Raw genomic sequence first — 72,089 nt, 5'->3', positions numbered from 1 at the left:
AAGAGAAATGTTTTTTCAACAATTATCATTCTGGCTTTTTATGGAATTATAGGGTCAAAAGTTAGAATATGACGTACCTTAACTTACCCTTTTGAATGGATGAGTTGTATGTGTGGTGGCTGCAAAATTCTGATCATATTCTTCTTCAAGTGGCTGAACAAGAGGAGTCATAGATAAAGAGATAAGATGGCTTTTTATTGCTTCTACTAAAACTTGCTGAATCTGCACAAAAATGCTGAAAATAATAGTCTTCATGTCTTCAAAATTCATTGGCACAATTCCTACTATGTGAAAAGATGTTTTGATGTCGAACATAGTAGGAAATTGTTGACTTAGTGGCCATTAATGGATGCCACTAGTCAACACGAGAACTCTCACCATTGATGACAATGAGAGTCAAGATGCCCAAACACATCTTGCTAGGTACGAATGATTTTGCCGATGTCAAGTTACCTAGAAGATCTAACGAACAAGGGAAATTAATGTATTCCCATTGTTTGTTAGCATGAGGACTTGCCATTAAGGCATGCAAGCCTCAAGGTGTTTTTACAAAGAACTTAGACTCAAAGGACTATGGACGCAATAATTTGCATTGAAGCACGACTTATTTGCGGAATGAAAATGACAAGAAATGGAAGATGAAAACGGAAGATGGCAATGGAGAACAGAAATGGAAATGGGAAATAAGCATGTGAATGAGACTCTTGCTTTTATTTGTGGGTTATGAATGGACAAAAAGAGATGGAAAGTGTATGTGAATGTAAATGGAAAGTATGAAGTGAAATGAGGTGAAGAGTTTATTATGAGGTATGGATGTGATGGATGAATGTGATGGAGACAATAGTATCTGAAAGTTTTTCAAGTGTTTGGATTTGATTTTGTATCATCATATTTCCTCTTTGTTGCTGATCATCCTCTTATGAAACAAATTGGTCTCTTAGAGAGACACCATTCTCTTGTAGTCATTTGTCCTTCCTCCTCGAACTTGCAAAAAAACTAATACTTCTTCTGTAATGGAATGTATGATTATCAAAGGAGAGAGGTGATCAATCTCTCTAGTTATGATATTTATACACAAAACTAAGAATTTGTATTAATGAAACAAGTTCTCAAGGGAAAAAACAAAAGAATTTATACCTGTTTTGAAATTGGTGCCCCAAGTTGAATGTTGCTTCTTTTCAGCAATTTATTTCATTATTTTCCATTTCAAACTCTAATGATGGATGTCTCATTGTGTAGATCTTGTTGAGATCTTTCCAACGGTACTTAAATCATCAAAATCTGATTTCATATGAAAAAGTTAGGCTGATTTGAACAATGAAGTTTTTTTCAGTCTGCGGAATTGGACTTCAGCTGCAGAATGTGCACGGTTTTTGAAGCGAAAAATATTGAATACAAAGTTAGCCATTCATCTTTCATCATCAATCCAAAATTAATCAATACCTTCAGAAAAGTGAGCAAATAACTTATTCATTTCATTGATTCAAAATTATTATTTTTTTCTTAACATGCAGTGACTTAGTGTGGCGACTTAGTGATAACACACAACTTGACTTCCCTTTGACCGGGGTATTTTTCATTGAATTGGATGAAATGAATAGGACACCATCCATATACTGACATTTTCCCAGCTACCCATGTGGCTTATTTTTCTTGATGACACCAGCAACCTAGAGTTTAACAAAAACAGCTGCGGAAAGTTGAACCACCTCCGGAAAGTTGAATCAGCTGCGGAAAGTGGCTGAAACAGTGAACCATTAGTTTTACACATATTTTGGATACTTGAGTCGTGCATAGCTTTTTATCTCTTCCGCACTTTCTTGTGGAGTTTCTGCAACCTTAAAAGTGAGTGATTCATCTTTAAAACGGAGATTTTCAGTTGAAACAAAACCAACCAAAATGATATTGATCCCTTCTCTAACTGAAAATGCCAATGTTACTACACAACAAGCCCCGGGCTTCCCATACAAACAACAGATAAGTTCCGATAAATAATCAAGGATACCAAGGTCGTGCTTGATAATAACATCGCTGTCTGGCCTGAGCAAGGACTGGACTATTTGTGCAGCTTCATGCTGCAACATTACGCTGTTTTGAATCCATGTATGCATTTGCAACTCTCTGTAATTCTCTACCAGAAAGATTTACTACATTAATTGTTCAATCTGAAGTGGTTTCATGACATCAGATGTGAATTGAGAGTGCGTATATGAATCACAGATTTTATTTTATTTATTTTTTATTTTTTTAAACTGTGCTGACAGATTTTATATCATCGCATGCCTTTTGATATTCATATAATACAAATCCATTGAACACAGATTTAGACTGTTTGCGTGTGACATTTATAGTTTATACCATCAGCCAAAAGAAAGTCAAGGTGCTGAAGTCTTCCTATCCCATGACCAATGATCAAATTTAACCTCCACAAATCTCAAACATATTTTAGTTTCAAGATGCTCACATTTCAAAATCGTCAATAGAAACCTATCCGTGTGGTGAATTTAGGGTAGATGACAGTCTTACTATGAAGAATATGCATGCACTCAGAGTGCAAACAAGGAAAAATATTGTGAAGGCACGACAGAGGCTAAAATTCAATGAAGCTGAAATGCCTTAACCAATCATCTGAACTTGAGAGAAGCTCAAATAGGACGGATAGGGAAGCCTATATTGTTGTTGATGTCCCAAACGATCTCACTATCGTACTGACTCTTTCAGCAAAAGCACATATGCAGCGTCCACTTGTGAGGTGATTCTCTTTCCTGGTACATGGAAAGGATTTGACACAGCGTTAACATATGCAGCATGCAACTGTCTAAAAAAAATTATCCACGGATTAGATATACCACGACATCCACCTTGGGATCCTTAACAGCGACTTTGAATACATTGCCATGTCTTATTAATCGGCTGTGAAGAGCCGTATACAACTGGTTCACGTAATGGAGTTAAACAGAGTCGTATTCAATTGAGATTGCTTGTTAACAGGTGTTAATGAGTTACAAACGGGTGGCATTAAGGGTAGAAGACGTGGTAGAGTAAGTGCCAGCACATAATCAAATTATAATTCCCCTTTCTCAGGCACGCCGAATTAAATCACAGCCTGTTCATTAATTAAAATTCCGTTTTTTTTCACACGACAGACAAAAATGCGCTCCAAAGAACCGAGGATATCTCCCAAACCGCCACGATTTTATAAAAACCGTTTCTGGGTTATCTAATTGACCCTACTGGCGAAAAACCCATTTTTTTTTTTTTTTTTTTTTTTTTTCAGATTCGTCTCCGTTTGGCCAAATCATGCTCTTAAAGTTTGACATTTTTCTCTATTTACGTTTTTCCTGAGTTGTTGCATTCGGCCTGTAAAATTGATTTCAGGAAAAATTTGTTTTCAGATGCAATCAACAACAAATGAATTATTCAGTTTCATGGAGAGGACGCCATTAAAAATTTTTCCTATCATATTAAGCAAACGCTGAGATCTATCCTAGTTGGAGCAGCTCAGAAGTTTGTTTCAAACGCTTGCTAAAGAAACAGTGGATTCAAATTTGATGCAAATCCGTGTGAGGTTGGAAAAAACTTCAAGTTCTGATCTAAGGAGTAAAAAAACCATCCTGTTTTTTTTATTGGTCTTTGAGATAAGATCATGTGGCAGGCCAAGACCAAAGTCATAGTCATTTCCGTGCCTCCGTATGAAGTACCAGTACAATATTGAGAGCAACATTATAACAGGCAGTGCAGTAGAGAAACCCAACCCAATTTTAGCACTAACAGATAAGCCATGCTTTTTCAAAAAGTATGGACAATCTAGTAGAGATGGCACTCCATAAAGGTCGTGACTTTCTTATAAATGTTAGTAGGCATTTCCACATAGATATGTTCTCAGTTGGGATGTTCTGGCTGTATGAAGGATTTTCACTGCTGATTACAAGAGTCAGGCAAACAACTAGAGGAGGCTTTTGCAGATTTTATTATTATTATTTTTTAATGTTTTTGCAGGTTCGTTTTAAGGTCAAAACTTGAACAGGGATGCAGATTTTCTTGTTGAAGCCACAATGAAAGCTAGGATTCAAGATAGCCATTGATTGTTTTTCTTTTTTCTCTCTAAAATTGTAAATTTTTATAAGAAGGATTAATGATTTTCAATTTCAGGCAGCAAAGACTTCAAGGAAAACATGCTAAAAGCAGGACTTTGACTGAGGTCTTAGGCTGATTTTTTTATCAGTCTGGCTGAATGACTAGGATAGGATCCATGTCGGGACAATTCCGGAGATGCCCATGTGGTCGGTTTGTTCATTGGACGCCTGTAACCTGCTAAACCTTGAAATCAGTTGCAAAATTCTCAACTAGCTGCGAAATCAGGCTACATTCCGCAGTTAAGTTGCAAAACCTTATTAAAACAGGATACAGTGTTTTGAGGACCACTACAAACCATAACCAGTCAATCTTGGACAGCTGAACCTATCAAAGCAGTTGGGTTTCATTTTTTTTAGTTGTTTTTTGTTTTTGTTTTTATTATTGAATCAATTGAAATGATGAAGTTTATTTTGTCTCCTTTTTTTCTTTTTTTCTTTTCTACATAAGAATTTTTTTTATGATCCCCTAGATCACACAAAGCGCAGGAGGAAAGCATACTGAAGATTTTTTTTTTTTTTTACATAACAATAATTTTTCTGATTCTCCAGATCACACAAAGTGTAGGAGGAGACCATACTCAAGAATTATTAATTTTTTTTTAGATGTAAGAAATAAGGTTTCCTAATTACACTTCCCCGGCAACGGCGCCAAAAATGTCTAGTCAATTTAACGTCTTAAATTGCTCTACATAAATTATCAATCTGGGTATCGTAAACTGATGAAGTGTGGTGCACCATATGTGCTTAGTTAACCTTTTTCTTACTTCGTTGTTTTATAGTTTTTGTTTTGTTTTGGAGTTTTGTTCTTTTTGATCCCTTAAAGTGTCTAATGCAAATGGAAATCCTATTCCTAAGTCTCTAGAAGGCAAGTATGGATATAGATTCTAAGGCAATTATGTCCTCTATAATGATTTCCAGAACTTAACACTTCAGAAGGTTTTAGAATATACTAGTGATGACAGTAATGCTTGAAAAAGAATGGAAAATGTGCTACTATTTAAACAAGTAAATAATGAACTACTGGTCATGAAACTATTATCTCTGCTGCTGTCTAAATATAGAAAAACAATTTAAGTTACTGCACTCAAAAAAATAAAAAATTGCAAGGAAAGTAAAACTAAAATCAAATTACACATTCATAATTCGATCTCTCGCCAGTAGTCCCGCTATGGCTTTCGGAGGTAACCGTCAATGATATGAGAAATTTAATATCTAATTGTAGAAAAGTAAAACTAAAATCAAATTACACATTCATAATTCGATCCCTCACCAGTAGTCCCGATATGGCTTTCGGAGGTAACCATCAATGATATGAGCAATTTAATATCTAATTGCAGAAAAGTAAAACTAAAATGAGATCACATCAATTCATAGTCTGACCCCTCGCCAGTTAGTATCGCTATGGCTTTCAGAGGTAATCATCAACAACTTGAGCAATCTGATATCTAATTGCAGAAAAGTAAAACTTAAAATCAAATCACATCAATTCATAGTCTGACCCCTCCCCAGTTAGTCTCGCTATGGATTTCAGAGGTAATCATCAACAACTTGATCAATCTGATATCTAATTGCAGAAAAGTAAACTTAAAATCAAATCACATCAATTCATAGTCTGACCCCTCGCCAGTTAGTCTCGCTATGGCTTTCGGAGGTAATCATCAACAACTTGAGCAATCTGATATCTAATTGCAAAAAAGTAAACTTAAAATCAAATCATATCAATTCATAGTTTGACCCCTCGCCATTTAGTCTCGCTATGGCTTTCAGAGGTAATCATCAATAACTTGAGCAATCTGATATCTAAACTAACTAACAAAATAAATGAATAAGACTGAAATCAAAGCATAACTGAAATTGAAAAGCTAAAACAAAGTCAGTAGAGAGGTAAATCTCATGTCACTATTTGATGCAAAAACATGTAAAGAAAAACTAATCTACAATCAACCGGTTGAACACACTTACATGAATTAAAATTGCATGAATGAAAAATCTAATTTATCAAACTTGAAAGCAATCAAATAACATAATGAAATAAAAGCAAAATTACAAAATGAATCTACTCTACCTTACATTCTAATATGCTCCATGACATCTACTTCACATCTCCTTCCATGTTGAGAACATCAAAGCTTTATTCAAATTCTTCAAAATTACAGAGTACAACAAAGCTCTCCAAAGCTTTCCAAAGCCATCTCACAAGCTAGCAAGCTTAAGAACTAACAACTAAGACTCACAAGCTAAAAGACTAACAAATGAAGGAGAGAGATCTCCCATTTATACAAAAAGATGAGAAGCCATCTCATTAATGAGAGTCCATGAATCTCTCGCTCTACCTCTAGAGTCCTAATCAAAATAGGAACTGATAAGACACATGTCTTCTTAGAGTTACAATATAATTAGGAGATGTGACACATCTCCTCATGATCCCATGATTTTTTCCACTCAAATTCGAATTTCGCCTTAGAGTGCCACATAAAGGTATTTTAGAAGCTTCTTTTCAACCTAAGCATGTCAACAATTTCAACCCATTTGTTAGGTATAAGCATATGCACATTTTTTTCTAATTTTTAACCACAAATTCACTTGAAAGGCTTAGAATTAATAAAGTTTGGAAAAACATAAATGTGGCCCAATGATAATGAAAGTGGGATGAATGTGGTGACATAGTAGTGAAATGGAGGTGAAATGGAGGTGATATAATGGACATAATAGTGAAAGTGTAATGGAAATGAGTGACATTTTCAAGACTCAACACTTATCTCCGGATTTCCTACCCTTGTTGGTAGATGACTCTACGACATTAATCGTCGAAGTAATTTCGGGAGAAGGATCTTATTTAGGTGAATTAAGTAGAGTTGAAATTTGAGTTTTCTTAGAATTTTTCTTTTTATTCTTAGATTTCTGGATTCCATTTGCGACATGTGATCCTGTAAGAGCTATATTAGTTTGACTAGATCGGGGTAAATCTGGGATCTTTTCATAAAAATACCATACTGAGTATAAACAAGATTAAGGTATTGAGCATGAGAAATTACCTGCTCTTTAGTTACAACACCCCCCTTGGCTACATCTTCAGCTACTACTGGTAAAAGAGTCTTTATGAACCATTCGGCCAGAATCTGGTATGGTATGTAAACTTTAACTAGGCGACGTCTTCGTCTCCATTTGTGAATGTGATATGAGATATAGGTTCATGTTGACTTTTTTAAAGAAGTTAAAAGTTCAGTTCCATTATCACATTGAACGAGCAACTGAAAATGGGTCAAAAAAGATGCAGCAAGGGCTTTAAATGTACTGAAGGAAGTGCGTGAAATTCTACATACCATTTGGCTGCCGGACCGGTTAAGGTTCGCTGAAAAATTCGTAATGTAATAGAATTGTCGATTAACGAGTTGGACACACACCAAAGATGATAGGTTATAACATGGTTAGATGGATCTTCATCTGACTTATCTCCAAACTTATGAATATCACTGGGCAACTTGGTAGGAATGGATGGCCAAAATGGTAAATAAAAAACTTGATCGTTAGTTAACCAAGAGAGTTCAGGCAAATTCAAAGTTGCAATGAAGGGAAACTGGCTGTTAGGATCCTGATATGGATACTGATAACCATGAGGGATGAGCCCCATACCGGGAGGAGGATATCCATGATATCTTGGGATAGCTTGAGTAGTTCGAATCTGCATACCTTCTGGATATCCAAGATGAGCCATACCATATTGTGGTTGTATAGGTTGTTGAAACGTATGACCTGGGTATGGTTGTTTTGAAAAGGGAGAGTATGACCCATTTGACCTTGGATGAATGGTCCTTGAAAGGGTTGATTTTGCAAAGGTTGACCTTGGAGAAATTGAGTTTGAAAATATGGTCCTTGAAAAAACTAACTCTGGGGTAAACCTTGGAAAGGTGGCCCTTGAAACAATACTTGCACATATGGAATGTTAGGCTATACAACAGGTATTTAGGGTGTTGATAGAATGGTAGGAATGGATTGAACACCAGATACTTGAGGTAAAGACTGAACAAGGGGCTGCATAGTAACCTGTGATGTAAGCGGGATAGTTACTTGCGATACTCCTGGCATGGGAGTTTGAGGCGAACCTGAACTTGGATTCTGAACAGTGTTGGAACAACATATTGTACCAATGTTTGATGAGTACTTGGGATAGGACGTTGAAGTGGTTGCTGGGTAGGTGTGAATGGATTAACCTGGATAGTTGGCTAGACTTGAAAAGGCATACCTTGAAAATGTATTTGCTGTATAGGCTATCCGAGAGGTTGAACAGGTTGATACAAAGGCACTTGAGAAGCAATTGGAATTGACTGTTGATTTAACGAAGGGTTCCATATTGTATTCATTCTAGGGTAAGGAATTCCAACGGTGAGTTGAGGCATAACAGGTTGACCAAAGCCGGTTTGAGGCATTTGAGCATAATTAAGGTAGTTCTTGGCAGGGGGTTGCCCCCCAGCTGTGGGGTAAGATCCACCAAAAGGTTGTCCTCTAAATGGAGGATATGACGATTTCCCCCTAGGCAGGTAATAACCACATGTTGGGTTGGTTTGTGGATTACCAACATTATCGGAAATCATATTACTAAATTGTTTAGATGTTAAACTTTCATTGGTAGGGTTAATTACACCAGTTGACATGTTTGAAGATGAGTTCATGAAAGAATCTCCTAAATAAGATCCTGCAAGAGAGTGATATCTAGGTGGTAGAAAACCACAATACAATGTTGACTTCGGAGAAGTAGAAAACATGGATGTATCTGATGAGGTACTTCTACAAGCCATCATAGACTAATCAAAACCTGGTAATATAGAATAAGGATTTGTGTATCGTGTAATCCGTTGTCCTAAAAATGTCACGGGTGTGAAATACCAAGGGTCAGGGTGAAGAGATCTAAAAAAAAGCTCTGAGATATCTACAGGTTCATTGGTAGAAACTATGGGTTCTCCCTCTTTGTACAAAACAATTTCTTCAATGACAATCACACTAGGAGGGAGATTATCAATAATAATGAGTTTCACATGTGGTGAAAGTGGAGGATCTGGAATATGCTCTGTAGAAGATGTATGAATCTCAAGCTTACAAATATCATACACAGGTTCGTCAATATCTGGTTCAGAAATGGGGTTTGTATCTGAAAAGTCTCCAATATCTGATTCAGTTTGAACGAGTTCAATAATTTGTAAATCAGTTGCTTCTGAGTGTGATGTTAATCTATGAGTTTGATGGAATTCAGTTTCTATTACTTCAAGGCCTAAAATAGTAGATGTAATCGGTTGATTAACTTCAGTTCCTCTTACATCAGAGTATATTATAATACAAGTTTCAGTGTACGCTGCTGTTCTAGATCCAGATGATTTAGATTTTTTGGCTTTAATATTTTCTAACTAACTCGGTGTATACTCAAGGGGATCCTAGAGTATCCTATGTGATTTTCTTGGTAATTCTGCCACAATGGAAAATTTTCAATTAATCAATTACACAATATCTAAATTACAGCTAAAGTCTCTAAAAAGTAAAAACCAACAAAGAAAGTAACATGCTAAAAATCTAGGAGTTCAAACCATACAAACTAACTCTTCACAGAGATCAATAATTACTAGTGGGTTACACTAGACAATCCCTCTTCCAGACAAGAGTGATCTCCCTAGATCCTTAATGGAAATGAAACAATCAAGACAATTGCACTGAGTCTTTCCCTAAGTCAAACTCATTTGAATTATAATAATTAAAGCTAATGAATGAGCCTCTTACCTCTTTCACAAAATGCTTGATGAAGATCCCTTGTTGTGATTCAATGAAACTCTTCAATGCTTGATAATACCTGCAAACATCGACCATAAAAGGATCAAAAGCACATGTGATATAAGAATCCAAACGACTTAACCTAATGATCAAGGAAATTAGGAATTGAATTTTCCTTTTATAAAATTGTAAACCATTCATCATTCCAATAAGACAAATCAATGGGAGAAAGTGTTCATATGTATTAATCAAAGATTAAGAGGAGCCTTACAACCTTCACCTTGATTATGTGAGGTTCCTCCCAAATGCCTTCAATCTCCTCCTTAGATGACAAGCTTTCCAATCTAAAACAAACAACATAAGTTTGTCTTCTCTGAGTTCTGAACTTCTAAATCCCTCTACCCTCTAGTCATTTTATAGGCCAAGAGGAGGAAGTTTCAGATCCACAAGAGGAGGATTAGATTCCTTAATTGAGGGATTAGGTTACCATGAGAAAAGGGATGCCAATGCATCATCTGAGGGTTATAGTTCAAATAGTCATCACCTGGAAGCTTTAAGTTGGGGAATATTCGACCAACTATGTTTAGAGAATGTACTTTTTATTTTTACTTTCTAGAATTCACTTGCGCAAGTTTATAGTGGTAGATAGAGCATAGCTCTGCGCTGTTCTCAGAGTCAATTTTAGCGCATGCACAAGAAACTCTAGAGAAAATGACACAGGTGGAACTTAACAAGGCGTGACAACTATTTTTATCAAATTTCTCATCTACTTCAAAATATTTTGAAGTGTTTGACTTCTAAGGGAGCTGGTTCAAAAATGTTCACGGATGGTAAAATATCCATAAACTAATCAAGTGTCATGGCGACAAATTAACATGTAATAGATTTCCCCCTAAAGTGCGAAGTCTGTAAAAACAAGTTTAAAAGATTGAATCGCTTTATCACTCCAAGGATCAGATCAGAGGCAATGGTCAGAAACCTATAGGGAACATTCAAGGAGCACAATGCAAATATATATCAAAAATCATCTTTGAGGTAGGCATTCCCATACTCAGAGTAAAGAGAATTCAATGAACAAGCATGGAAAAACTAAAGTTATATAGATGGTAGACACAACATGGACACAACCATCTATCTACATAATCATGAATATAAAATTTCCTCGCAACCTGGATTGATGAAACTAGATCCAATGTCCTGATCTCCATCCCTCGATCCGTAGTATGAAAATAACCATGAGAGTGAATGTCTCAAAGTCGAACATGGCAGAGACCACTTGATTACCGGTCAATGATGTAAGTCATTAACAAGCACAAGAGAAACCACCAATAATGACAATGGTTCTCAAGGTACTTCTAGTACAATCTATGATGTGTGAATAAGTGATATGAAGTCGAACACTCATAAAATCGTTTGATCAAAGGCCAGTGATGAGAACCTGTCGTCGAAAGTGAGAAACCTGCCATTAAGACATGAAGGCTTCAAGGCATTGAAGGTTTCTAAATCAAATTCCCAGATAATGAGATGAAGTCAATAGGAAGCGATCCGTCGTAGGAAAGCCTACGACATGAAACATAGTGTCAAGTCTTGAAAATAGTTTGCAAGGATTGACTCAAGGATGGAGGAGGTGATTGAAGGCATAAAATTTGCAAAGGGGTTTTTAACTGAGGTTGAACTTCTCTTGAACACATAACGACATGACAATGACTTGGAAAAATTTGACTTAATGATAATACCCAAAACCATGAAGACTTTCAATGAGGTTTCATTAACTGTAAGGCAAATGGTTTTCCCAACCCGGACATGAGCGTGACAGAGTGCCGTGTTTAAGAGCGACATGCTACATTTTAAAAATGATAATGTAAAATGGAAAGCTTTTCCAAATTTGCCCCTACCATTACTGACAAGTACCTCTTTATTTTTTACAAGCTTGAGGAGGATAAAATATGCTTGGACTGTAAGCTTATCCTTCAGATGAGTCCATCGAAGTATTTTTAATGAACCCTAAGAAGGAATGGTTTGGTCTTGTCATGCTTGACGAGTCCTATACTGTTTCGTTTTTATGAGTCCAATAAAGGAATAACTCAATGTCATTTTCTTTTAAGAGTTTGAAAAAGACACAAAAAGGAAACTCATTCAATTATTTTACGTAAAATTTTAACGATCCCTAAGAAGTTAAAGCTTGGTGTTTTTCATTTTTAGAGAGTCGGAAGAAAAACATAAGTAGACTCCACTAGGTTATTTTTCGTCAATTTAGTCTCTCAGGTCCAAAAAGGGATAAAATAATACAAGAGAGAACTCTATTGACCATGTTCGATCAACGTATACCTTTTTCGTAATCAGTCCTAGCTTGGTTCGTAAAAGTGGTAAACTTATACTGAGTGGACGGTTTCTCATTTACTTTTACGAGTTTGAACAAGCAAGTACTCGACAATCTTTTTGTTTTGAAAGAGTCTGAAAAGGGCTTAAAATAAGACTCCATGATTTTTTCTTTTCGTAATTTTTTAAGAGTGTGAAAAGTGATAAAATTATGCTAAAATGTCAAAATGATTCATTTTCACTCCGTAACCAATCTTGCACATTTAAACTTAATAACTTGTCATAACTGCTCAAAAATGTTATTTTCCCTCCAAAAAAGGTTTTAAACATAAAAAATAATATTTTTTAGCTCCAAAAAACTTATAAAAGTGGGAAAAAGTAAAATATTTTCACCATTTGCATTTTTACCATTCGAGAGCAGAGAGAGGAGTTTTTACCATTTGACTTGTAGGACTGATTCCGAGCCAACCACTGGATGAAATCGCACACCGTTTCTTCCAGGTAGAAGATCTCTCCTCAACTTAGCTTTTTATCCGTTTAAAATTTCATTTTGAGCTTTCATTTGATTTTTTAGAGCAAAAATTTGTTTAAAAATGAGCTTGCGTGGGTTTTTTTTTCAATCAGGCCCGCACAGGCTGATAAAGTTTTCCACATGGAAAATCACGGACCGCGCAAAATGATGCGGAAAAAATCGCGCAGTTGCACCCTGTCCATAAAAGGGTGGTTGCGTAGGCATTGAGGGTTAATTTTTAAACAAGTTTTAAGCTATAAAAAACATGAGATGAGTTTTAAAAATGTTTCTAATTGCTTTAAAATGGTCATTTCAGGTCATTTGATTGTTCAAAATGGAGTGGAGGGAAAGAGAGCATGATGCCAATGATTCGACAGCTTTGGCAGATCCGGCCACCATGCAGGCTCTGAAGACTTGTGGCCTCCTGAAATACTTGCTCATTTCTGGGATGAAAGCTCAGGTAGATCTGATGATGCGGCTTGTAAGGACCTGGAATTTCCAGGAACAGTGCTTTGTGATTGCCGATCATCGCCTTACCATTGATGCTGATGATATCTACTTCTTGATAGGCTATCTCATTGGGGAGTCGATCTTTCACTATTCAGATTGAGGCTGGGGGGAGATACTACTGATGGGTATATACAATGCTTTTGCAGGGGTGCACCACCCAAGGATGGGAGAATTAATATTCAGACCATCGATCTTTTACCCTTGAGGACCATTTCTTTCACTGTTTTCAAACTGTGTGGCAGCGCTGCCCTTCATCTAGCCACATGGGAACAGATGCAGATGACCATGGAATGCTGAGAATGCACAGTATACAACTGGTGTAAGGCAGTGGTGGTGAACATGAAGGGCCAATTGACTAGGTGCAAGAAAGGAAAACTGAAGAATTTTGTTTATGGTGCCATTCTTGTTGCTTTTTCCCTAGAGAGGGTTTCTATCCTTCGACCACAACAGATTTTGGCAGGTGAGGGGGGTTTCACGGATCCACACATGATGAGGTGGGTTGCACTGATGGCATGCCATGGAGGTGATGGAAAAGTAGTGAGGTATACGACAAAGGTTTTTGACTGGTTAGGCCAAAATTCTTTTCCTATTGAGTACTTTTCGTATGACGGGATGGATTATAGAGGTGATCTTGATATCCCACTTCCAACTGGAACTCAGTGGGGTGATCTAGGTGAGAATTACTCAATTTGACATATTTTCAAATTTTTAATTTTTATGTGTTTTTGGTCTCCTCAAAGACTCATCTTTGATGGGAAATTTTGCATTCCATCCACCCATTTTCCTTGATAATTAAGATTAACACGATTACATGAAGTACTTTCGAATTTGGAGATCCATGGAAAGTACCTTTAGAATCAGAAATGATATTATATGGTGATGAAATGCCTCGTATCCCTGTTGAGTTAGCATATGAGGCAACTCAGTCTTTTTCCAACTCATCAACATCTAAAGACAATCGAATGAATACGATTATTGATGAATATTCTCATTTGTCACGTTTGGAACCAACCTCTATGCCTGATCCTTTTAACAAAAATTTCTTAACTGATAAAGGGATTATGGAAGTTATGACCTTGGACGAAATGCCATGGAAGGATACTCATCATCGTTCAACTTTCTTGCCATCCTTTGACAAAATTGAGAATAATTTCTCGTCTATGTTTTCATCTGAGATCCTTAGTGATCCTCAATAACCGATATCTACCCTTTCTTCCAATTCTGAACATAATTTAGGGAACATATTTGCAACGATACCTATAGACATCTCAGTGAAACCCGAGATAACTGAAAATATTAATATATGAGCTTCTTGTTCTTTAGAAGAGATTCAAACTTACAAAGCTCTATTTCAAGAATTATGTCAAGGTGAAAATGTTTATAGAAATGAGCATTTGGAACCAGTTACCCTAACAACCTGCTTAATGAAACAGTCTGGTGCAAGTAACTCTTTTATAAATCATCTCGAGAAAAGATTACCCTCCAAAAGGTCCAAGTGAGTCTAGCCAACATCTGTTCCAGGTACAACAAGACCCCCTCTTCCGTCACCTTATGTAGAGCCCTAGGATTATAGTTACTAAGTTTATCAAATACAACAATTTTTCCCGGGGGGACAGTCGCAGATCAGACGTACACGCAAGGGCAAAGTAACAAGCTCAATCCCCTTGAAGGCTCTTCCACATGATCAATTGGAGGTTTACTTTCAAGTGACCCCAAGTACCTTTCGGTACCGTTGTAATATGTGCAAATCACTATATCTAAGCCAATGAAATGGGTACGACCACTTCACCAGATTCAACACGATCTCGTGCTTAACCCATGTATAAGAAGAGCTTCCCAGAGAAAAACAAAAATAATTGGATTTTCTCTCCCTAACTCAAGATTCTGTTGTTCATTTGTAGCTTTGGAAATTTTACTTCCTTCCCTATTCCAAATCCCTACACTTAAGCTACTGTAGGTGACAAGAGCCCTAAAAAAATGTAAAATTCTAGATGAATTTTAATTAACGCCATACTATTAAGCCGTTCTTTACTCAATGGGTGATGAAGGCAAAACTTATGATGTTATGACACGACTCGAAATCTTAATGCACTCTAAAATGAAATAGCAACTTTCAAATTCGATGAAATCCTATTTAGAGAAAAGAAAGAGTTTTTTTGATTTTTTGAGAAATGAAATACAAAAACTCACAACTTTTCCAATTTTCTTGAGAAACCAATTTCACTATTATGTGATGAAAATGCAGTCAAGAAACTAATTTCCATATTTCTCTAATCATCAAATAAGCCAAAATACTATTTTTCTCTAATTACTCAAAACTTTCAAGCACACGTAAATGAATTAAGAGAGTTGGAGAAAAGACACTCTCCCCTATGATTACTTTGATTTAATGATAATAATAGTGAAATTGTAAAAAAAATTCCAGGATGAAAGCAACAATCTCTTTTATTAAGCAAAAATAACTATAATTCTTTCACAAAAGCATACGGTCTTAAGAAACCCTAATTTGCATTTCAAAGTGACTTTGACCACAAATAAGAAACAACTAAGGCTTTACCAGTGTATTTGACAGAACAAAATAAGAATATTATAAGAAAAAATACATTCTATCTTGTTTTGATCAATTAACAAATCAACCATGCAAAACCCTAAGTAATTCTTTCAAAAATACCTAATTCTCAAAAATCATTAACAAAGTAGTCAACTGAGTTCAAAAGAGACATAACACAATCCAAACAAAGATAATGACACTTAAAGAAAATAAATTCAGGTTTGGGTTGAAGAAAAAACAATATTTTCCAAAATTTTCAAGGCCTGCGCGAGTTTACAGGTGCTCTGTTGCAACAACAAAAAGGGCACAGAGCTGCACTTTGTTAGCAAACAAAAAAGATGCAGGGGAAGAAAACTCAAGAAGAATAAAAAAATAAAAAATTCGACCACTCAGATCTAAAAGGCCATTAATTTATAAAGATTCAAGTCTCGATAAATTAGAAAAATCAGAAGGAAAAACTAAGGAAAAAGATGAGAACAGAGACGCTCCCCAGTATGGCCGCCAATTTGTTACATTGGACAATCCCTCTTGCGGACAAGAGAGATCTCCATAGATCCTTAATGGAAACTAGAAACAAGTAAGATATTTGAATTGAGTCTTTCCCTAAGTCAAACTCATTTGAATTATATGAATTAAAGCTAATGGATGAGCCTCTTACCTCTTTCATGAAATGCTTGATTGAGATCCCTTGTTGTGATTTGATGCAGCTCTTCAATGCTCGATAAGACTTGCAAACATCGAACATAAAAGGATCCAAAGCACATGTGATATAATAATCCAAACAACTTAACCTAATGATCAAGGAAATTAGGAATTGAATGTTCCTTAATAAACATTATAAACAATTGTAAACCATTCATCATTCCAATAAGACAAATCAATGGGAGAAAGTGTTAATTTGTATTAATCAAAGATTAAGAGGAGCCTTACAACCTCCGCCTTGATTTCGTGAGGTCCCTCCTAAATGCCTTCAATCTCCTCCTTAGATGACAAGCGTTCTAATCTCAAGCCAACAACATAAGTTTGTCTTCTCTGAGTTCTAACCTTCTCAATCCCTCTACCCTCTAGTCATTTTATAGGCCAAGAGGAGGAAGTTTCAGATCCACAAGAGGAGGATGAGACTTCTGAATTGAGGGATTAGGTTACCATGAGAAAATGGATGAAGATGTACAATCTGAGGGTTATAGTTCGAATAGTCATCACTTGGAAGCTTTCAGTTGGGAAATATTCGACCAACTATGTTTCTAGAATGTACTTTTTATTTTTACTTTATAGAATTCACCTGCGGAGGTTTATAGTGGCAGACAGAGCGAAGCTCTGTGCTGTTCTCAGAGTCAATTTTACTGCATGCGCGGGAAAATATAGAGAAAATGGCACAGGTGGAGCTTAACAAGGTGTGCCAACTATTTTTCTCAAATTTCTCATCTACTTCAAAATATTTTGAGTTGTTTGAATTCTGAGGGAGCTGGTTCAAACATGTCCACGGATGGTAAAAATATCCATAAACTAATCAAGTGTCATGGCAAAAAATTGACATGTAACACCATTAGAGCTGATTATCTTCCCAAGTTTGCCTGCGATACCCATTAATTCAATTTCCTTTCTTTCCCAAAAAAAATTCAAGAAAAGTTCTTGAAAATTAAAAGCTATCATCCCCAAATATTGCAACCATTGGACTCCTAATACAACATTAACACCACCCATTGGAATGCAAAGCATTGGACTATTCAAAACATATTCCCCCTGGTTATATTGATATTATGACACTTGAGCAATTTATAGTTCCTCCATTTGTAACCATCACTTGACACTCTGGTGTTGGATATAGAAAGCAATTCAAATCTTTAACTATCTTACAATGAATAAAATTATGAGTACTACTTGAATCAATCACCATTATTACCTTTTTCTTCTTGATATATCCTTCTATCTTAAGAGTTTGAGATGTGGTAATTCTTGACCATGCATTACAAGATATGGTTGGATCCATTTATTCTTTTTCAACACCCGGGGTTGGTTCCTAGTGTATGTGATATGGTTGGATTCATTTATTCTTTTTCAACACTTTGGGTTGGTTCCTGGTGTATATATTCTTTTTTTGATGTTTCTTGTTCTTTTTATTCCTCCTCTTCATAATATATGTGTTATCACTCAGAAATATCCCCGGTTGTGGAAGGAAATAACTGAGGTAACCTCTAACCAATCTCTTGAATTGAAAGCTAGCGCTTTCAATCCGAAGGGGGATCCCTTCTATAAATCAGTCAAAATGACTGATTATGTACTTATCACAATGATTAGATCTGCTGTAATAAGGTTTCAAAAATGTGGTAGGTTTTAATAGATTTCCATTGGGCATGGAGTCAAATAATTGGCTTAACAAAGAGGTAAACTAAAACCTTCACAGAGTCCGGGTAGCTGAGATACTCTAAAATTTAAAAATGTTGAGATGGAATGCAAAATAAGAAGACGATGTACACTTATAAGAGCACAACAAGGATGAATTATTTAAAGTATAAGTCATAAATTTGTGACAGACTGATCGTATAAACAAAGCATAGTAAAGTTGATTTCTATTTATTTACTCTTATTAGTCATAGAAGAATACACATATGATAACTTAGAAGGAAAACAGAAACAAGAAAACACATATCCAAACTCTCTCAACACAAGAATATCTGCTGCAAAATTAGTCTTCCTTTATTAAACTTTCAGAAAAATACACAAGGCACAATAAGTTTTTGATAAAAAAACCCAACCCTTTCTCATTATTCAGAAATTGCCTTTATAGGAAAGACTGCAAACTAAAACAAGTTTCAAGCAAAACTTAATTACAAAATCTAAAAATAATAAAGTACTTTATCAAATACATGCATATAGAAAACATCCTAATTCTATCTACATATAAAGATACTACTGTTTCTAGAGTCATGGATGGACATAAGGATCAACAAGTCGAATTGATGAGGTGGCTTCCAAGTCAACAACTATCCATGAGTTTTTTCCTCACAAATTCTTGAAAAATAGGGTCCAGTGATCGCTTTGAAAATCCAAAAATTTAATATTTTTTAGAAAACTGAGAGATGTTTATTTAAATGGTTATGTTACGCACAAAAACCTATTTTTGTTTTCAAAAAGTCGTTCTTATTTGTTTGGGATATGATTTTGAAAACAGTTACGAAAACAAGATTGCAAAATCCTGAAAAACAAGCCTTCAAATATCCCTTCCAATATTTCAAACCGTAACACCTGTTAGAAAACAAAGAGAAGTTTTTTTAAATGGGTCCATTGTGGACAAAAACCTCCTTCATATTTGGAAAATTTGTTTCCAGATATTCAAAAAATGCTCTCGAATTTAATGTCTTTTACAGGAAAAACAGTCTAAAAAACAGTTTTTTGTCAAGTAAAAACAAATATGTTTTGGCACCTTTTCCCTTTGGCTACTGAGCTTGTGTCATAACTTCCACCGTAAAAAAACACAAGAAACAAAGATGGGAGTGGGATTTGATTACAAGAACGTTGGTTAACAATTGTTTTACTTCGGCGAATAAAATAATACAAATGATTAACTTTGCACAACTTTTAACTCATGGTAATATAAGTACTTCCACCATCCAGAAAAACTTGAGATTAAACATGTTATTCCATCGGTGCATTTCTTTGGTCATGAAAAAGTTTGAATTTCGCATTTGGCACTGATTTTCTAGGTGTCAGAGTTTAATTGTCCGTTTTCAGAAATTCATGCTGCTACTTTGGTTGTCAATGCAATTTTAAATTTTCAAAACTACAATAACGCTGACACTACCATTGTCAGCGCTTTAACCCTGTTTATCACAAATTAGCATTGACACTCCTATTGTTAGCGCTTTAAAGAAAATTCAGATTAAACAGTGTGATAACAATTGGCTTCACGGGGATGCTGTCGATCATGGATGGCAACAAGAACCCCATAGATGAGAGGCTTGATCCATTGGGCTGATCCCAACTCAACAAGTGCTACTTGCAACCTGCACTTTTTCATTAACTGAAAACCACACATTGCTTACTACAAATTGAAAACTGAAATTGAAAAACTCACTATTGAAAAACTAAACTGAAATTCATGCTTGCCCCAACATGCTTATTACACACAATCCTACTTTAAACTACTAAAATAATTGTTGAATCAAATAATACAAAAATGCCAATACAACCAGTCAAGTAACTGCTCAAATAATGTAGCTCCTAAATTGTGCTCTTTTCCTTGCTTCACATCAGTAGTTTTTTCTTTCTCAATCTTAGCTTTAGCATGCATAAATCCATCACTCTTTACTTTATTGCATCCTTGCAACTTATTTAAAAAGTTGAAAACAAATTCATTATTGATGAAATGTGAAAATTTGGGCCTGCTTAATGATTCTAAAAAGACTACAAAAGGATCCTCAAATGCCTGCAAACTAATCTTACAAAAATGTAAAAGACTATCACTTTGATGTGTAATCCCTTTGACTGCATAGTTTCTTCCATGCATCTCAATCTGATGGTTGTCATAACGAGGCTGAAAATATTCATATGAAAGTTGCAATGGAATAATTTTTGAAAAATAAAATATCTCTAGTTTCCTTTGAGAATTAGCATCCTTACAATCATCATTTTCAAAATCCCTATAAGTTAATGGCTACGAATTTGAACTGATAAAACTTTCCATACACAAAGCCACAGGATCATGGAAAACATGGAAATATTCTTGTTGATCTAAAATATTGTCAGTTTGTTCTAGTAAACCTATGTGCTTTTTCATCGGTTCAATTCCCTCTTCTTCATTTATGATTTTAAATTTATCTTTTAGCAACTTGAATGAAGAAAATCACAAAGGCAAAGAGTTACCCTAAGATAATTGACCACTCTCTTTATGTTCAATGTTGTAACTGTCATATATAGGTTGAGTGATTTCATTATTCCACTGAAAATAGACATTTTTTGATGAAGGAAATACAGTTGGTTATTCATGAAAGTCATCATCATAATATTCATCATATTCATAATATATAGGAAAATCAAAATTTGAAGCAACAACTTGCTTTTCAACAAACTTATTATTGCTCTTTGCAAAAACATCATCATTGAGACTTTCAAGAAAATGTATGATATTATCAATCCTCTGCTCATAATGAAATGGATCAGGATTTAGAAAAAATATCTTTTGAATATGCTCATTCTCTTGTTCATCTCCATCTGTAACTTCATCCAGGATCTGTTTTGGGAGTTTCTCACATGCTTGAATATTCTCATCTATTTCGCGAGCATCAATAAACATTTATTGTAAGGTCACATATCTCCTATTCATGAGAAGGTAAGAAAAATATGAATGAAAGGCTGTTGCATAATGCAACATGGAATTAACTTGAGGAGGAAGAATGTCTATAGGCATATTGTGATAAATATTGAAAAATTTCCCATTGAACATAGAGACAGTTTCATCCCTCCGTTTCTCTATGATACGAAACTTTGAAAAATGTTGATCCTTGGATTTCCTCTCGCCCCAAAATTTCAGAAAAATATCACTCGGTTCCTTCCATTAACTGACTGATTCAAACTCTAAGTGTCTAAACCATTCTTTAGCATCCCCTTATAATGATTGAGAATAAGTTCTCAAGTATACATCATCATGCTCAACCTCAAAAAGGTCTATAAAATGCTTGAAGGCTTGAATGTGTTTTTCAGCTGCAAATTAGTAAGTTTCCCCGTCAAACTTGGGAAGGTATTTGTAATGTTTCAGAGGAAAATCATGGAAGGTATTTGGAAATATTAAGGGTCTATATCTCTCTTGAACCTTGGAAGGTATAATATTAGATATAGGAGGTGTAATATCAACCTTGATCACATGAGGCTCACAAGACTGGTTATGGAAATCATACGGCTTGGATGAAAAAACTTGGTCAATATCAGCAATGCAAGAAGAAGGTATATCTACAATTTTTAAAGAAGGATATACAAGTGTATATCTATGGTATGCATTCGAATACAATAAGAAATGGAAAATTCTTTTGATATGCTCGGGAAAAGACAAGAAGTAGTTGACAAAAAATAACATTACATCTTGGATAAAACTCGATCTTTGATACCTAGTTTCCCCGTACTGTCATTTCATGTCCCTATCAATAAGGTTCGCTCTACAGTGGAGCCTTTGAATTTGATTTGAAGCTTGATTGGAGTCGCCAAGTGATTGATGCACAACTTTCTTATGTCTGAAAACTATTCACCATCAACAATCAGATCTAGATCTTGTCGTTCTCGCAGGGAAAATTTCACCTTCGCTCCCCGACAACGGCACCAAAATGTTATCATTCAAAAATATCCTTGGCTATGGAATAACTTAGGTAACCTCTAACCAATCTCTTGAATTGAAATCTATCCCTTTCAATTTGAAGGGGGACCCATTCTATAACTCAATCAAAATGAATGGTTATGTACTTAACGTAATGACTAGACTTGCTCTAATAGGGTTTCAAAAATGTGGTAGGGTTTAATAGATTTCGATTGGGAATGGAGTTAAATAATTGGCTTAACAAGGAGGAAAAGTAAAACATTCATAGAGGTAGGGTAGTTGAGATACTCTAAAATTTAAAAATGTTGAGATGGAATGCATAATAAGAAGATGATGGCATACTTATAAGAACACCACAAGGAAGAATTCTTTAAAGCATACGCCAAAAATTTGTGACAGATTGATCATATAAACAAATCATAGTAAATATGCTTTCTATTTATTTACTCTTATCAGTCATAGAAGAATAGACATATGAAAACATAGAAGGAAAATAGAAACAAGAAAACACATATCCAAACTCTCTCAACACAAGAATCTCTGCTGCAAAATTAGTCTTCCTTTATTAAAATTTTAGAAAAATACATAGGGCACAATAAGTTTCTGATAAAAAACCCAACCCTTTCTCATTATTCAGAAACTGAATTTATAGGAAAGACTGCAAACTAAAACAAGTTTTTAGAAAAACTTAATTACAAAATCTAAAAATAATAATGTACTTTATCAAATACATGCATATAGAAAACTTCCTAATCCTATCTACATCTAAAGATACTGCTGTTGTTGGATTCATGGCTGGAGATAAGGATCAACAAGTCGAATTTGATGAGATGGCATCCATGTCAACAACTGTCCATGAGATTTTTCCTCATGAATTCCTGGAAAATAGGGTCCAGTGATCCCTTTGAAACTCCAAAATAGTAACATTTGTTAGAAAACTGAGAGAGTTTTTTTTTTTTAAATGGGTCCATTACGGACAAAAACCTCTTTCAGTTTTCAAAACTTCCATCTGATTTAATGTTCAAGATATGATTTTGAAAATAGTTACTAAAACAAGATTGCAAAATCCTGAAAAATAACCTTCAAATATCCCTTCTAATATTTCAAACCGTAACACCTATTAGAAATGTTGTGGAAAAAAACTTCCTTCAGGTTTGGAAATTTTGTTTCCATCTATTCAGAAACCACTCCCGAATGTAATGCATTTACAGGAAAAATGATCTAAAAAACATAGTTTTTTGTCAAGTAAAAACAAATATGTTTTGACACGTTTCCCCTTTGACTATTGAACTTGTGACATAACTTCTACCATCCAGAAACACAGGTAATAGAGATGGGGGTGGGATTTGATTACAAGAATGTTGGATAACAATTTTTTTACTTTAGCAGATAAAACAATATAAATGATTAACTTTGCACAACTTTTAAATCATGGTAATATAAGTACTTCCACCATTCAGAAACACTTGAGATTAAATATGCTATTCCATAGGCACATTTATTTGGTCATGAAAAAGTTTGAATTTTGCATTTGGCATTGATTTCCCACTGTTGGAGTTTAATTGATTGTTTTTAGAAATTCGCACTGCTACTCTGGTTGTCAGCGTAATTTTAATTTTTCAAAACTGCAATAACGCTAAAACTGTTATTTTCAACGCTTTTAAAAAATTTCAGACTAAACAATGTGATAACAATATGTAAAATAATTTCTTCTCAAAACACATATGACCTTTAGTGTATTTTCTATCACAAATGTAACAAATCCCTTTTTCTCTTTTTTCCTCTAGTTGTTGTGGTGGCAACCTTATAGGTTGTGGGAGGCTAGGAGAAACAACGCTTCCGTCTTTATAGTTTTGAGTGGTAGACCTCCTTGTTTCCATAAATTTGCTTTCAAATTTTCTTGCCACCCTAAATGCATTTTTCAATGACACGTTCCCAAATGCAAACCTCATGTTGGATGTTATCCTTTAAAATTACGATAGAAGGAAAATTCACTTTCCTTGCAAAGGTCAACTTCATAGGCATGTAATTTTAGTTAAGACCAAAATATAATACTAATTCTGGAGTAAAGTGTATCAAAGGCTAGAAAACGACTCTGCTCAGATCACATTAAATTAAGGAAACAATCTAAGGATTATTACCTCTCCTGCTCTATTCCATTAGCACTTACACCTTTCCTTCAGCTAAATGGCAATATTAGTCCATGCCATAACATAAATTTCAAGTTGGGTGTATTTGAATTTAACACCAATTTTAAATGCACACAAATATTGAAATTATACCAATTCCAGGTTTCACACAGATGTTGGAATTCTTCATTCACACATGCACAAAGATAATCATGAGTATAAAGATGCTTTCATTCAACAAAAACTTTGTACATACAATCTGTTTCAGAAACATGTGTTTCTCTCCATTCACTCTCTATGGCCTAATTCTACATTCATTTGGCCATTCTCTCATTGCTTGTAGGCTTACAATAAGTAGAATTAAGAAATGCAATAGCTTTTCTAAATCCTAAAAGCACTCCATAAATCACCCATAAATCACTCCATATATCAGATTTTACTAAATCCTAAAATCACTCCATAACTCATATTTTTCTAAATTCTAAAGTCACTCAATATATCCCTGGATTCTCTCATGTTTTAAGGTAGATTTGCTTTTTCCTTATGGACAAAATCTCACCTATACATAGTTTTTCTAAAACTATGAATCATCTAGTTCTAAACTTTGAATCTTTTTCTCATCGATGAGTTAATGACTTGGAAGCTCTAATGCTCCTGCATCAATTTCCTATGAATACATCAATTAGAAGCTCCTTTGGAATATCAGTTACCTTGATAACAACCTTAGGAAGTCCTCAATGTGATCCCCAACCGAACCCTTTTGTTTTGGATTTATCAATTGGCTAAAGAAGGTATTGATCTTTGTATCCTCATACTGTGTTATCAAATCCCTCGTAATTTTTTTCTAAGTGACAAATGATTTACGAGAACAAAGCCATCGATACCACACAAACTGATTGGGTTCTAAATATAAAGATGCAATACATACCTTTGTGTGTGTGTTGTATATTATGTATATCAAAGAACTACTCCATCTGTAGTATCTATGTTACAGTATCATTGCCGTCAAAATTCCTCATATCAATCTTTTGAATATGGTTTGTCTTCAACCCAAAGTTAGGGAATCTAGAATCATGATTCACAATACTTTTTTCTCATCCTGAGTTTCATGGAATACCTTGTCACCATTAAGAAGCCTTTCTTGTAGCAACTTTGTCAAACCTTCCATGTCCCCTTTTATGTCTACTTTTATTATGCTTTTAAACCATTCATCGTCACTTTCAGTTCATCTTTGGTTGCTCTTTGTTGCACTTGGTCTCGTAATTTTGATATATAATGTTGCATTTCTTCTTCTTCATGCGTCATAGTAGATATTTATGTGGGCTTAATAGAATATTTTTTTTTTGTTTGGAAGACATTTTGGAACCAATTAATGATATCTATGCTTCACTATGCCCTTTGAATAAATTCAAATTGATTTTTCAAACAAAAGTTATGCAAATTTAAAAATACACACCTTTTAAGACACTGATTTAGATCTTGTCAATCTGGATGATCTTGAAACTATTGGATCTCTATGATCTTGGCCTCCCAAGATCTGAAATTGCGTCCTTAGGTATCCCTTTGTGTCTTATTTCTAACGCTACAAATTAGATTGAGATTTGATTGTTCAAGATCCCAAGATGACTTGGTTATATAATAGTTCAGTAAAATGAACTTGTACATGATTCCACGTGCCACAGTTTTAACCTTTGGTCTTGAAAATCCTACTTAAAAAAGTATAGTCCATGCACTTTCAGTAACTTTTTACAGAATTCAAATCTGATGCTTGAAGAGAGAGTTATGTCGATTTTCCCTGGGACACCTATTTGAGACTAAATTATGGAGCATATAAAAACCCTAACTTCCTTGGATCAAACATTCAAAAATATAGCGAACCAAGGTCTAAAATTGTACCCAAATGTTCATCGAGATCTCTCCTCAACGTGGTAGCAATTTCACGGTTTGAAGCCTTCCAGAAAAAGTTATAGCGGAAATGCATAATGACTCGTTTGAAGCAAAAAAAACCATAGGATCAAGAGCTTTGATACAAAATGCTATGTATCCAGATAAAAATAATACATAAACATAAGAAACAATATATCAACGTCTTGACAATAAGCCACTTTGAGGGGGAAACCTCCCTTTACATCACACAAATGAACAATTCTTGGATGATTCAAATGATAAGACCTCCTGGGTATATATAGAAGTCTAAAGGTTCAAAATATAACTAGGGCCTTCATAATAATAATAATAATGTAAGGGTTCAACAATAAAAATAGCGGGCTTTCTATAGGGCACAACAATAATAATATGGGGGCTACACTAGTATTATAAGGACCTAACAATCCCCTAAATATTCCAAACCAAAAGTAGGAAGAAATATCGATTAACTTTATTGAAGGACCACTCTTGTTGGATGGAAAAGACAAAATGATCGTATTAGTCGACATACTCAACAAATATGCACACTTCATGGGAATAAAGAAATCAGAATCCACAAAACAAATTGCTAAAGCATTTTGCGAATTTTTTTTATAAATTACATGCCATTTCCAAAATTCATTGTTAATGATAGAGACACCAAATTTATAACGGGAATTCTAGAAGGAAATTTTCAAACAGATCGAAACACACTTCAACATGAGTTCAACTTATCATCCTCAAATAAATGATCAAATAGAAATTGTCAATAAATTTTAAGGAATTACCTTCGTTGTTATGTAACATATAAAAAAAAGTGGTTTCAATGGTTACACATTGTTGAATGGTGTACAACTCTACTTATCATACTTCAACATAAAATACTCGATTTCAAACTCATTATGATTATGAGCCCCCTAAATGGAAGAAATTCACCATTAACAAATCAAAATTTCAAGCAGTAAAATATTAGTTAGAAGAAACCCAACAAATATTTAAGATACTAAAAGAAAATTTAAATATTGCAAGAAATTGTACGGAACAACAAGTTGACCAACATAAAACAAAAAGAGAATTTGGGATTGAAGAATGAGTATTTGTTAACGTTAAACCTTACAAACAATTCTCCAAACAAAGGAAAAATGAAAAAATGATGTAGGAGCATCGACTCATATAATATAACGTTTGGATGCATGTCTTTTAATCTATGATGTGACTAGTTTTCTACACAACATTCTATCAGAGCATAAGAACAAGCGTTGCATGTATGAGGAGACCCGCTATCGATCGTGATCAACGTGAAGAATAGACGTTGTCGTAGAACAACTGTATTGTATGGGCCTGTAAAAATATGTTGGTAGAGTTGGAGCTAACCCTGTGGATGTAAGAAGTCGTGGATACGCTGACGGAGAAATAATGTGTGTATTGACCTTTAACTGCATTCACAATGTTTTTCATGTATCTTGCCTCAAAAAGGCACTAGGTAAACAACAAGTAACACATACAATACCTCTGCCATTAAACGAGGAAGGGAAGATAATTTTAGAACTAGAAGGATTCGTCACCACCAGAGAAAAGAACTTATGATCAGAAGTAATTAAAGAATATCTTATTAAGTGGAAGAACCTATCGGAAGAAGAAGCCTCTTCAGAAACATAGGATTTTCATCAATAATATCCCTACTTACCTATGCTTTGAGTACAACACATTTATTTTGAGGGGAAGACAATGTTATGTGTAAAAAACACCTAAGGCTATATTTAAGCCAAAGTTTTCATTGTAAAAAAACATCATTCATTATATCAATTATAATGTGTGTGTGGGGGCCTGAGTGAGAGATAGAGAGTGAGTTTGTTATTTTTTAAAAATTGTCCTTCATATATTTATTTTTGTGACTATAGAAATTAGTAACTACTCCAAGCTTGTACTCGTATGATATGGGGTTGATTTCCACCATTACCACTATAACTACCAGGGTTTCACGATTTTACTTATTCTAGACAAATATCAACTAGGGTTTGAACCAACAACCTTTACATAATGAGTGTCTTAACATTACATCTTGTCACCAACCAATCTACCTTTAAAAACTCAAAATGTAATCTTTTATTATATTTATTATTATTATTATTAAAAATAAAATAATTTTGAAATTATTATTCTTTAAAAAAAAATAGAAAAAGAAACGATATAATTTTAAATTTAAAAATTAATAAAAATAATCAATTAAAAAGTTAAGATTTAAAATAAAATAATTAATTATAAATAAATAAAAATAAAACAATGGTATCACCTCGTTTCCAACTCATCCCAGCCCACCCCAGCTTGTTTCATGTCGTCCTTTTTCTCTTTTCTAATTATTTTTGTTCCTTATCATTGAAATCTTGTTCTTATAACCGCCTTAACCCATCCTTGCTCACTTCTATCCCCTCTACCCTCTCTCTAAACTGTAAGCCTGTGCACCTTCCTGAACCTGATCTTCGTACTTGTGAACTTAGATTTTAAATTATTTTTTTGCGAAATTATCTTAATTATATATATATAAAATAAATTTTATTGTTTTATTTTTAATTTCCATAATTTATTTATTTCAATTATATTTAAATATTTTTATATAGCCATTAAAAAATTATTTTTAATTTCCATAATTTATTTTTTTTTTTTTTTTATCAGTAAAACTAAATCTATTAAGAGAACATATAGTACAATGCGAGATTACAAACAAGAGAAGCAAGAACAAAGGCAGCCGGAAAGGATTGGTGGTCCACCTCGGCTCCTAAGAGAGAAAGAGTAGAGATCATTGCTGAGCAAGAAGAAACAAGATGAACAAAAGAGCAGGATCTGAACAGAGGATTCTACCCAACATGTGCAGAATCCACTATTCTGCATTTTTTCCCTTTCTTTTTACCAACTTTGACCCACTCAGGAGGACTTTGCTGAGCTGGCCTGATTTGCAAACTGAGAGGAGCTGACGGAGAGGTCTCCTTGTCTGAGTCCGAGGTGGAGGATTCATGGTTCCTTTTCTGTGAGGCTGGTATGACGGACGAATCCACTGGACCTGCCGGGGACGGATCCGGTTCCGACGCTGCTGCCACACCTTCCATATTCTCTTCCTCTTCATCGGAGCTGAAGTCAAAATCGTCCATGGGAGGAGGATCATGAGGCTTCCAGCTTTTGGATTTCTGCTTAGTATTGGCTTTCTTCTTTTGGGCTGGCATCGAGGGACAAGAGCTCTGAAGGTGACCTGTATGATGGCAGTTGCGGCAACGAAAGGCTGTATTCTCGTAATCCAAAATTTGGGTCCAATGAAAATCTCCAATTTTGAGATTGATCTGGTCCGGGAGGCCTTTGCTTATGTCTATTTCTGCACAAATCCTGGCAAAAGTGTATAAGCCCTTTTCCCCTCTAGAGATGTCTATGTCTAGAAGGCGGCCTAGTGAGTTGCCAATCCCTTGGAATACCACAAAGTGCCATAGATTCGCTGGGAGGTTTGGAAGTCTGACCCAGATGGGGAGTTTGGTGATAACTGTTGTAGAGGGATCGAAATCTGGGAACCAAGGAGTGAGGAATAAACCAGCTGCTCCCCAGAACCATGGGCCACCAGTTAAGGCTTTTTGATAGTCCTCATCGAAGGCAAACACTACGATGAAAAATCCCTTTGAGCATAGCAGTACCTTGCAGTTGTTGGTCCAGTTAGAGTGGATCCATTGGTAGAGGTCTGCTGTGCGTGGCCATAGCCCATTAAACCTGCATATAATGCCATGATCCGCAAAATGCTGGGTTTGCTCATCCAGCGAAGGATGCATAATTTCTATGGAGGGGGTTTCCTCCATTTTATCCACCAGAAAAGGCTTGGGAGCTTGAGCAGGTGGAGCTGATCTCTTAGGCAGCTTCGCATGGACAACGTCCTTGTAAGAAAACGCTTTAGCTGAGGATGACTGTCCTGCAGCGCCCCCTCTTAGACGAAGGGTAAGAGCAATGGAGGTATTTCTCTAAATGCTGTAAAAAGATAGGGGGTAAAGATCCTCGAGTTGTTTACCTTCGTGGAGAAGTCGCTGTGCTGCAGAGGGTATCCCCAGCTTGATTTCCAGAGCCTGCTTGAGGTCTTGCACTTGATCCGACGCTCTCACCCATTGTAGCAGGGTTTTGCCAGATATAAGCTTGATCAGGATCTGGAATGAGGCAGAGTGTCCAAAATTCTGCTTGCCTCTGTAGATCTGAGACAACAGGCGGCTGGAGCTTTGCAGGGCCTTCTTTTCCTGCGATTGCCACAGGGGATAGAGAGGAGAGGAGGCGGGCGTCCTAGGGACGCCAGATCTGACTTTGTGATCCGCCCACAAGAGCGTCCAGACGCAGTTTATAGACTGTAGAGGTGTGAGCCCGACGCTCCCTAGGCTGACAGATCCTGTATAGGTCAGTCCGATTTCTGAGGGTAGATCCGGCTTGTGACTACAAAGAATGATCCATGCCGTTGTGCAATGGGGCAGATCTGCAACATGCAGATCCCAAACCTTGCATACAAGAGACGTCAGTTTGGAGGTAAGCCGAATGGGCGTCAGGCTGTCGGATCCTGCATAGAGCAAGCCAGAACCTAAAGGTTTTCCTCCCCCTAGGTGAGATCTAAGACCAGAAAACCAAATTTTCCGCGGATCGCTGATCTCTTGCCGCTTCACGGACTTCACCAACAGATCCTCCTTTAATAAGTTTTGTCCTGCAAGCAAAGCTGCTGCTTGAGGGGATTCAATGAGATCTCGCGTCGCGTTCTTGAGGCCGCCCCTGTAAAAAGCTGTGGCCGTAATCGATCCTGCCTCGCCGCCTCCAAATCCTGTATTGTCGTTGAAACCCTTCCCGTGGCTGGAGAGGTTTGCTGCGGTTGCCATTTTCTCCCCGGTTTCGATTTTTCCCGCCTAAAAAAATTATAGCATCTTAATTTATTTATTTCAATTATATTTAAATATTTTTATATAGGCATTAAAAAACAAAAAACATTTCAACCACATATATATAATTATAATTTAAATTTTCCACAAAAATAAAACAATAAAAATTTAGTAAGAAAAACACTTTACAAAATGTGAGTAATTTAATGGTTTTCTATTATTAATAGATTATTATTTGACTTGAAGTTTTAAGTTTATTTATTTTATTTGACTTTGACTTCAACTTTAACTTTAACTTTTTAAGTTGGTTTATTTCATAACAATGTTATTAATTGTAGTATTTGAACCATTCGTTGATGATTAAAAGTAAAGTTAATGTTTTATAATCAATTTAAATTGTAAAATTCGATGCGTAACTTTGTTAATCTTTGATTCGCTAGGGATTATAGCACTTATTTTGTTATCAAAGTTTTTGTTTTTGGATTAATTTGTCAATTTTTGTGGTTTTTTTAAGTAACTTTAATCAAATGTTAAAAAAAAAAATGAATATTTTCATTTTATTATTTTTTTAATTTTTAATTGATTGAGCTAGTTTTGATGTGACATCATTTTTTGGTGGAAGGTGATTTAATTTTAGTATTTTTCATTTCCTGACAAATCATTTTAAAATGGAAATTAGATTAATTTTGTCTGAATGACCATTTCGTTAGTGAATACACTAACACTGACACAATGCTATGGGCATACCTTTTACGTAAGCGAGGTGGGCAGGGGAGAGGGCTGTGGTGTTTCATCGGTGAGTGCTCTAACACTGACATTGATGTTGACACTAACGCCACGACTCTTAGTGTGTTTACCTCATTTGATTTTAAACTTTTACAGATTCACTTTGTGAGGCAGAACAAGTGTATGGAGCTGTGAATGTGTGCGAAATAAAGGATGTGCGAAAAAAGGGTTATGTGCGGGAGAGAAAGGGTGCAGATGGAACTTTCTTACGTATACATGAAATTATTTTAATTTAAGCATAAAATTAGTATCCAATATTAAATGAAGTGTCTTTTAAATGCATGTTAGAAAGATGTGTTGTGCAGGAGAACATGTGTACAAATCAAGGAACATAAACTTTCATTCGCTATGCTCTACATATTCACATACATTTCTCCTTTGCACACTTCTTCCACATACCTCTCAACCCTACATATTGATCAATTAATTAGTGGTTTGGCTTATTAAAGTTTGGGGCATGAAAAATTTGGCTTACTTGTATATCAAGTGTGAAAAAATGGTGAATTCATTTTATTTGATATTACGATGCAAAGGAGTTGTGAGGGTATTTTTTAAGGATTTAATATTTTTCCTTTATATAGTATAGTGGGCAACTATTCTAGTTTGAAAATTCATACGTATAGAATGTAGGAAAATATTCAATAAAAAAAATGTAATTTTTGGCGAATATCATTCGTTTAATCACATATATGTAAAAAATAGGTGAATTTTTAACTAAATTGGCAAATATTTTTTTCATAAAATGTCAAAAAATTATCCCATTTGCAAAATTCCACCCCTAAAATTTCCCCTGGAGCTTGGTAACACTGCTTTGTCAATGTTATGATGTGTGGTTTTTCAAAATTATGTTCGATGACTTTGATTGTTTAAAAACTGTATCAAAGTAGAATCAACAAATCTTGGTATTCACGGTTCCCAAATGCTATGTACATTTGTGATCTCACATTTGTGAATTGAATACTTATTATGAAATAGTAAATGAAGTGTATTATTAATGCATGTGAGGAAGAAGTGTTGTGTGGGAGCACATGTGTGTAGAGTAAGGAACAAAAAATTTCTTCCGAAATGTTCTGTACCTCTGCATACATTCCTCCTCTACAGACCTCCCTCTCACACAACACTACATGTTAATTAATGGTTCTGGGTAAGTTTGGGGCATGAAAAGTTTGGTTTATGTGTATACCAGGTGCAAATTAATGGTGGGGGATTAACAATCCCCACTACTATATTGATGTGGGATTGTTTGATTTGATATCAGGATGCAAAGGAGCTTTGAAAAAACTGCTTTGTCGATGATTCGATGTGCAATTTACAAAACTATGTTCGATGGATTTGATCGTTTAAAAACTGTATCAAAGTAGAAACAAAGAATCTCGGTATCCATGGTTCCCAAATATTGTGTGCATTTTTGAATCAAATACTTAATCTTCAATATTAAATGAAGTATCCTTTTAATGCGTGTGAGGAAGAAGTCTTGTGTGGGAGAACAACTGTGCGAAGCAAAGATTTTTTTTTTCTTCCGCAATGTTCCGTACCTCCACATACATTTACGCATACTACATATTAATCAATTGATTAATAGTTTTCACTTAACAAAGTTTGGGGCATTAAACGTTTGCGTTACCTGTATATTGGGTATGAAATATGGGTGGACGATTAACTGTCCTCACTACTATATTGATGTATGCTTGTTTTATTTGGGCTTCTCGAATACTAAGTGCACTTGCAACTTCACATTTGTCAATTAAATATTTATTATCTAATATTAAATGAAATGTATTTTTAATGCGTACAAGGAAGAAGTTTTGTGCAGGAGAACATCTGTCTGCATACATTCCCCCGATGCAAACTTCTTCTGCACACCTCCCTCCCACATAACATTATGTATTAATCAAATAATTAACAGTTTTGGTGTATTAATGTGAGGAAGAAGTGTTGTGTGGGAGAACCAGTGTGCGGAGCAAGGAACATAAACTTTCTTCCGAAATGTTCTGTACCTCTACATATATTATTGCACATTACATATTGATCAATTAATTAATGGTTTTGGCTTATTATAGTTTGGTGAATGAAAATTTTGGCTTATGTGTATATTGGGTGCGAAATAAGGGTGGGCTTGTTTTATTTGATATCAAGATGGAAAGGAGTTGTGGAAACAATGCTTTGCAATGATCCAATGTGTGGTTGTCAAAACTATGTTCGATGGATTTAATCATTTAAAAACTATATAGAAACAACAACTTGGTATTCATGGTTCCTGAATACTATACACATTTGTGAATTAAATACTTATTATCCAATATTAAATGAATTGCCTTTTTAATTCATGTGAAGATGAAGTGTTGTGCAGGAGAATGGGTGTGCAGAGCAAGGAACAAAAACTTTCTTCTAGAATGTTCCATAGCTCCACATACATTCCCCTTCTGCACAGTTCTTCCACACACCTCTCTCCTGCACAACATTACACATGAATCGATTAAGTAGCAGTTTTCGCTTATTAAGGTTTGAGGCATGGAGAATTTGGTTTACGTGTATATTAGGTGCGAAATTAAGGGTGGGAAATTGATTGTCCCCACTACTATGTCTATGTGGGATCATTTTATTTTATAAGGGGGTGCAAAAGAGTTGTGGTAAAATTGCTTTGTTGATGATCCAATGTGCGATTTTCAAAACCATGTTCGATGACTTTGATCATTTAAAAATTGTATCCAAGTAGAAACAATGTATCTTGGTATTCACGATTCCCGAATACTATGTGTACTTGTGAATTAAATACTTACTATCCAATATTAAATGAAGTGTCTTTTAAATGCATGTGAGGAAGAAGTGTTGTGTGGGAGAATGAGTGTGCGGTGCAAGAAACAAAAAACTTTCTTCCGTAATGTTTTGTAACTCCGCATACATTCATGCACACTACATATTAATCAATTAATTAGAAATTTTTGACTATTAAAGTTTGGTGTTAGAAACACTGAGACGGGGGGTGAATCAATATTTCATTCCCAATTATACTTAATTTAACTTATTCTTTCAATTCACAATTATTATTAAACCATTACTTCATTTAGCATATCACAATGTTACCATGAGAAGTTCATCAAGAATAAAACATACAAACCATAGGCTACACCAACACATCAAACACATATGGACACCGAGATTTTAGGTGGAAACCCAATGTGAGAGAAAACCACCATTGTTGTGTTTACTTTGTCTTCTTAATATTAAAGAGAAATCTATTACAATTGTACACTATTGCAGTCTTTTTTGAGTGCGAAGACTCCAACCTACAAAAGGCTTCAACCTTCACTAAATTTCCCCAATTGCTATTGGGAGGAAGAAACTACTCCTTCTTACTTCTAGTGATCAAATTTTCACAATGTTTCAAACTGGGACCACTTGTTACAAAATTGATCTGATAGGTTAAAAAGCAACCAAGAAAATATTCTCCCTTGAATTTATTCTATGCAATCTTCCAATACTGTATCACCATGCTTCAAACAAATAGACATAAAAAGAAAGACAACAACAACATACTTATATTTTATACTCCTTCAACTAGTTTGCATAGTGTCACCTCTAATCTTTGGTCTATGCACTTGTACATTTTAATATTGATTCCTCTATGAACTGTTCTCGTAACTGTGGCCCAGATGTACACTCGTTTTCTCAAAGTATACCTTATATAATCTTCGGGTTGACTCACCAGCTCTACCCTATTAATGAACACACGAGCCGTGACGAAATTCCGTTCATAGTCCTTAACATGTAAGCCCGCTTTGCTTATGGATACCACTCCTTATATCCTTAGGAATAAACCTCTGGGCGCTGGCCCACTTTAATCTAATGCGCGGTCAATGCCATGTGAGCCCGTTGAAAGGAGCTTGATGTAATGCGAAGGTCAGTTAATAAAACCCTTCGAGTTCATAACCCACTGATCTAGCCCACCTTTTTCTCCTGCCACATGAGCTCACTCTCCTAAGCTCAACTCGATAGAATCCTCAGTCGGCAAAGCCTCCAGTCTATTTGTTGTAGCTTGACGCAATGGAAAAAAGTGTTTACAAAAACCGTTGGGGTAGAACCTCTGAGTGGAAACCACTATTGATAAAGATTTTGGCCCACTCTCTATAGCCCAACGTGATGGGAAAAGGTGTTTACAAAAACCACCAGGGTAGAACCTTCAGGCATGGCCCACTCTTGATAAAGCTTCCAACCCACTCTTTGTAGCCCAGTACGATGGGAAAAGGTGTTTACAAAAACTGTTGGGTTAGAACCTGTTAGCGCTTGAAATTTCACCTCAGGCTGAGAAAGGCAAACTCCAAGGCAACATCAAACCACTTAGCCTCGTAGCTAGCCCTACGGGGCAGGAGAGGGCTCTCTCCGGTCTATCTCGGTAAAGATCTTCAACGGGCGAGATAACCAATGAGGAAACACTGATTTTAGGCTAGTAAACTGATAAAAGGTTTGATTTGAGATTTTTAGGATTTTGGTGGAAAATCGGGGAAAGGCAATTTTGGGTGCGGGGATTGGACACAGTTTTCGCAGGGGGCTCTTTGGGGCAAGATAGGAGACTGTATTGATGCCTTTGAAAGAGTTGGATGGATGAGAATGACTGGTGAAGAGCTAAGGAGAGCAAGCAATCACCTTGAATTCTCCTTAAACAGATGAAAACATTGATATTAAGCAAACTTAAAAGCAGAGCATGGCAATCATGAATTCTACTTTAACACTTCATTTGCCTAATTTGCAGAAGGAAAAGTAAGAAGATGATTCACATAACAAACTTACAAGTACAAAGAGAAACACACCATCAATACATGTAACCACAGGAATCCCAAAAAGGACTGCAAAACCCTGGTCTTTCTTCCTTTGCCAAAATTGCAGAGATACAATGAGTAATACAATAGAAGCTTCTCCCTCAAGATTCCAACCATGAAAATGACCAAGAAAGTACATAATATAGGCAATCTAACATCTTTCCTTGCCTCTAGGGGTCGAGCTCAATATCCTAGGAGCTATTTCAACCAATTCTAAACTGAGCACTGAAAACTAGGCAGTCAAAACAACTTGCCTCTATAAGCTAGGAAACCAATTCATTCATTAAATTTTTGCCTATCTCATGAATGAATCTTCTAGAAGAGATAAATGAGTGTCAAAATATCATAAAATTACATCATTTACAACAAGGAGGATAAAAATCCACTCCAAAAAGTCAAATCCAGTAAAAACTGCGTTTTGTTGAGCTGTAGGCGCATTTCTGTGAAAATTGCCCAACGCGTAGCGCCCTGATTCTGAACGCGTAGCGCGCCTTTGGAGCAACTTTTGAGGCACTTCCAGGTGTCCAAATGAGACAAAAGTGGGCTTTTTGGAAAGGTCTGGATGTCTACTTTCTAGCCTAAGTGGAATTTCTGAATTTGGTGTCCATTTGCCCCTCCAAAATTGCAATCTCCCAAGACTACTTCCTGTGTGTCAAAAAAGTGGCAGAAAGTCATTTTTTGCTTGTTTTTTGACCTTCTAGAGGCTCAAAACTTGATGAAATCTCTTGGTAATTGCTGAGCAGGTGTATTTTTGCATGAAAATCCAAAAATGCTGAGTTTTCCTGAAATGGAGTTGCCCATCTAAAGGGTCGCGCGCGGCGCGCTATGCGTTGGTGAAGAAAACCTGTTTTTAGCCCAAAAATTCACAAGTGACCAAAAATGCTCAAATTTTTTTGAAATTTGTGCTGGAGTTGAGTCATTTATCACCATGCTCCTTCAAGGAAGCCTCAGCCAAGATTTGGAGGGGATCGAGCCCTTTTCTTCGTTTTAGTGCCTTGGCCAACCGTCTTTTGAGCACCTTCATTCTCGCCTTGCATACGTGCATTCGGGCCCAATAGTGGTTCTTCATGTTCCGGAGCAGGTACTTATCTTTGTTGGCCTTGGCCAGCAGCCTCTCCAAATGAGCATTGACCTGGAGGAGCATAGCCTCTCGCTCAACGGGTACCAAATCACCGGGTCTCTTGCGCGCGAAGTTGCGGTCTTCATGGATCCTCCGCAACTCATCAAGAGTGTGCTCATCTTCCAATTGCTTGTTGCACTGCTCTAAGTAGGTGATTGTCCAATTTGCCATTTCCAACCTTTGTTACAATGAGTCATTTTCAGCCCTCAGTTGCTGGATGATCTCCTTTGGCTCTAAGCTAGGAGAACTGATATCGAGGTCAACAACATCTATGCCTGGATCACCTGATGGCCCCACATCAATTTTGGGCTGCTTGCCTCTCTCTTGTACCTGTGCTGCTGTCGGAAACGAGGCCCCTTCCACCTGGTGTGGAGATAACACTCGCGGTGTTGATTAAGAAGGCGAGACCCCTTCCACTTGATGTGGAGAAAATAATCGCTGAGCTGATGCAAATAAAGCCCTGTGGCCTTTCTGATATGTGACCAATGGAGGGGAGCTGACATGTCTGGCCTCGGGGATATCATGCTGTTGTGAAGGTCCTCCCTCCTCATGAACAACCTCAGGAGGTGGTGGTGCTGTGAAAAAATCTCGTGAGATAAAATCCTCCCATGGGATACCCTGCTGAGCCAACTGATGCATGACCACAAGCTTGATCAAACCATAATGAAAGATGCTCTGGTGTTGCTGTGCTGGGCTCTTTCTCTGCACCAAGGGCACCATCCTCTCAATATTCCGGCACATGAAAAATGGTATGTTCATCATCCGTACCCGTGTGAAATGCATCAACAAGCGGATATGGTACGAATACAAACGTGAAAATCTGCCCTCACAGGTGAAATAGTGAATGATGAGCCTCATCAAGGGAGCATACTCATCCCTCAAAAATCTGAAAGGAAATACACCAGTCATGTACCTCATGTACACAGGTTTAATGTAGGGCTCATACTGAAATCTGTCCAATAGTTTGCGCTTGTTCCACTCTTCTCCAACATTGGGTATCCCTGTTGCTTGAGCAACAATCTCAGGTGACAATATAAAATCCACCCCTGCAACATTTACATGCCCGTCATTCAAATGAAAAACAAACAAGCGGACCAATTCCCTATGGTGCTGAATTTGAGAAATCCTCTCGCAAAATTCATAACATGACTGATGGCGGAAACATGTGACTGCAAGTGGACAAGCCTGCAAATAGGTCAAAGAGGTGGGATCCTCTCTCACATGGTGACCATCCTTACCACCCCTGTGAAGCCTCCTTTGTACCTCAACCTCTGGTGTTGACTCACGATTATCACTTTGCTCATAGTCGGTTTCGGTTTCTGACATGGTTTCAAGAGCAAAGTGGCTGAAATGTACTTCTGCTTCTGCTCAAATGACCTGCTATTTTTATTGTTGAAATGCTGCTTCAAGGGGACACATAACACAAGGGAGATGTTAGGGAAGGGATACTTTTAAGGGGAATTAGGGAAAATATATGAAAAAGGGAATTAAGGGAAGGAATCATGACATATACAACATGATACAATTATAATTTGCCAGGGTTTTATGGGAAGTAGGGTTTAGGGTTATGTTATTGAATTTTAGGGATAGGGGTAGGGTTTTGGGCCTTTGATTTTTTTGGTAGGGATATTAGGTAAAAATGATAAGGGAGGTGGCTGGGATGTGGGGAAAAAATGGGAGTGAAAGAGATGACCTTGAGAGCAGCAAAACAAAACCCTAGCTTTACTTGCACTTTGACATTTTTAAGCAAATACACATGAACTTCTCATTTCAAATTGATGACATTAAAACACATTTCCCATGCTCATTTTTCTTTATCAATCAAAATACTTTGATGATCAGAGGCCTACCTGCAACCTTGAAGAAATTTGGGGTCGTTTGAAGCTTGTAGGCAAATTTTTTGTGTGTTATACCCCAACGCGTAGCGCGCGGGTCCTGACGCGTAGCGCGCGCCCAACGCATAGCGCCCGTGTCTTTTTCCCACTGTGCTGACCGCCCCGACGTGTAGCACTTGCCCAACGCGTAGCGCGCAGGTCCTGATGCGTAGCGCGTGGGCTCTGTCCACCAACTTGCACAGTTTTCACACTAAATCGCCTTTTGCTCTTGCTTTTGGAGTCTTGGAAGCAAATAATGATAAAATGAAGGGAGGGGAGCTTTTATAAACTTGATTTGAATTAATTTCCCCTCAAACCCACTTTCTAATGTTTATAAAATGACACTTTTCAAAATTTAAATGCTGCTGACTTATGGTTTCCTTTTTGTCCTGAAATTGGTTGAAATGATGCTTTTTCTTGAAAATTTTTGCAGAGGTAGCTTCTGAAGAGTCTTGGCAAAGGAGACCAGGGCTGCATGCCAACTTCTGGAGAGTTTGAATTTTTACAAATTTTAACAAAACATGAGAAAATGACCTTGCCTTCAAAAACAGGGCTTTTGAACTCAAGGTAGAAAAAATAGCTGTACAATATGAAATCCTTTGAAGTGATGCTTAGATAGACATCCCTCTGGCCTGCTGGGCATTTATTTACCTTTAAAGACATGACCTCAAAGAAAAATTGGACCTAAACCCTAGACCTAGGACCTTGACTCAAAAACAAGACCAATGACCCTGTAAAGAATTTTATTGACCGAAACAACTTGAACCAGCAGTGCCAAGAGGGGAACATAAAGACACAAGCTCCTCCATCAGGGTTATGGCATGCCTAATGGAATGCAATAAGATGACACTGATGAGACACCTACTAATGAAATGTAAAGAGCTTTGATCGCTGATGGAGGGCTACTAGACCGACTCTAACATTGGCTCCAATGGGGATGGTAGCTCCTTGGAGGTGCCAAGAACCTTAGACCTCTGGGAGAGCAGACCAGTGCCTTACAATCATTGGGCAATGGAGTCATTATTTACACATGTGACCCAAACTGGGACAACTTTATTGACTTTAACAACTGACTCACAATTGGACTAACTTTGACCCAAACTAACTCAACTTTTGGACAGAAAATGGACTGATAAAAACAACATGAAAAACTCACACCAACTAATCTCCATCTTCAGAATTATAGCCTTCACCGCGGGCCCCAGACTAAAGATGAAAGATCAGTTCACACTTGCAGTGAAATAAAAGTAAAATGGTAATTACAATGATAATGGCTAGAGCAGAAAATGCTCAGACATGGTACCTTTTAAGCAGCCGGCCATTGACCGACCCTCCAAGACAATCATCACCGTTCATTTCTTTGAGAAGAAAGGCATTTGGACCACGGTATGCCGCAATTTTGTAAGGACCTTTCCATAAGTTGTCAAACTTTCCATGTTTCCCTTTGTCTTCATTTCGGGCATCCCACCTCAAAACAACATCATCTATCTGGAAATCATCCGGCTTTGCTTTTCTGTCATAGATTTTCTTTATGCGCTCTTGCAACTTAAGAGTATTTTGAAGAACCTCCTCCCGTGTCTGCTGTAAATGAATGATTTGACTAATCTGCTTTTGCATTGGATCCTCCTCACCACCAGCTTCTTAAAGCAACTTTGCTACCGGAATACTAAGTGAAGTAGGAAACACCGCATCTGTCCCGTAAACTAGTTCAAAGGGTGACATACCAATTGACTTTTTCTGACTTACACGATCAGCCCATAATGCATTTACTAACTTTTTGTGCCAGCTCTTCTTATTGTTTTCCAGCAATTTCTTTATGATGTTTACCAAAGATTTATTCAAAGATTCAGCCAGCCCATTTCCTTGCGGATGATAGGCGGTTGAATGCCCCAAGTTGATGTTATATTTGTAGCAAAAATCAATCATCTTCTTTGATTTAAACGCTGCTGCATTATCTGTAATCAACTTATGTGGACAGCCGAAACGTGACAATATGTTATTTTCAAGGAAAGAAATAATTACCATGTCCGTGGCCTGCCGGGTGGGAATGGCTTCAATCCATTTCGTGAAGTAATCGGTGGCTGTCAATATCCATCGATGCTGTCCAGAAGATGGTGGATGAATTTCGCCGATGAAATCCAAGCCCCACTGCTGAAATGGTGCGCTGACTTCAATGGGCTTGAGAGGCAATGGCTGTAATTTCTGCTTTCCTTGAAAAATTTGACATTCATGACAACTCTTAACCGCTTGATATGCATCTGAAAATAATGAAGGCCAATAGAAACCTGCCCTTAGGATCTTGTTTGCCGTGGTCTTCCAAAACAAGTGGTCCCCGTAGTCACCTTTGTGAAAATCCTCTACAGCTCTCTTAGCCTCCTCCTCGACCAAACAATTCAGCAATATGCCACCGGGGTCTTTCCAATATAGTGCAGATTTTATGATGCAAAATTTGGCAGCCTTTAATTTCAATGTCCTAGCTTTGTTTTGAGGCATCCCGGGAGGTGAAGACAAATTTTGAAGCACATATACAATATCAGCATACCAAGGAGAAGAAATAAAGATGTCAGATACCTGTAGTGCTGAATTTTCTTCATCTTCGTCGGACAAGGCAACAATCAAATTAATGTCTGGGACATGGAGATTTGTTTCAGCCATCAATTTAGCAAGACCTTGGCCCTTGATCAGCTTGGTAGGCTTAATTTCCACATCATACTCCAATAGTGCAGCAATCCACTTACCCCGCCTTCCTTCCGGTTCCGCTTGTACCAAAACATCTTTAACAGCCGCGTTAGGAACATATGCCAAAATGTGAGAATTCAATATGTACACACGGAAATCTTTCAAGGCTTTTACCAGCGCCAATGCTTGTTTTTCAATGATATTATACTTCAGCACTCCGTCCCTTATAATACGACTGAAAAAAGCAATGGGCTTCTCAACTCCATCTCTCTTTTGCATCAGCACAGCTGCCAATGTATGCTCAGAAGAAAATGAAAATAAAATAAAATCTTGTGTATAATCCGGGCTGATTAAAGTTGGGGCTGAAGATAAAATTAACTTTACCAAATTGAAAGCCTTTACCGCCTCTTCGGTCCATTTGAGCTGTCTGTCCTTTTTTAGCATGTTAGTGATTTCTCTGAGGTGTTCGGCAAGATTCGGAATAAAGCGACGCAGAAAATTCAACTTGCCATTAAAGGACTGAATCTCTTTCTTGTTTCGGGGCTGCTCTAATTGCTGAATGGCTTCCACACGTGCCGGATCTATACGAATGCCATCTTTGGAAATGATGTGGCCCAACAACTTGCCTTCACTCATGGCGAAAAGGCTTTTCTTTGGATTCAATGAGATACCATATTTTCTGCACTTTTGAAACACCATTGTTAAATGATACAAATGTTCTTCATCAGATTTAGAAAACACAGTTAAATCATCAAGATAAACGACCAAAGAGACATCCTTCTCATTAGCAAAGGCCATGTCCATCGCCCGCTGAAAGGTGGCACCTGCATTTTTCAATCCAAACGGCATCTTGGCATAATGAAATGTCCCCCATGGAGTAGTGAATGCAGTCTTGTCGCAGTCATCCTCATGCACCAAAATCTGATTGTACCCAGAATAACCATCAAGTAGCGACATCCTCGATGCCCCAACTACCCGCTGCAATATATGATCCATCTTGGGCAACGTATAATTGTCCTTTAGCGACACCTTATTCAGATTTCTGAAGTCTATACACAAGCGGATCTCACCGATCTTTTTTCTCACGGGCACCAAGTTGGAAATCCAATCGGAAAATCTGATTGGCACTATAATTCCAGACTTGTACAACCTGTTAACTTCCTTCTCGATCAATGGCAGCAACTTAGGATTAATTCTTCTCAACTTTTGTCGGAAAGGCTTTTGATTTGGCTTTATGGGAATGGTATGCTGAATGATACTTGTGTCATAAGTTTTCAAATCTGAATAATCCCATGCAAAAACATTAGAAAACGAAGACAACAATCTGATATATTCTTTCTTTACCTTTGGCGACAATGCTTTTGATAGTTTCACCATCTTTGGATTTTCAGCTGTTCCGAGATTCACTTCTTCGACACCTTCTTCCGTTGGCCTCAAGGTTGGTTTACGGGCCACGTCATCTTGATCAAACAACTCCTCCAAAGGAATTAATCCTTTAGGAATGAAATTGTCTTTAAGCTGCAATACATCCATTTGATTTACTTCCTCAGGTTCTGTGTCTATGGAGATGTCTTTGAACTCACCTTCAACTTGCAGAAAATCCTTGATTTCTTCATCATCTTGGAAAACTTGCCAACATCTTTGATTGTCTGGAACTGTAGGACGGTGCTTCACATAAATCTCAAACTTATTGCTGGAATTCATGGGGATTTTTAGATTGCTTGTTGCCTTAGCCAATGCATCCGCAACACCATTTTGGATACGGGGCACACATGTTAAAGTATGTTCAGAAAACAGTTTCAAAATATCTAGGACAACATTTCGATATGCTCGCATACGAGGATGCTTGGCCTGGAACTCACCTTTCACTTGCTTTATAACCAACTCGGAGTCGCCATATACTGCTATCTTCTTTGCCTTCAACTTCCGAAGGATTTTCAGGCCAGCAATGAGAGCCTCATATTCCGCCTCATTGTTGGAACAATCGAATGCCAATTTGTAAGAACATACTCGTACCTTGCTTGTGACTTTGTTTCGGACAAAAAATGGACTTTGAATCCACACACCTATACCAGCACCATCACTGCCCACAGCGCCATCAAAATCCATGGTCCAAAGACCATCCTCATCGTCTTCTAAGTGCTGAAAATGTGATGTCTCTGCATTTTCTGTTTGCTGTCCATTGATTTCAGCTGTTGGCTCCATGACAACGGACCTTTCTTCACTTTCTTTTTTCAAAATTTCTCTAAAATTTTCTGTAATGTCTGGTATATCTTCTGCTTGAACTAACTGACTATCTATCTCATTAAAATTATCCGCAAACAAAACAAATGACTCTAAATCTGTATGTACATAATTTACAGGATGATTAACTGGCTTTTCCTTACTAGTGATCATGTATTTCATCTTTTGCTCCCTATATAACTTCCTCATCTGACCAAAGACCAGAATTGTAGCATAAGAAAAATCGAGCTGAAGTGTACCTTTGATCTTAGCTCCCCAAGATCTCGAAAGCAACATTCTGAATCACGGAGGAATATCCGCCACCACCACATCCATCAAAACATTCTTTGCTGGGATTTGATCTAGGCTCACTACCAAGTCCTTGATCAAACCAATACATTTTACCCGGCTGGAATCAAACGAATACAAATCATGATATTTCCTTGTGATGTCTAGTCCCAGCTTTTCCATAATTGCTTTCGGCATCAAATTATGCGAAGCTCCCGAGTCAAACATGGCATTATGTAAAACATACTCATGTAATCGCAAACTGATATAGAATGGAGGAACATCACTTTCGGGAGACTCACCATTTAAAGCGGGCCCAAAAATCAATTTCGGCTGATCATCTTCTACATTCACCGTGTCTAGCATTGGATCAAAATTCAGCATCTTGGAGATTTGGCCTCGGTAAGTGCTATTCTTCATGATTTCCGTCAAAGGAATGGACACTTTCAACTTTGAAATTTCATTCTCCAAACTGAAAGCTGAAACCTTCTCACCTTCTTTGGCCGGAACTTCTCTTTTTTCAACTTTATCTCTCGGTGTGCTTGATGGCTGATCTATCTTGCTTGCTGATGATGATTGACTTGCTGGGGGATCAATTATGTCTTTTCCTTTTGTCTGTGGGGAAGCTGAATCATTTTTTGCTAAAGTATCTTTCCTTTTCTGAATGGGATTTATGGGAACATATCAGTTTCTTAATTGCCTCTGTTGAGCGGACAAAGCATTGAGATATCCTCTTTGGTATTCCTCTGATTCTTCCTCAAGTACTGCCTCATTTGATAAGATATAATTCTCATCCTGATGTATGACTGAATTTCTCACAAATTCTTCTTCTTTTGTAATATAGGTAGGCAGATCATCAGGAGTGAAAAAGTGATTTTCCTCTCCCACTGTATCACCTTCATCCTCGGATTCTTGGCTAACAAAATTCTGTTGAAAAGGAGGTTTAATTTGTTGCTGAACTGCTGCCTCTTGTGCTCTTGTTTCACGCTGTTTAATTCTATATTGCGGCTGCTGTGGACCTCGGAAATTAGGATTACGGATCTGCGGTTCCGGCTTGCTGAGATGAGTATGTTCAAGTGCCCTTTCAATCTTTTCAACCTTACGAAGGAGCTGATCTGATGTAGAAGCTTCCTCTTTGATTGTGACTCGCTTTTCCGCCTTCATCCTTGCTCTTTTATCATTCAAATTCGCTTCAACACTAACAGCAATTTTCTGCATATCCTCCAAGGTAGGCGGATCTCTATCTCGCAATGAATAAGCCATCTCCGGATCAAAACCATCCGGGAATTTGAGAAGTGCTGATTTTCTTGACGGTCTCAAATCATCGGGAATAGCATTGTAAACTGTATTAAATCTGATAATGTAATCTTGGACCGACTCACCATGATTACGCTTGAGGTTGTTGTATTCAACATTAATCTGAAGCGGATCCTTTCTAATTTCCCATCGATCTAAAAACTGCCTCTAAAGTGCTTCCAAGGTAGGTATGCTTCTAGCTGTCAAACCTCTGAACCATTTTCTTACTTCTCCATCAAATGTTTGTACAAACAAACGCATAGTTACATCCTCTTCATCTATCTCATATAGATCAAAGAAAGTCGTCATTTTGTCTATATGTTGTTGAACAAAGATACTTTGTGGAGTGCCATCAAACATAGGAATTTTACTCTGATAATCGGCTGGCATATCATGCAGATTTTGGGGAAGAGAAAGAGGAGCAAATCGGGCAGCCATTGCTTTAGGTAGATTGGGTCTAGGAGTAGCAGGTGGAGTAGGTGTAGCTGTAGTATGAGGAGTATGAGGAGGAGAAGTGGTATGGGATGTAGAGGGCGAACCAACTGTAGATTCTGGATAAGTGATTATAGGAGAAACATAAATAAAAGGAGGATTACTCTGCTCATGCGCCATGATAGTGGATCCAATATGAACAGATATAGTTTCAACGAACTCAGCAAGATTAGTAGCGTGAATATATGACTGAAGAGATCTTAGGATGAAGTTGTCAACCAATTTATTGTGTCTCTCAATTTCAAGGGCAGCTGCAAAATCAGGGTTGGGAACTAGAAAATCAAGTGCACTTTCAGATTTGGTTTTGAACAAGGAAAACTCAAAACTCTCGTCAAAATCAATGTCTTCAAGATACTCAAAAACAGTTGGACATGAATGAGATTTGAATATATGACCAGAATCTGAAGCCAGTTTGGATATCAAGGAACAAATAGCCAATCAGCCTGTGAAAACTCTTAACTAATCATCCAAAAGTTCAGAGTTTGCAAATATACTAGGGTGAAATGAAAATGAAGTGTTACATTCACTAGCTCACGGAGATCGACTGAAGCAACGTTTATCTACTTGCGCTGATGCAAAGCAAGAGCGTTTTCGAAGGCTACCTGGCGTATCTTCAGACTCCGTCTAAGACTTATGAAATAAACACATCAGTCAGCAAACAATTTGTTCTCCCCAATATGGTCGCCAATATGTTAGCGCTTGAAATTTCACCTCAGGCTGAGAAAGGCAAACTCGAAGGCAACATCAAACCACTTAGCCTCGTAGCTAGCCCTACGGGGCAGGAGAGGGCTCTCTCTGGTCTATCTCGGTAAAGATCTTCAACGGGCGATATAACCAATGAGGAAACACTGATTTTAGGCTAGTAAACTGATAAAAGGTTTGATTTTAGATTTTTATGATTTCGGTGGAAAATCGGGGAAAGGAAATTTTGGGTGCGGGGATTGGACACAGTTTTCGCAGGGGGCTCTTTGGGGCAAGATAGGAGACTGTATTAATGCCTTTGAAAGATTTGGATGGATGATAATTACTGGTGAAGAGCTAAGGAGAGCAAGCAATCACCTTGAATTCTCCTTAAACAGATGAAAACATTGATATTAAGCAAACTTAAAAGCAGAGCATGGCAATCATGAATTCTACTTTAACACTTCATTTGCCTAATTTGCAGAAGGAAAAGTAAGAAGATGATTCACATAACAAACTTACAAGTACAAAGAGAAACACACCATCAATACATGTAACCACAGGAATCCCAAAAAGGACTGCGAAACCCTGGTCTTTCTTCCTTTGCCAAAATTGCAGAGATACAATGAGTAATACAATAGAAGCTTCTCCCTCAAGAGTCCAACCATGAAAATGATCAAGAAAGTACATAATATAGGAAATCTAACATCTTTCCTTGCCTCTAGGGGTCGAGCTCACTATCCTAGGAGCTGTTTCAACCAATTCTAAACTGAGCACTGAAAACTAGGCAGTCAAAACAACTTGCCTCTATAAGCTAGGAAACCAATTCATTCATTAAATTTTTGCCTATCTCATGAATGAATCTTCTAGAAGAGATAAATGAGTGTCAAAATATCATAAAATTACATCATTTACAACAAGGAGGATAAAAATCCACTCCAAAAAGTCAAATCCAGTCAAAACTGCATTTTGCTGAGCTGTAGGTGCATTTCTGTGAAAATTGCCCAACGCGTAGCGCCCTGATTTTGAACACGTAGCGCGCTTTTGGAGCAACTTTTGAGGCACTTCTAGGTGTCCAAATGAGGCAAAAGTGGGATTGTTGGAAAGGTCTGGATGTATACTTTCCAGCCCAAGTGGAATTTCTGAATTTGGTGTCCATTTGCCCCTCCAAAATTGCAATCTCCCAAGACTGCTTCCTGTGTGTCAAAAAAGTGGCAGAAAGTCATTTTTTGCTTGTTTTTTGACCTTCTGGAGGCTCAAAACTTGATGAAATCTCTTGGTAATTGCTGAGCAGGTGTATTTTTGCATGACAAATCCAAAAATGCTGAGTTTTCCTGAAATGGAGTTGCCCATCTAAAGGGTCGCGCGCGGCGCGCTACGCGTTGGTGAAGAAAACCTGTTTTTAGCCCAAAAATTCACAAGTGACCAAAAATGCTCAAATTTTTTTGAAATTTGTGCTGGATTTGAGTCATTTAGCACCATGCTCCTTCAAGGAATCCTCAACCAAGATGTGGAGGGGATCGGGCCCTTTTCTTCGTTTTAGTGCCTTGGCCAACCGTCTTTTGAGCACCTTCATTCTCGCCTTGCATACGTGCATTCGGGCCCAATAGTGGTTCTTCATGTTCCGGAGCAGGTCCTTATCTTTGTTGGCCTTGGCCAGCAGCCTCTCCAAATGAGCATTGACCTGGAGGAGCATAGCCTCTCGCTCAACGGGTACCAAATCACCGGGTCTCTTGCGCGCCAAGTTGCGGTCTTCATGGATCCTCCGCAACTCATCAAGAGTGTGCTCATCTTCCAATTGCTTGTTGTGCTGCTCTAAGTAGGTGATTGTCCAATTTTCCATTTCCAACCTTTGTTCCAACGAGTCATTTTCAGCCCTCAGTTGCTGGATGATCTCCTTTGGCTCTAAGCTAGGAGAACTGATATCGAGGTCAACAACATCTATGCCTGGATCACTTGATGGCCCCACATCAATTTTGGGCTGCTTGCCTCTCTCTTGTACCTGTGCTGCTGTCAGAAACGAGGCCCCTTCCACCTGGTGTGGAGATAACACTCGCGGTGCTGATGAAGAAGGTGAGACCCCTTCCACCTGATGTGGAGAAAATACTCGCCGAGCTGATGCAAATAAGGTCCTGTGGCCTTTCTGATATGTGACCAATGGAGGGGAGCTGACATGTCTGGCCTCGAGGATATCATGCTGTTGTGAAGGTCCTCCCTCCTGATGAACAACCTCTGGAGGTGGTGGTGCTGTGAAAAAATCTCGAGAGATAAAATCCTCCCATGGGATACCCTGCTGAGCCAACTGATGCATGACAACAAGCTTGATCAAAGCATAATGAAAGATGCTCCGGTGTTGCTGTGCTGGGCTCTTTCTCTGCACCAAGGGCACCATCCTCTCAATATTCCGGCACATGAAAAATGGTATGTTCATCATCCATACCCGTGTGAAATGCATCAACAAGCGGATATGGTACGAATACAAACGTGAAAATCTGCCCTCACAGGTGAAATAGTGAATGATGAGCCTCATCAAGGGAGCATACTCATCCCTCAAAAATATGAAAGGAAATACACCAGTCATGTACCTCATGTACACAGGTTTAATGTAGGGCTCATACTGAAATCTGTCCAATAGTTTGCGTTTGTTCCACTCTTCTCCAACATTGGGTATCCCTGTTGCTTGAGCAACAATCTCAGGTGACAATATAAAATCCGCCCCTGGAAGATTTACATGCCCGTCATGCAAATGCAAAACAAACAAGCTGACCAATTCCCTATGGTGTTGAATTTGAGAAATCCTCTCGCAAAATTCATAACATGACTGATGGCGGAAACATGTGACTGCAAGTGGACAAGCCTGCAAATAGGTCAAAGAGGTGGGCTCCTCTCTCACATGGTGACCACCCTTACCACCCCTGTGAGGCCTCCTTTGTACCTCAACCTCTGGTGTTGACTCACGGTCATCACTTTGCTCATAGTCGGTTTCGGTTTCTGACATGGTTTCAAGAGCAAAGTGGCTGAAATGTACTGCTGCTTCTGCTCAAATGACCTGCTGTTTTTACTGTTGAAATGCTGCTTCAAGGGGAAAAATAACACAAGGGAGATGTTAGGGAAGGGAGACTTTTAAGGGGAATTAGGGAAAATATATGAAAAAGGGAATTAAGGGAAGGAATCATGACATATACAACATGATACAATTATAATTTGCCAGGGTTTTATGGGAAGTAGGGTTTAGGGTTATGTTATTGAATTTTAGGGATAGGGGTAGGGTTTTGGGCCTTTGATATTTTTTGTAGGGAGATTAGGTAAAAATGATAAGGGAGGTGGCTGGGATGTGGGGAAAAAATGGGAGTGAAAGAGATGACCTTGAGAGCAACAAAACAAAACCCTAACTTTACTTGCACTTTGACATTTTTAAGCAAATACACATGAACTTCTCATTTAAAATTGATGACATTAAAACACATTTCCCATGCTCATTTTTCTTTATCAAGCAAAATACTTTGATGATCAGAGGCCTACCTGCAACCTTGAAGAAATTTGGGGTCGTTTGAAGCTTGTAGGAAATTTTTTTATGTGTTATACCCCAACGCGTAGCGCGCGGGTCCTGACGCGTAGCGCGCGCCCAACGCGTAGCGCCCATGTCTTTTTCCCATTGTGCTGACCGCCCCGACGCGTAGCGCCTGCCCAACGCGTAGCGCGCAGGTCCTGATGCGTAGCGCGCGGGCTCTATCCAGCAACTTGCACAGTTTTCACACTAAATCGCCTTCTGCTCTTGCTTTTGGAGTCTTGGAAGCAAATAATGATAAAATGAAGGGAGGGGAGCTTTTATAAACTTGATTTGAATTAATTTCCCCTCAAACCCACTTTCTAATGTTTATAAAATGACATTTTTCAAAATTTAAATGCTGCTGACTTATGGTTTCCTTTTTGTCCTGAAATTGGTTGAAATGATGCTTTTTCTTGAAAATTTTTGCAGAGGTAGCTTCTAAAGAGTCTTGGAAAAGGAGACCAGGGCTGCATGCCAACTTCTGGAGAGTTTGAATTTTTACAAAACATGAGAAAATGACCTTGCCTTCAAAAACAGGGTTTTTGAACTCAAGGTAGTGAAAATAGTTGTACAATATGAAATCCTTTGAAGTGATGCTTAGATAGACATCCCTCTGGCCTGCTGGGCATTTATTGACCTTTAAAGACATGAACTCAAAGACAAATTGGACCTAAACCCTAGACCTAGGACCTTGACTTAAAAACAAGACCAGTGACCCTGTAAAGAATTTTATTGACTGAAACAACTTGAACCAGCAGTGCCAAGAGGGGAACATAAAGACACAAGCTCCTCCATCAGGGTTATGGCATGCCTAATGGAATGCAATAAGATGACACTGATGAGACACCTACTAATGAAATGCAAAGAGCTTTGATCGCTGATGGAGGGCTACTAGACCGACTTTGACAGAACCTCTGGGCGAGACCCACTCTCCATAAAGCTTCCAACCTTGTCTCTGTCAATTAATGAACCGTCAAACGACACGTTTATGGAGATAAAGAAACATGGTTGAGTCCCGCACGCTCTCCCTTATAAGGACTTCACTCCTCTGTTCGTTCTTGCGACCCTCTTTCAATCCACACACACACACACACAATCTTTTCATCCCTTAAAAGCTTCTACTTGACAAGTGCTTTAACATTATCAAACTGATTTCACCACTTTAGTTATTGTTGTGAACCGATATTTCATTCCCAATTATACTTCATTTAACTTATTCTTTCAATTCATAATTATCATTAAACCATTACTTGTTTTAGCAGATCACAATGTTACCTTGAGAAGCATCAAGAACAAAACATACAAACCGCAGGCCACATCAACACATCAATCACACATGGACACTAGGATTTTAGGTGGAAACCCAATGTGGGAGAAAACCACTATTGTTGTGTATGCTTTGTCTTCTTAATATTACAGATAAATTTGTTACAATTTTATAGTGATGTAGTTTTTTACCATTGCGTAGGTTCGAACATGCAAAAGGCTTCAACCTTCACTAAATTTCCCTAGCTACTACTAGGAGGAAGCAACTACTCGCTCTTACTTCTAGTGATCCACTTTTCAAAAATTTTCAAACTAGGACCACTTGTTACAAAATTGATTTGATAAGTTAAAAAACATCCAAAAAAATATCTGCCCTTGAATTTATTATACGCAATCTGCTAATAATATGTCACCATGCTTCAAATAGATAGACATAAAAAGAAACACAATAAAAACATGCTTATATTTTATACTCCTTCAACCAATTTTTGCAATGTTAGCTTTGAACTATGGTCTATGTACTCATACATTTTAATATCGATTCCTCCGTGGAATTGTTCTTGTAACCGTGACCTAGATTCCTACTTGTGTTCTTAGCATATACCTTATATAATTTCCAGGCTAACTCATTGGCTCCACCCTATCAATGAATGCACGAGCCATGACGAAATTGCATTCATAGTCCTTAACACGTAAGCCCTCTTTGATTTTGGATACCACTCCTTATATCTCTAGGTATAAACCTTCGGGCTCTAACTCACCTTAATCTAACGCACGAGCGACGCCAAATGAGCCTATTCAAAGGAGCTTGATGTAATGCGAAGGTTAGTTAATAAAACCCTTCATGTTCATAACCCATTGGATTGACCCATCTTCTGCTCTTGCCACATGAGCCTGCCCACCCAATCTTGACTAGATGGAATCCTCAGTTGAAAAACCCTCCAGCTTGCTTGTTGTATCCCGATGTGATGGGAAAAGGTGTTTACAAAATCCATTAGGGTCAAACCTTCAGGTGGGACCCACTCTTGATAAATCTTCTAGCCCACTCTCTATAGCTTGGAAAAGTTTTCACAAAAACTTCTAGGGTAGAACCTCTGGGTGGGACCCACTCTTGATAAATATTTCGACCCACTCTATATAACCTGGTGTGATGGGAAAAGGTGTTTACAAAAATCACCAGGGTAGAACCTTTGGGCAGGACCCACTCTCGATAAATCTTCCGACCCACTCTCTGTCAAATAATGAACTGTCAAGCGACACGTTTATGGAGATAAATAAAAATGGTTAACTCCCATCTTGCAATCTCTCTCTCTCTCTCTCTCTCTCTCTCTCTCTCTATATATATATATATATATAGATGTATATGTATATATATATAGTCTTTTCATCCCCTTAAAAGTTTCTGCTTGATAAGTTCTTTGACATTATCAAACTAATTTGACTACTTTAGTGACTGGTGTAGAAAGAAAAACTCCAACTATTATAGGCACAAAAACAAGTCAACAATACAAGACTCAATCACTAAGTATAAAAATGCAGTCAACCAATGGAAATGAGATAGTTCTCATGGAATCCTCTGTCTAATGTTCTCTGAATACCCATAAGAAGGGATTAGTCCTTTACGAGCTCAATTGAAGACCTGTGTGAACCAAGAAAAAAAAGTTCAAGAAAGAAGCACACCCAAAGATTTAAGATCAATATCTTTGTATAACACTTCGTTCTTCCCATTTACCATAGGAAAAAAGCATGGAACTCCTAATAGAAGGAAAATATGATGGTAATATTGACCAAGTCAATTCATTTGTGCACACACAAAACCATGGACAAAAACCAATGTTAAACAATTTATTCAGTCAACAAAGATTAACTTCAAACCGTCCTGGCCAAATCAATTTTACCAACTATATCATATAAAATAATTTATTTTGAAAGTGAGTTTGTTGTAACTTCTACCATAAATAAAAGGATTAGTCCAATAAATATAATCTTCACCCAATTAAAATATTTTTAATCGACCAATTCATATGGACCAAGATTAATTGAAATGACCAGCACCGATATTGTTCCTGTGCAACCAATAGAGTTCCTGTGAATGCTATGGAATTCCTATGATATCAACTTGGTTTCCATCAAGGACAACATAGAACCATAATGCCAACAATCTCCCATTTTGGACTTGATGGCAACCTCTTGTCCATCTCTCCCCCTTTGAAATCAAGGTAAAAGGTCAGGTTGACACTGAAAATATGATCTTCATATGTGAAACAAGTGAGTCTACTACAATATATATTTCTCATAACCATACATACCATGCTTACCCTGAGCATATATTGTATCCTATAGAGTTATAGATATTGAAGAAGAAAACATATGACATCCAACAATAGTAGCAACCCATTGATCAACAACATAGATGAAGAAGTATATCCACTTACCACCAATCATGATATGTAATGTAAGTCCTTGGAGGCATCTGAAGTAACAAAATTTAACATATATGGGGTAACCATCCATTATTAATAATGACACAACATCTTCATAACCACATATCAACATGCCAATCAACAATGACAACAATACCAACATACTAATCATGGCATGGTAGTAGCAATAGATCAATCAAGTGTAGCTTTGAATCATTATTAGAAGGCCCATCATGACATATGCCAACCAATAGTAGTAGAGATAGTAGCTACATGTATGAAGTAGAATCTCATCCATTCACCAAGAATCATATTCCCAATCATGAATAAGAAAAGGAAGGAAGACCGAACAATAGGAATGATCAACCATAACATGGATACAACAACATTTTCTTGATAGAAATAATAACCATTCATCATCATGAGCCAATAACGAACCATCTAGGGGATTCTCCCCCTGAACCAGTACCAACTCCAATAATAGATGCAACAATCACAATCATAATGCCAACAATGATCTATTGGAGGCATAGGTGATGCTCCCCCTAATCTTTGCGAATAATAAATTCTAATTGCACGACAGAAGGCATTTATAAACAATATATCCAATCAACATGCAAATACCCCCCTGAGAAGATAAGGCTTGTTTTAAATTAGGAGAGTGAAGAAGAAAAAATCATGCCTAATCTTTGGCAAATATATTGAAATGAGTCACAGGGAAGAGGTTTGGTGAAAAAATTTGTAACTTGTTCCTTTGAAGGAACATACTCCAATTTGATTTTCTATTCTAGGACTTGCTCTCTAAGAAAATGTTATTTTTTGGAACGTGCTTGGTATTTGAGTGCATGCCAGTGTTTTTAGAGATACTAATGGCACTTGTGTTATCACAAAGAATAGATACAGGTTGAGGACAAGTAACTTGAATATCTTGCAATGTTTGAACCATCCATAAAAATTGATTGCAACAAGCAACAACTGCAACATATTCTACTTCTATGGTTGATAAAGAAATAGAACTCTACTTCTTACTGAACCAAGAAACTAGACGGGGTCCCAAATATAATGCTCCTCCCCCAGTACTTTTGCAATCATCAACACTACCAACCCAGTCTGCATCTATATAATCGTGAAGTGAAAAATATGTGTTCTTGGGGTACCATAGTCCAAAACCTTGAGTCCCTTGTAGATACTTGAATATCCTCTTGACTTCTTTGAGATGTGTTTCTTTAGGATTTGCTTGAAATCATCCAACTATGCCAACTACAAGAATAATGTTTGGTCTTGTACCTATAATATAAAATAAGTTTCTAATCATGGACCTATATTCAGATTGATTAATAGATGGAGAGTCATCTTCTTGGCTGAGGCTACATCCTGTTGTCATAGGTGTGCATACTGATTTCAAATCTTCTAAGCCAAATTTCGTCATAATCTTCTTAAGATATTTGGTTTGTCAAAGGAAGATACCGTTTTTAGTTTGTTGTACATGTAGACCAGGAAATAATGTTAGTTCACCAAGTAAATACATCTCAAATTCCTGTTACATGGCTAAAGCAAACCCTTTGATCATTGTGTCAACATTTCTCCCAAATATGATGTCATCAACATAAACCACTACCACCAGTAGTTTATCTTTGTCTTCTTTTATATATAGATTACTATTCACAGACCCTTTCTTGAATCCTTGTTGTAAATACATGTCAAGACGATAATACCAAGCTCGAGGAGCCTATTTTAACCCATATTACGCCTTCTTAAGTTTGCAAACAAGATTTTTATCATTTCCAAGTATGAATCGTTCAGGTTACTTCTTCCAAGTCCCCATTTAGAAATGCAGATTTAACATCCATTTGATATACTTTAAAGTTTTGAAATCTAGTAAATGCAAGGAACATTATAATAGCTTCAAGTCGAGCTACAGGTGAAAATGTTTCATCAAAGTCTACTCCTTTGTATTGAATGTAACCTTTACATACAAGTCTTTCTTTGTTCCTAACTACTTCTCCATTTTCATTTAGTTTGTTTTTAAACACCCATTTTGTTTCAATTATATTTTTATTATGAGGTCTTCGAACAAGTACGAATGTATGATTCGTTTCTATTTGGTTGAGTTCTTCATTCATTTCCTTAATCCAACACCCATCTTTGTTGGCTTAATTTACATTTTGAGGTTTGATAATGGAAAATAAGGCTAGATGACAAGATGAACCAAAAAATGTTCTTTTGGTTTGTATTCCAGCCTCTTTATCTTCTAAAATTTTGGATTCGCTGTGATTCTTTTACACATACCTTGATGGGTCTTTCTTGGCATACTTACATTTTGATTTGGTGCATCTCCTTCTTCTTCACCTATTAGTTCTTGTATCTTGGTGGGAATTTGTTCATCATCAGTTTGAATTTCTCTTTTGGTACCTGCAGATTCTTCATCAACAACAACATCTATACTTTCAACAATATTTTGAAGCCTTTTATTATAGCATTTGTACCCTTTACTTCTGGAAGAGTAACCTAGAAGGAATCCTTCATCAGCTCTAGGTTCAAACTTTTCGAGCTTATCATCATTTCTCTTTATAAAACATTTACTTCCAAAGATTTTAAAGTATTTAACAGTTGCAGGATTTCCATACCAGAGTTCCTTGAACATGCGCCTTATTTAGAATATCAACAATTATTAGTACTGCTTCTGCCTAAAAGGTGTGTGGTATTGCAGACTCATCGAGCATTGCACGCTCCATGTTTTGAACAATCATGTTGATTATTTTTGCTACTCCATTTTGTTGAGGATTTTTAGCTATGGAGAATTGTCTTTTGATGCCATGTTTCTCACAAAAATTGAAAAATTCATCTGAAATAAACTCTCCTCCTCTATCCGATCTAAGACATTTGATTTTCAAATCTAATTCATTTTCCACCATAGCCTTGAATATTTTAAACTTTTCGTATGACTTGTCCTTAAACTTCGTAAATTAACCAAACAAATCCTAGTAAAATCATCAATTAGTAACATGAAGTATTTTTCACCACGAGGATATTTATTTCTCATAGATCCACATAAATTTGTATGAACTAGTTCAAGAGGCTTATTTGAAGTGCATTCTTTAGCCTTGAACTAAACTCTTGTTTGCTTACCAAATTGGCAGGATTTGTAGATGATATTTTCAGGTGGTATAATGTATGGTATGTCACGAACTTCCCTCTTCTTTCCTGTTTGATATATTTGATAAAAATTGAGGTGTACCATATTTTATGCCATGGCTAGCTTTCTTCGGTCTTGCTCAAAAATCATTGTTCATTGCTCTATTAGAGAACATTTTCAAGAGTTCTAGTTCCTTTGATTACTGTCTTACATGTTCCCAATTCTTTGACTAAGCAATTTTTAGAGCTGAAAATAACCTCATGCCCCTGATCACACATTTGGCTATCACTCAATAAATTATGTTTTAATACATCAACAAATAGTACATTTTCAAATTTGGTTTTCTCTTTTAGGATCACAAAACCTTTTCCTTTAATAGTAGCTGGTGAATTATTTCCAAAAGAGACATTCTTTTCTTTCTTAATCTCATTAAAAGAAGGAAACTTATCTTTGTCATCTATCATATGTTTTGAGCAACCACTATCATTATGCCATAGATTCTCTTAATCTCTTGCATATAGGGCTAGACCATATTTTTTAATGGAGGTAATCTTCCTTTTCCAAACTTTGGAAGGCTTTGACTTCTGATCATGCTAATAAGATGGGACTACGCTACTTCTACATATAATTTCTTCATGTCCAAAGTTATTGCAAATAGTACTTTCAATTTGATTTTGAAGAGGAGAGAATATATTATAGGAAGAATTCTTTGAATTGCTCTTATGATTCTGGTTTCTTTCTTCTCTATTCATAATTGTTTTGTAAGCAACACAATGAATTGCCTTGTGACCAAAATTATGGCAAGTGATGGGTCCCATCAATAGGTATATTTTGAGGTTCATTGTGATATCCTCCAACCCTTTAAACTCTCCTTTTCTCACATTAATTCACATGTTTAGCCATAATATGCTTAGGAATAAGACTAAAGGGTGTTTTTCATATTGCATGGCCTAATGTGATTAAAATGGAGGAAAAATAAGCATTTTTGGAGATATTTCCTATGCAGGGGCTTGATGGAGACAACTAGATAGAATATAGGAGGGTTGTTCACCTCATTAACTCTCCAACTCGGCTTGAGATCAAATAATCCTCACCAACAACTCGAATTCATTAGCAGCCGAGGAAATCCAATTACGTGTGATGATCAAAGAGAACCAAATCCACAAATATCGAGATTTTGGAGGGAATCATTCCTCTTTTTAAGGGAGCTACCCTCAACTAATTTTTTTATAAATAAACCAGCAAAAAGGCTCATTAGGATTCAAATTTTGTTGCAGCTAGGGGTAGCTTTTGAGGGCCTAGTGTTTGACATTGTTATTCTCATCCTTCATGTGATGTATGTGACTCTTATTTTCTGTTAATGAGAATTTCATTATTGGTCTGCATCTGAGTTAGTTTTGGAGGGCTGAAACCCTTGGGTTTGGGCCCAACCCAGAGGCTTTAGTCCCTCTCTTGTATTTCTTCCTTGTTCTTGTTCAATTCATTGCAATTCCTTTTGTTTTAGTAGGTATTATATCATAAAAAATTGTAGTTGTAGGTTTTCCTATCACCTCTCTTGTGGGAAGAGTGATTGGAAGATCTACAATAACAACCCAAAAATATGTGTTTATGATTTCTTGGAAATTTTTAAGTATTGGACTGCAATCCTTTTGCATGTTTAGTTTCTACAACTTAGAAGTTAGCATCATTTGTTTGGAAATTTGAGTTCTATTGTAGGGTAGAGTATATTTTAATAAAATTCAACTCATCCTTTCCATGTTAATTTCCTTTGCTGTAATAGAGATTATTTGATTCATGTGTTTGACTAGTTTGCAGAGATTGTGTTGACCTGCAGGGGTGGGCACACCTTTCTACATCCACCTAGGCCACTCCATATCCCTCCTAGACACCTCACATTTCCTCCAAACTCTTCCACCGAGATCACTCTACTAAGGTAAATGGAGGACACCGTGGGCACAAAATTTGGTGCAAGATAAACCTTTGAGGGTTACTAGGTTTAGATAAGGGTATCCCACACCATTCACTCACCTTCTTCTACCATTATCCACCTTCTTCCACCTTCAAGACACCATTCCTATCCTCAAAATTCTCTCAGACCCCCTCCTGTAGCAAAATAGGGCCTCTTGTAGCAATACAGGGCCTCCTATAGCACTTCCTGTAGTAGACCTGTAACATTGTTTTCTTCAACCAGATTCACTCCAGATTTCGACCCTTGGGTATTGAAGTTGAATAATGGACCACAAGCCTTGATTTCATGATCCAGGAAGATTCTAAGACTACTCCAACCCCATTTTCTCCTCACTACAAACATAAGACAACAAACAGGTATATATATATATATATATATATATATATATATATATATATATATGTATATATATTTTATACTTGTGTTGAAGGTTGAATTTCTCATTTTCAAGCAAGTGAAAATAGATAGATGATTCATGCAAGTAGGTTGTTACATTGATTAGGTCTGCAAATAGAATAACATGGTTTACTTATGCAACTAAACTAGCCTTTTTCCTTTCATGCAATTTCAATTCAACATTTACATTGAATGAATGGCACTTTCACTTATGTAGTTAGAATCATGTTCATCTCCTTGGAATTGTGACATGTTTTTCTCTTTGTGGTTAGCTGAAGGAGTGGTCCTTGAAGACCTTGAGTTTATCTCATGATTGAGGGTGACATGAGTAGAACCTAACCTGTTGTGCATATAACACTATAACCTCTAATTTTGTACGAACCCTGAGTTGATAATTTAAGTTGAGAATCCCTTGGGAGTTGCAACATCCTTGGTGCAATACTAGGGCTCACCACTTTTTGGCGTTGTTTCCATGGAGGTGTCTAAGTAGGTGTTGTTTCTACTTAAGAGTTTCTTATTTTTTTTTCCTTTTTTTTCATCAGTCTTATTGTTTTGGAAAAAAATTGAAAAATTAAAAAAAAAACTAGTTCTTTCTTACCTCGTAGGAGTAGGGTTAACCAAGGGAGATTCTTACCAAAAAACCCCACCCCCTCAATATTTCAACCTTCATTCTTCTTTGGTGATTGTGAACTTCCGTTTGTGACTACACTGGAGCTAGAAGACCCTCTAGGTGAGTAACCTGAAAATTTTGAGGAACCCAAAGGGGAAGAAGAACCTATATCACGTACCCAAACCATGGTTGAAAACAGGAACAATGAGGTTTTCTCTATCAGAGAAACCAATTAGGAGGCTAGAATGAAGAATATAAGCCCTTCTTCCCTTCCACATTTCCATGGCCTAACCTCTGAGGATCCAGACACCTTCCACATTTCCATGGCCTAACCTCTGAGGATCCAGACACCTTCATGTTTGAGTTTATTGTTGTTTGTAGGATCTATGACTATGCCTCTGATGAGAAGAAACTGAAGTTGTTTTCTTCTACCCTCAAAGATGCAACCTTGCGCTGGTTTATGATTTTACCTAGAGGCATCATCACTACCTGAGCCCAAATGTAACAAGCCTTCAATGAAAAATACAGGGATTACTGTAGGTCCAAATAAGAAAAGGAGGAAATCTTTAGGATGACCCTTGGACTTGATTAATCCATAGAGGAATATGAGGAAAGATTTCAACTCAATTATAGGAGGGCCAACTGTACCCTTCATCCTGAGTCACTCAAGCTAGTTCTTCTTTGAGGGATCAACGAGGATGTAATTGAAACCCTCAACAAGCTGTATGGAGGAGATATCTACCAATGTCCTTATGATGACATCAAAACTATTTTCAGGAATCACTCTAGGACTGCTAGGAGAAAGGGTAGGTCTAGCCAAAGCTTGGTCAGTTCCTCTGCCTATACAACACCCATAAAACATGAGATAGGAAGTATGTTGGAATATTTTAAGAGTGAAATGTTGCATACCTTTTCCATGCAAATGGATAATATGAAAATCAAAAGGAAGCAACCAGAAGCATAAAGGGAACTAGATATATTTTTCCATAAATGTATTGTGAGACATCCTAGGAATGAGTGCCCACTAAATGTCATAGAAGTCTGCTCATTCTGTGAGGAAAATCATGCAACAGAAAAATGTCCCTCTCCGCCAGCCCTAATTGATGTATACCAATGAGGGTTAGAAGGTGGGTTAGAGCAATTATGCTTCATTAACCAAATGAGGCCTCCAGGTACCCGACCATATCAACAAGGCATGCAAGGTGTACGATATCCTCATTACAATCCAAATTAGAATGCACCTTTCCAACCTTGGTACCCTTCCACTCAGCCACCATGGTCCACACCTCCTCCTTGGCCTTATGCTCCTTAATATCATCCTTAGCATATCAACCCTCCTTCTTAGCAATATCCACCCAAATCTCCCCAATGGGGCAACCCCTCTCCAGGGTGGAGGCCTCAAACAACCCAACCTCCTGCTTTACTACCTTCATCTCAACCTCAACCAAAACTTCCTCACCATACTACCACCTAAGCAACCTCAAATGCCTTCTAAACCCAATATTAACCCAAACAATAAGCAGACACAATAGGTTTACAGTGGGGATACATCCTATCCTTCTTATACCGTGTAAATCCAAGAGATCAACCTTTGGTCTGGGAAGGTGATCCCAGATAATCACCCACCTTCTCCACCTGGAGATATTGAAGAGGAGAAGGAAGAGAATTCTCGTCAAACCAATGCACCTCCTTATCCTGAAAGGTTGGTCCACCCTAACCAGCACACCCCATAAGAGGTTGAAATTTTGGGAGAATTGAAGAAATTGTGTGTTAATATACCCCTTCTCTAGGCCATCAAATATGCTCCCATTTACAACAATGTTATTAAAGAGAAATGTTTCAAAAGTCTTGGGACAATAATAAGAGATATCCCCACCATCAATGTTGTTGGAAAACTATTTGATCTAATGCTTGTAAGAGTAATATCCTCAAAGTAATTGGATCCTGGTAGCCCAATAGTGGATCTGCACATTGATGGAATTATGGTCCTTAATACTTTGAATTTATCTTGGGGCTGCAATCAATGTGATGACCAGGGAAACCATGTTGAAGCTCAATCTCCAAGGGGCTTTGAGGAAGACCACTAGAGTGCTGCATCTTGCAAAAAGATCCATAATAGTTCCTAAGGGAGTTATTGAGGATCTTATGGTCTCCCTTGACTCCTGGGAGTACCCCACTAATTTCCTGGTTGTCTAGCCCAAAACCAAGTTTAATGGCTATCCTCACATTCTAGGAAGACCTTGGTTGGCCACTATTGATGCCTACATTAGTTGTAGGGCTAGGAACATGACAATTAAGAATGGACATTTATCAAAACAACTTGTGTTGTATCCTCCTACCCAACCCTCTATTGAGCATGATTTACCCTTATGGTTAGATGATGAGGAAGAGGAATAATTTTATTAGACATCCCTCTACACATTATGCACTTTAGATACTATTATATGAGGAGGGAAATTTGATGAAGATGACCTTATTGACCATATCTTACATAATCAACCCCCCACTACCCTACCAGTTTATGAATTGATGAAAGAATACGAGAGTAATCATTGGACTGATTTGTGCTTTGTTGACTCTAGCCTAGAACATGCCAAAGTTTTGGAGATTGGACCATCTAGAACTCTAAAGATCAACTCCTCTCTCTCAGTTGAGCAAGAAGAACAATTATGTAGTGCGTTGAGGCAACACGGGATGATTTTTCCTGGGATTATAATGAAATGAAAGGCATGCATCCCTCAGTCTATACTAATCATATTTACATCAAAGAGAGATGCAAGCCTATGCGCCAACCCAAGAGAAAGATGAAACCAACTCTTAAGGACATTGTGAAAGGGGAATTACAAAAGCTACTGGATGTCGGGTTGATATATCCCATTTCAGATAGTGAGTGGATGTCCCCTCTTGTTTTAGTCCATAAGAAAAATGGGAAGTGGAAGATTTTTGTTGACTACCGAGAGTTTAACAAGGCTACAAAGAAGGAACATTTTCATTTTCCCTTCATTGGCCAAGTTCTAGATGGCCTTGCAGGGAAGAATTTCTTCTCCTTCCTGGATGGATTTAGTGGGTACAACCAAATATATATCATCCATGAATACCAAGATAAGACCACTTTAACATGTCCTTGGGGTACATTCACCTGTAGAGTCCTTCTATTCGGTCTATGAAATGCCCCTGCTACCTTCTAGAGGGAAGTTCTAAGTATCTTTTTTGAACGTGTTCATGACACCGTTGATATATACATGGATGATTTCACTCCTTATGGATGTGACTTCTAGAATCTCTTTCTAATCTATGCACAATCTTAAAGAAATGCATTGAAATGAATCTTTCATTGAGTCTCGAGAAATGTGATTTTTTGATGAATGTAGGGACCTTCCTTGGCCATTCTATATCTAAGGAAGGGATATAGGTTGATCCAAACAAAATTTCCATCATCAAAAGGGTCCCTATCCCTAAAAAAAAAAGATATGTCAAGAGTTTCCTTGGATTAGTTGGGTATTATAGAAGGTTCATTAAATACTTTAGTAAACTAGCTTCACCCTTGTTTGGACTACTGGCTAAAGATTCAGATTTTTGTTGGACAAACAACTGTCAAGAAGCCTTTGAAGTACTAAAAGACAAGCTGACCACTGCACCCATCCTTAGAGGTCCCAACTAGGAATTACCTTTCCACATACACATAGATGCCTCAGATAAATCTGTAGGGGTAGCCTTAGGAAAAGTTTAAGACAAATTGCCTTATCCTATCTATTTCATCAGTAAGAACATTTCTAAAGCTGAGTTAAATTATACTTTCACCGAAAATGAACTTTTGGTTGTTATACATTCTTTGAACAAGTTTAGGCATTATATATCTAGTTATCAAACTTTTGTTCACACTGATCATGCAACCATTAAGTATCTAATGAATAAACCTGATGTCAATGTTAGGATAATTAGATGGTTGTTATTATTCCAGCAATTCAATTTGACTATTATTGACAAACCGGGGAGATAGAATGTGGTTGCCGATTTCTTGTTAAGACTACCCCTACCTGCAGAAAAGGAAGAGATGGTGGATGATCAACTCCTAGATGAACACCTATTTTCCATCTCGATGCTTTATCCTTAGTTTACTGATTTAGCCAACTACTTGGTTGCTGGGAGGTTCCATCCTAATCTATCCTCCAAGGAAAAAAGAAAGATTGTTAGGAAAAGTAACCCATTCACTTAGATTGGGGAAATATTTTCAGATTGGGGCTAGATCAGATCCTGAGGAGATGTGTGAGGTAAGAGGAGGTATTTTACATCATCTTAGCATGCCATGAAGGACCTTGTGGGGGCCACTTGTCTTATAAGTTGACAACCTTCAAATTTCTACAAGCAGGTTACTACTGGCCCACTTTACATCAAGATGCAAGGAGATACACCACCAGGTGTGATCAATGCCAAAGGATGGGTAAGCCCACACCTAAGGACGAAATTATCTTACAACCTCAAGTGACTCTGGAGCCATTTGATAATTGGGGCATGAACTTCATTGGACCTATTGACCCCCCATAAGGAAAAAAAAAGTATATCATTTTGGGCACTAATTACCTGACTAAATGGGTTGAGGCAAAGGTAGTTAAGGAAGCAACTGAGCAAAATGTCGCTGATTTTTTTGAGGGATAACATCTTATACAATTTTTTTTTCTCCAAGAGAATTAGTCACTAATCAAGGAGCACAATTCACATCAAATATGATCTAAGTTATCATGAGGTAGCACAACATCAAGGACAAGACATCCACTACCTATCATCCTCGAGAAAATGGGCAAGTGGAGGTCACAAACAGAGCATTGAAGAAAATTATAACCAAGGTTGTTAGAAACAACAAAAAATATTGGGCAAATAGACTTGTATAAGCCACTTGGGCCTACAACACAACTTGGAAGACCACCACTCTATTTATTCCATTTGAACTAGTCTATGGGAAGAAGGCCCTGTTGTCCATTGAATTTTAATATAACAGCTTAAGGATGAAAACTCAGTTAGACTTGGACCTCACTACAACAAAATAAGAGAGGTTTCTCCAACTCAATGGTTTAGATGAATTTAGGCTGCAACCTCTCCTGCACACTGAGGTAATCTAGTTACAAAGGAAGATTTGGCATGACAAACACATTAGGGAGAAGACTTTTCAAGAAGGTGATTGGGCCCTACTGTATGATTCTAGATTCAAGGATTTCAAGGGAAAGTTAATGACAATATGGTTGGGTCCTTATCTAGTAAAGAGATTTCATGAGAATGGGTCTGTCCAGATTAGAATGATTGATGAGGAATGGATTCCCTTACTTGTCAATGGTTATAGGTTGAAGTTGTATAAAATGCCTCTATCCAAGGAAGAGTTTATCAGTTCAATCAAAAAAGAATTGAATGTGATTGGGAGGCTTACAACCCTCAATCCACAAATCTTCTAGAAAAAAGAAAAATAAAATTAAAGGGCCTAGATGAAAACCTCTATGAGGCATCTAAGGCCAACTTCGGGGTTGAAAACCTCTGTGAGGCAACTCAAGAGAAAGAAAAAAGAGAAAAAAAAAAACAAAAACAAAAATCAAATGAAAATATCCCCAAATGAAAACTCACTATGAGGTGCATAAGGTAGGAATTTAGGTTTAAAACCTCTATAGAGGCAGTTCGCATGTCTCAAAAAAGAAGAAGAGAAAATAAACAAGACATGAGGGAGGAGTCCTTACACCAATCTAGCTAACATCTCTCTTTTGTAGGATTCTACACCGTTCGAAGAACAATGGTTACAAAAAAAATTCCACAAATTCATTTCTCCATTCTTCCCTACTATCCATTGCATTTTCATCCTTTTCATTCACCTCCATACCTCTCTCCATCATTTAGCCAACAATTGGACCATGTTTTGCCTCATTTTTGAAGTTTTGTAGGACTGTCTTGAATTACTACAGGAGCAATCTGAATTTCTACATGAGAAACTTGAATTGTTATAGGAGGCAGATCTAATTGGAGAAAGGGGCAAAAAGGTCATGTTTTCCTTAGGAAATTTTGGGATAGTTCCACCAAAATCCATCCATCACTCATCCACTCCATCTGGTCAAAATTCAACCTCAAGATTCCACTTTGCCATACATAAAGGAAAAAATCCCAAAAAAACTTTGGCTTCAACTTTCTCATCATATACATTTCCCTCTGACGATTCTAATCTTGTCTCCCTACTTCCTATGCTTTGTATAATTTATCCAATGCAATATGAAGTCTTGAGGAGGAATCAACTGACTGATACAGGAAGGGGATCCCTCTTGTAGCAAACTACGTAGTGACCACATAATTTTGAACCAATTTTTTTGTACAGCCGCAGAGTAGAAGATCCAACAACCCTGAGGCATCATGAGGACATCTTTGAAGCTGAGAAGAGACACACCATACCTAGAGAGAAAATTTCAGGTCATCCATCCATTTCAACAACAATGGAATGAGCATTGAAAATAAGCCTGCCAAAAAAAGAGTTGAGATTTCATTTGTCAAGAATCATCATGATATGAGGACCTGTCCAGAAGCAAATAAAGGAAATCAACATCTTCAAAATAATCCTATTATGAAGCCCAACAACAACATGAAGGCATCTCCAACAATTCAACATCATAGGTAGGCTCAGGTATGACACCCCTCACCTCTTCCCTATGTACATAATGGAAAAAATGTGTTTAATGATCGAGAATGGAATTTTTATGGGCTGGAGGTGGCCAGTAAACTTGGCCACCTTCAATTAGTTAACTATAGTTTACTCAACCACCATGCAACGTGGAAAAGTCAATTTAAGTGGGGTGATGATTATGAGGAGTGGGGACAACGGTTCAAAAAAGGAAATTCGTGCAAAATCCAAGTCACCAAAGTGCTCCAAGCCTTTACCCCAAAAAGGAATAAAAAGTACAAGGCTCGACTCCATTTGCATAATCGCTAATTTCTAGAAAACGATTGGAGAAGGACAACCTAGATGCTACTAGAGACTGTCTAGGGTGCCACCGAGTTGCTACAGACTGAGTTTGCAAGTTTACATGAATTACTACAAGAGGAGCTATAGGGGGGTCCGAATTTCTATAGGAAGCACAAAGAGGAGGCTATAAGAAGAATTAAGGGGAGAAAAGGAGCCCAAACCACTAGAGATTGTCTTCAAACCCTCATGCACCTAAGAGAGTCATCCTAAAAAGGGTAAGTGGAATCCTCCCTCTCTAATTCCCATACATTTGAATGAAGAATTATGTTTGAATCGGGTATCCTATAGCAAAAAATTGTGCAGTAGTTCCCTTTGAAATTTATTATATGAGAAGGCAAGATAGGGATAGAGAAATCTTGTCTTTTAAGAAAATTAGCATCCTTCTCCCCCTCTGTTAAAAAAAAGGGAAATTTGACACCATTACTGCACCTGAGACTGCTCTAAGGCTAATATTGAGAAGAAACCCAAATAACCTCGAGAAAGAGTAGCAGAGAGAAATGGGGGGAGGTTTCAACATAAGAGAACCCACAAACACAAAAATAATCCATCAACATCCCCCTATTCTAGACATTTTCTTGAGACATCAGTGGATGGGGTTCATTGATCAATTAAAGGGATATGATGATGAGATAACTCAAGAATTTTCCATGGAAATAAGCTCTCAGGGAGAAAATAGTGCCACTACTATTGTTAGAGGACTTGAAATCCATTTGAGAATAGAACTTATAAGTAGAGTGACCACCATACCCTTGGGAGTTCGATGGAGCAAGGAAGATAAGGAAATAAGTGTTACAACCAGGGAAAAGATTCTTCCTCCATATAGAGAAGCCTATGGAAGATAAAAATGGAGTAATAAAGGAGAGCCTCCCTTACCCTTGGGATGAAGTGACCTATCACATCCTCAAATACATATTTTGTGAGGGGAGGTTGAGCATTGTGTATGCCTATCAATTTAGGTTTCTCTATGAGCTAAGGTTCCAAATAGAGTTACCCATTCCAAACAGACTCAGTAACCCACATTTCCTCTTACATTCTATTGTAGCGGCTGCAACACCCTCCAAAATTTTGTCATGCATCCAATTTTGGAGCCTCCCTTGGGTTTTTACTTTATTTTTGCAAGCACTTGGGCTCACCCCATGAGCTCATGTTGAGTCTTTGCTCCCTCCTTGCTTGATCGTTCAAAGGACAACTTTGTGCATGTTGGTCATAATGCCATGCTTTCAGCCATGTTCTGGTCATGCACAAGGTCCCTGCTTCGTGTGTAAAAGCTATATTCGCTATGTAAACACATGTCACACTCACACACAAAGTTGTATGCACTGTCGCGCTAGCGTTTTTGTGGTCGTTCAGTGATCCATCATAAGCATCGCGCTTGTTTCTTGCACTATCGGTCAGTCACACTTAGTATGTGTTGTCTTGATGGTTTGAGGCATCTTGTCATCAAGTCATGTTGGGTGTGTGTTCGCAAGGTCACGCATGCACAAGTTCACTCACTCACACACTTAGCCATTTTTGTTGAAGTTCCAATGACCGGATCAACCTCTAATAGCTGAACCCTCGATGAGCTGCATCCAGCAGTTTCAACACTCAGTGGACATGTACTACTGCCCGATCAACCAAGTAGCCTGCATTGCGCAATCCTGGAATTGACCGAACCAATTGTTACCCTAAATAGCGTAGAAGTTTCTCAACATGCCATCTCAATATTCACTACCGGCAAGTGAATCAACCAACCCACTAGCTGGTCAACCTGAAAGTTTGACTGGGTAGTGAATCGGGGACTCACTCCCCCAAAAAATTGTCCAAAAGTTGCAAACCTTGCCTAATACACTGACTGAATAAATTGCACTGACAGGCTCGATAGACACCTTGTGTCCATCCTTGCTTCCCTAAAAAAATTACGCAGTTTTTCCAGCCAGTCACCCAGTCAACTGGCCTGCTGCTCACCCAGAAAACTGCATAATTTTCAAGAGTAATCACCCAGCTGCCCAACGTCCCACTCAACTCAAACATTGTGATGGGATGTCTAGCAGCCCATCATCCTACTCAAATCAAAAACTGTGATGGGATGTCCAACAACCCATCATCTTGCTCAGCTCAAAAAATGCAATGGGATGTCTAATAGGCTAGCCTCCCAAAATTTGTGTAGTTTTCACCAGTATCACTCCTGTAGCCCGCTGCCAGCTCCCTTAGAAAAATGCACATTTTTTCTCGGCAAGCCCCTTACAGCCTGTTGCTAGCTCCCCGGAGGAATTGTGTAGTTTTTGCTGCCAAACCCCTCTGTTGCCTGCACTGCTTCCTCCAAAAAATTGCGCAAACCTGCCCACCAACCAAGCCATATCCCGCAAACAGTCACTGTTGATCTGGATTTCCCATCTCAATCTCCCAGTGGCTTCTGCAAAATTTTCACCGATAGTTCCCGGAGCTCGCATCCCAGCTTGAAATCTGCCTTGCGCAGTTTTGTAGGTGTTAGGTCCCTATAATACTAGTTATTACCCCATTACTATTGTAGTTGTATCCCTTATTAATATTGTTGAGCCCCTATTGTCCCCATATTTTTATTACTGTGCCCCATATAATCCCTCTATTGTTATTTTTGTGGCTTTATATTATTATTGTTAGGTTGCCTGGGTTATATTGTGACTCCATAGACTCCTATATATAGAAAGGAGGTTTTGTCATTTGAATCATCCAAGAATTGTTCATTTGTGTAATGTAAAGGAGGTTGCCCCCTCGAAGAGGCTGAATTCTAAGGCGTTGATCTCTCCTTTCTATCTTTTTGTGAGCTGGTTTCATAACATTTGGTATCAGAGGTTTGGATTCTAGGGTTTCGCTGCTCCAAATAGGTCATCATGGAATTTTCACTATAACTTTTTTTCTGCAATGTTTCAGAAGAAAAATAAAACCCATTTGAGAAGAAATCGCACTGAACCTCGAGTCCGAATTTCAGAGCTTTTCGCGCTATATTTGTGGAGATATGATCTGAGGAAGTTGGTCTTTTTGCAGACTCCTGAATTACATTCCAAACAGGTGACCTGGGGAAAATCGTCATAACTTTCCCTCTGAGCATCGGATTGAAATTTTGTAAGAAGGTGCAGAAAGAGGACGAACTTTAGTTTCTTGTAAATATTTTTCAGGGACATAGGTTGAAACAGTGACACGTGGCACTTCATACAAGTTCGCTCTTCTGGAAAGGTCTATAATCAGGTCATCTTGAGAGATTGTGCATAACTCTTTCTTGGAGAATCCAATTTGGATCAGACTGGTGGCATTGGAAAGAGGACACAGAGGGCTACTATAGGACACAATTTTAGAACTGGATGATACGAAATTACAGAGATACATCAAATTCAATATCAAGCTCCTACAAAGTCAAAAAAGGTGTGTAGTTTTTTTTTAATTTTTGCTTAAGCTTGGTTTGAAAAATTAGTTTGAAGGAATTCAAAGGGCATAGTAAAGCATTATTATCGGTAATTGATGCCCTGAGGAAAGAAAATGCAAACACCTAGTAAACAACTTGAAAGCTATAGCATGACTCATGAAGAAGAGGAAGAAATGCAACATGATATATCAAAATTACGAGACCAAGTGCAACAAGTGTCACTTTCACAAAAAGTAACAGAATCTAAGATGAAAGATGTAGAAGCTAAGATGGATGGTTTAAAGAAAGGTGTAGAAGCTAAGATGGATTGTTTAAATAAGGGTGTAGAAGCTAAGATGGATGGCATGGAAGCTAAGATGAATGGCATGGATGCTAAAATGGATGGCATGGATGATAAGATGGAAGAATTGAAGATAAATATGAATAAGTTGCTACAAGAAATGGTCACTAATGGTGAAAGGGTATTAAAGGAAACTCATGATGAGAACAAAAAAAATGTCAATCATGATTCCATAGACTCTAATGTTGGATCGAAGACCCACCATATTCCAAAAATCGATATGAGGAAGTTTGATGGCAAAGATCCCGCAACATGGATATTATAGATGGAGCAATTTTTCGATCTCAATAATGTGCGAAACACACAAAAGGTACGTATTGAAACTTTATATTTGGAACCAAATCAGTTTGTATGGTATCAATGGCTTTGCTCTCGTAAACGAATTATCACTTGGGCAATTTTTACAGAAGAATTGACAGCACATTATGAGGATACAAAAAGCAACACTTTTTTTAGCCAATTGATAAGTCTCAATCAAAAGGGTTCAATAATGGAGCAGATTGAGGAGTTCCAAAAATTGAACATAAGGGTAAAAAATATTCCAGAGGAGCATAGGATTGATGTGTTCATAGGGACTTTAAAGGATAATATCCAACATGATTTTCGCCTTTGGGAACCTGATTCATTAGAGAAGGCATTCAGGTTAGCAAAGAAAATGGAAAGCAAAATTATGGCAACCAGGAAGCATACCAGTCACAACTATAAAGATGGAAGTGTTGTTACCACTAGCCTTCCACGACCTATAAGGTTGACACCACAACAATTGGAAGA

The sequence above is a fragment of the Pinus tabuliformis genome, chromosome 5_1 (assembly GCF_031772625.1).
Source record: "Pinus tabuliformis cultivar Carrire ecotype Pingquan chromosome 5_1, CPIR1, whole genome shotgun sequence".
Lineage (NCBI taxonomy): Eukaryota > Viridiplantae > Streptophyta > Pinopsida > Pinales > Pinaceae > Pinus > Pinus tabuliformis.
This window is presented reverse-complemented; position numbering follows the sequence as displayed.